This window comes from Mus caroli, chromosome 9 (genome assembly GCF_900094665.2).
Source record: "Mus caroli chromosome 9, CAROLI_EIJ_v1.1, whole genome shotgun sequence".
Lineage (NCBI taxonomy): Eukaryota > Metazoa > Chordata > Mammalia > Rodentia > Muridae > Mus > Mus caroli.
The window spans coordinates 34,959,641-35,023,865 of record NC_034578.1 but is presented as its reverse complement, the minus strand read 5'-3'; the positions used below and the strand labels follow the sequence as shown (position 1 = coordinate 35,023,865).

The 64,225-nt window shown below is 38.0% G+C and overlaps 3 protein-coding genes across 5 annotated transcripts in view; all 3 read right to left on the bottom strand.

The window, feature by feature from the left end:
- Positions 1-7,376, bottom strand: part of LOC110301345 (olfactory receptor 145-like) — an 8,901-nt gene extending 1,525 nt beyond the window's left edge. Inside the window, exons 1-2 of one of the 2 annotated variants that reach the window (XM_021171796.1) lie at positions 1,551-1,873; positions 963-1,049 (exon numbers count right to left, since the gene is read on the bottom strand). Coding sequence is in view for 1 of the 2 variants with exons in the window: in XM_021171794.1 (XP_021027453.1) it covers positions 7,358-7,376 (19 nt within the window). In the remaining variant the exon portion in view is untranslated. Of the gene's footprint in view, positions 1-962; positions 1,050-1,550; positions 1,874-7,357 lie in introns of those variants that run through there. The other variant, XM_021171794.1, reaches the window with a different exon arrangement.
- A 9,885-nt stretch (positions 7,377-17,261) lies between these two features.
- LOC110301737 (olfactory receptor 8B8-like) lies at positions 17,262-18,194 on the bottom strand. Its single transcript, XM_021172361.1, has one exon. It carries the CDS (start codon positions 18,192-18,194, stop codon positions 17,262-17,264), a length of 933 nt encoding a protein of 310 aa, XP_021028020.1.
- Positions 18,195-32,109: 13,915 nt separating this feature from the next.
- On the bottom strand, positions 32,110-56,518 carry LOC110301526 (von Willebrand factor A domain-containing protein 5A). 2 transcript variants are annotated; one of them, XM_021172019.2, is made up of 20 exons: positions 56,436-56,518; positions 55,494-55,567; positions 52,385-52,442; positions 52,067-52,269; positions 51,566-51,788; positions 51,273-51,448; positions 50,809-50,923; positions 47,690-47,859; positions 46,962-47,050; positions 46,667-46,811; positions 46,110-46,189; positions 40,512-40,626; positions 39,629-39,793; positions 38,832-38,929; positions 38,292-38,542; positions 36,711-36,776; positions 36,518-36,616; positions 35,915-36,045; positions 33,345-33,471; positions 32,110-32,869 (listed from the first exon to the last, which is right to left on the bottom strand). In XM_021172019.2, the coding sequence occupies exons 3-20, from the start codon at positions 52,425-52,427 to the stop codon at positions 32,790-32,792; spliced, it is 2,376 nt and encodes a 791-aa protein (XP_021027678.1). In that variant the 5' UTR covers positions 52,428-52,442; positions 55,494-55,567; positions 56,436-56,518; the 3' UTR covers positions 32,110-32,789. The 2 variants fall into 2 exon arrangements, with proteins under 2 accessions (XP_021027678.1, XP_021027679.1); XM_021172020.2 differs by lacking the exon at positions 55,494-55,567 and having other exon boundaries at positions 56,436-56,506.
- Between the last annotated feature and the right edge of the window lie 7,707 nt (positions 56,519-64,225).

Genomic DNA, 64,225 nt, shown 5'->3' with positions numbered 1-64,225 from the left:
AGAGAGAGAGAGAGAGAGAGAGAGAGAGAGAGAGAGAGAGAGAGAGGCAGACAGGGACAGAGGAGGACAATCAAAAGAGAAAACATTCACGCTACATGTTAGTATATAGTATCTTATACCCCATATTAGAGTCTGAAAAATTAAAACCACCAGCTTATCACTAATTTTAACCATCAAAAATGATCCCATATTCTAATGATGCTGTATTCTAATCTAACTGCTAGAAAACTCAGGGGAAAAGGATGAAGTGGGATAGGCAGGATAGAGTTGCCTTTATCTCTTTATTGTAGGATGCTGACTTCAAAGAACGATAGCCATTACCTTCATGTTGAAAGGAGCTATGGTTACCTGCAAAGGATTCTTTGTTTCTGCTTCTTGATTTTCCTTTACAAGTGAAGAGAGAAGTTCAATAGACCATCGTGTGAGATTCTGGCTATTCTATCTGTATCCCACTTGTATATAATTCTGCCTCATTTTACATAGTGTTTTAAGGTATCACTTACGATGAGTATGGAAGGTTAACTAAAGGGGAGCCCCACCTATGCAGCTACAGGGAAATAATCATCCATTCCAATATAAGACATGTCCATGATATAGATGTGCTGTGGTTATCATACCTCATCCATGCTGCTGTAAGTCCAATAAAGTCATTGGTTCTTTGAATTACAGTTTGGTAGAATCATTACTTTGATAGAGTTCTGGTGCTGTATCTTAGCTACATAGCAATCTGTTCATATCTCCCTTGGAAAAGTTCACACAGCACTGACCTACCAAGTCTTTATGACTTCACCTTCTCCCCAGTATAGTTGCCAACATTAGACACCTGGTGATGAGCTCCCAGATTGGAGTCATTAGAGTTGGAAGCTGGAAACAGATCTTAAGAAAGGTTACATTACTGCCTGTGACATAAAGAAACTCGGATGGAAAAGAGTGTAAGAAATGCTCTTGGAGTGGAAACTTACTGATAAAGACCTTGCAAACACTCTGGTCAGAGTCTGAATCTTCTCTGCTCACCAAGGTGCTTATAGGAAAGGCACTGGATTTTAGGGCTGTAAGAAATGGGAAGTAAAGTGTGCATCTTCATGCAGTGTGCAACATTTTAGCATGGGTCTACTATGGAAATATAAAAAGCAAGACAATACCTAATGCTTTTTACTGAATTGCAGTTATGTTCACATCTGGTGTCAGTAAGAAAATCAGTTGATGCAAACCGAAATCTAAATTTTTTCAGGTATGCAACATGATTGGGTTCTAAACTTCAACATGTTGTCTCTGGTTAGCTTACACCTTGAATTTCCTACCAGGACTTACCTTAAACTACCTCCTCACTGAATGTGTGTACATAAAATACATAAAAGAGTCTTATATATAGGGAAGCATATTTGAATTAGCTTCATTGTTGAGTCATTTTTGAGTGAATATTTTAGTCTAACATAAAGTTCTAATTGTCATACACACTCTTTTAAAGTTAGGGGTGTACCAATGACGTTGTTCAATAAAAAGCACAATTGTTAGTATAGATTACTAATTAGAATTAGTTGAAAACTTACCCGTCTTATGACAGAAGTCCTTGTTATTTCCTTACTACTACAGTTCACCCTTATCATCGTAATATTAGGCTATGAGGCTTCAATTCCTTTACTCATAAAGTGATGCAGAATAAAAATATTCTCTCCTATACACAGATATTTCTGAACTACTAGTCATAACATGTAATTCTTAATCTTCTGACATATAATGGGAAGTACAAATGAGCCTTCTTATTATCACAGTTGCCACTTGGTGAGTTCCTCCTCCTCCTCCAATTCACATGGGTTTAAAAGCTTCATGTATTTTTTTCTTTCATATGAGAAAGGTATATGCAGGGTTTTTGCCTCCTAGAGAAGAGATGCTATACATAGACAGAAAATGAAGCAATTGCATTTATATATTGCACAATTGTGTATCTTTAGTTACCTGGAGGCTCAATGTTTTAACCTGCTCTGAACTTTGCTTCAGGGATTATACACTGTCCAATCTTGAGCAATAATGAACTTCAGTCTTCCACTATATTTTATCCATAAATGAAAATTGGTAGTGCTCCACAGAGTCTATCCCCACATTACTTCATCAAAGTTTTCTTTCCACTAATATGCTAATATATTTCAGGTATCATCTCACTGATATTTCTCAAAAATCACTTTAAAGTTAGTTTCTGTTTAGTAGGTGTGTGCTTACAGTGTTCTGGACCAAACTCAACTCCTTGTATATACTTCTACTATGACAGGGTTACAAGCCTAGCCCTCCAGCCCATCAAGATCATAACTTTTAAATTTAAAAGTATTTTTTGGCTGGGTGATGGTGGTGCATGTCTTTAATCCAAGCAATTGGGAGGCAGAGTCAGATAGATTTCTGACTCTCAGAAATACTCAGATTTTCTGGGTGTTTTTTTTTTTTGTTTTTAGTTTTAAAACTTTTAATTAAAATATAATTACATCAATTTCCCCATTCACTCTTCTCCCTTCAGCTTCTCCCTTCAAAAATCTCATCCCTCCAACTCCTTCTGTTGTTGACCACTTTGTTTTGGACAACCAAGTATTTGGAGTTATAGAGAGCCCTAGCATTGTAAGAGGCCAAAAGAAGCAATTAGAGAAGGTTCAGCTTCAGTAGCAGTTAAAACCCCAGGATAGAAGGGATCAACAGAGAAGCTGAGGCTTTGCACTATGAACAGAACACAGGAGAAAGTATTGTTGAAAGTGTGCTAAATATTTGCAGGTGGCTTAAAGGAAAGTCAGAAACCAGAAAGAGGCCTCTGACCTTGGACAAGACAATGTTTATTGGCCAACACACAGAAACACCCACTGGCATTGTTTCATCTATGTGGGTAGATTGATGAGTAAATGCCTCTCACCAAGGAGGTAGATGAGAGAATGCCCACAGGAAGAAGATGGCTGCCTTCTTTATAGGGGTGAACGTGATAACCTTGAATACAATACCTTCCATCTCATATTTCCTCCCTTCCAAAGTTGCCTTGTCCTGCCACAAGGGAAGCTGGGCAGTGTAGTCTTTCAGCAAGAATCAGTCATTGCGAATTCTAAGAGGATATAGGGAATCAGGGCTGTTTTTTCTGTTGAGAAGGGTCTTTCAGGAATAGTCTGAGTTTCTGGAAGACCTCAGGAAAAGGTGCTCTGGTCCCTTAGCAGAAGTTTTAACTCTTTCTACTAGTCTGGATTATCTGATTGTCATTCTGTATTGCTGAAGAGAATTAAAAACAACTGTGAAAGCTGTAAGCAAACAACTTGGTTATAGAAAAAGACTGTTTGCCTGGGATGTTTGAGGGAAGGGAAGGAATGCAGGTATGAAAAACAGAGTGGGTCTGTAAGAGGAAGCTGTCCTAGAGTCCATTCAGGGTAACTGTAACTGGTGTTAGCAGGATTGCTACATGAAAATGAGCTAGCAGAAATAGCAGTAAGGTTAAGAGTATCAAAGGAAAGTATCAGGAGAAAATATAGGACTAATGTAAAAACTGTATCTGTCTGAAGGTTAAAGAATAAAGTATCCTTTTAGCCAGTTTTTCCACAGCATCTCAAAGGTCTTTTTGCAAATGGTACTAAGAGCAAATGGAGTTGATGTGGGGCAAGAACAGTTGGGACAGTTTATGTGGTACATTGTGTATGGGTAAAGGATACAGTTCTGTAAGTAAAGCACTTACAAGACAGAGTAAAAACATACATGAGGGTACTAAGGAAGAAATATGTGACCCAGGAAGGAGTCAGAGTAGCAGAAGCTCATACATAGAAGTCTAGTGGTTGAATTTTTCTCTAGTTCCAGGTTTTAAGCACCACCTCAAATCTGTTAGGATTTGTTCACATAAAAGCAGTATACTGGCAAAGGAGAATAGACCTCCAGTTCTTAACAGTGGTCAAATCCATTCCTTTTTAATTTTTGGAATACTACCGCAGGCATGCAGAAGAGATAATCTTGAAAGATTGTAAAATGATCTGAGCTGAAGAAACAAAGAAGTTAGTTGATGCAAAGAAGGCTTCAGCCCAACTGTTTTAGTTCTGGAGTCCCAAACAAAGTCAAGAGTGGCAAGAATAGGGATGAGTCGGAAGAGTGGCAAGAATAGGGATGAGTCGGGGGGGGGTCCATGGTTCATTCTTCTCTTTTATGAATTCACCTGAACTGCTTTTAGAGTCCTTGGGGCATTGATCTTTCTTGTACTTTGAGTCTGCAGTTAGAGGGCATCAGAAGTGGGTTGATCCAAGGAGCCATGACAAAACTTAACAGGTAGTTAAGATCCAGAAGATAAGCCTGAAAGTAATAACTATACAACATTGCAGTTAACATTAAGAGACAAAGTTACATAAGGAAATCTTTTACAACAAGATTAACATGAGTTTAACATAAAACTAAGCATAAAGTTAACATAATGTTAAAAGTAATTTGTAATTGGCTAGATCATGTACCATAGTTCTGTAGAAAAATAAAGTAACTGAAATTTGCTATTTGTTTACTGGGGCTCCTTCATAAAGAATAAAAACCTGAAAGCTTTGCAAAAAAAAGTTTAAAAACTTACAGTGTATAAGGAATGAATATGAACAGAAAGTATCTAAGTGATAGTTTTTGCTTCCAAGTATCACAGATAAAACCGTATATGTGTGTGTGTATTTTATTTTATTTACTTACATTTTTGTTATTTTTTTTATTTACATTTCAAATGTTATCCACTTTTCTGAATTCCCTTCTGGAGACCCCCTATCCCATCCCATTCCCATGCTGCTATAAGGGTGCTCCCCCACCCTCCCACGGACTCTGGCTTTCCCACCCTGGCATTCCCCTATACTGAGGCATGGAGCCTTTACAGAACCAAGGACCTCTCCTCCCACTCCACTGCTACATATGCAGCTGGAGCCATGGTCACTCCATGAGTAGAATATCACTATTTGCAGATGATATGATAGCATACTTAAGTGACCCCAAAAATTCCACAAGAGAACTCTTAAACATGATAAACAACTTCAGCAAAGTGGCTAGATATAAAATTAACTCAATCAAACCAGTAGCCTTCTTCTACTCAAAGGATAAACAGACTGAGAAAGAAATTAGGGAAATGACACCCTTCACAAATAATATCAAATACCTTGGTATATATCTAATCAATCAAGTGAAAGATCTGTATGACAAGAACTTCAAGTCTCTGAAGAAGGAAATTGAAGAAGACTTCAGAAGGTGGAAAGATTTCCCATGCTCATGGATTGGCAGGATTAATATAGTAAAAATGGCCATCTTGCTGAATCTACAGATTCAATGCAATCCCCATCAAATTTCCAACTCAATTCTTCACAGAGTTAGAAAGGGAAATTTGCAAATTCATCAAGAATAACAAAAAACCTAGTATAGCAAAAAAATATTCTGAACAATAAAAGAACTTCTGGTGGAATCACCATCACTTACCTCAAGCTCTACTACAGAGAAATAGTTATAAAAACTGCATGGTAATTGTAAAGGCCAACAAACAGACTGGGAAAAGATCTTTACCAATTCTATATCTAATAGATGGCTAATATCCAATATATACAAAGAACTCAAGAAGTTGGACTCCAGAGAACCAAATAACCCTATTAAAAATGGGGAATAGAGTTAAACAAAGAATTCTCAGTTGAGGAATATTAAATGGCTGAGAAGCAACTAAAGAAATGTTCAACATCCTTAGTCATTGGGGAAATGTATATTTGTGTTAACTATTAAAATAAAATTTAACTTAAATTTTTTAAGAACTGGTACTATTACCCTCAATGACAGTATCTAGATAAATGATAAAAGTAGTCAAGGATGTCAAATTTGTAACGAACAACTGAATTAACAAAGAAAGCCAAAGCCAACTCTTTACTCCTTCTGGTGATGGATACTGGATAAACACATACTGACAGGTGTAAGCATATTTATTGACATCATTCTAATTAAAAGATTACACATTTAGAGTCATGATTTGTATGACAGGAAAGATAACCAAATAAAATGTACTTTTATAATTATTATTGTGGTGATCTGAATAATAATGGCTTCTATGGGCTCATATATTTGAATTCTTAGTCACCAGAGAATGGAATACTTTGAAAGTAGTAAAAGGATTAGGAGGTGTGGTCTGTTAGTAGTGTGCCACTAGGGAGATGGGCTTTGGAGTTTTAAAACCCTACATTGAGGCCAGTCTCTGTGTTTCTCTGTGTCTCTCTCTGTCTCTCTCTCTCTCTCTCTTTCTCTCTTTCCCTCTCTCTGTCTATCTCTGTCTCTGTCTCTGTCTCTGTCTCTGTCTGTCTCTCTCTCTCTCTCTCTCTCTCTCTCTCTCTCTCTCTCTCTCTCTCTCTTTCTCTCTCTGGGTGTGTTTTCTTGCCTGCTTGATTGCTTGCCAGCTTACCTGCCTCTCTGTCTGCCTGCCAATCAATATGTAAATTTCTCAGATACTGTGTGTCACTATGCTCTCTACCATGACAATAATGGACTAATCTCTGAAACTATAAGCAAGCTATCAATGAAACACTTTCTTTTATAGAAGTTGCTTTGATCATAAAGTCTCCTCACAGCAATAGAATAATGATGTAGACAATTAGCTTTGGAATTTCTTAAGAAACAAGCTTCATTGCCAAAGCCTGTATATTCTTTGTAAACTTTAAGGTAGGAATATACACACTGGCTCTGGAGTTCTCTATGTAGACGCTAGATTATATTTTTAAAGCACCACAGGTGATCTGAGATTAGAGAGAATCTCCTTAAGGAGATTCTGATAAAATATTTAGAGACAATATTTGTTCACCTCCTGCTCATCTCCTCCTGATGATTCTAAAAGCTTAGTATATTATTTAATAGAATTATTTGTTGACTCTAACAACGCAAGAAACCTAATGCTCAGTTACTGCTTGGGTATTCTAAATAACTACCCAAAGCTGTTAGTCTGATGACAGGGTATATGGCAGCCTACTTTAATCAAGAAACATGGAACATTAGAGTGTGGACCCTGAAAGTAGCTTTGGGTAAGAGGTAAATGCCAAGATAAATGAATGCCAAGACAAAGGACATGAGTAATTGACCTAGTGTGGAGGTCTCATACCAGGTGGGTGGTTCACTTAGGCACAAGGCTCCCTGTTGATAACATCCTACAAAGTTCAGTCAGTTCAAAAAAACTGAGGGAAGGTTGATTGCTATTTGCCTTTCTGTTGTTTGAAGCATTTAGGATGTGAGTAAAGTCCCTGAGATCCTACACTGTCATGTGATATATGAGGAGTTATCCATCTTTAAATGAAGAGGGGGGGTTGTTGTTTTGTTTTATGTTGTTTTGTTTTGGTTTTTGTCCTGTCCCCTGCCCACCCCACCCACCCACCCCCCGTTTTTTCCAACATGGATAGAGATGTTCAGGCCTATACAGCGGGAGTTGGAGACAGAAGAATTCTGGTAGGTCTTATTTTCCATGGACCCTTGTCCTTTAGTGAGGCTAACTGGATGGTGCATGCTCCAAAGGAACTACTTGGGCCTGAAACTGGCCATGCACGTGTATCATAAATTTCACCATTTTACTCAAGAATGCATTTTTTTATAACCAATATATAGGTATATGTCTATGTGTATATGTACACATTATACACATATTTCATAACACACATACACACACACATATATATATTCCTAGTTAGGGTTATTTTACAGTCACCAAAGCAACTCAGGAAAGAACTACTTCAATGTTTCTTATTAAAAAAGTCAGGACAGATGGTCTTTGCTTGTTTCTCCAAGAAGGATGCTGTTTCTAGGTCAACTAATCTGGGATAGTGAGTAATAAAATACAGCAGCTACAATCAGACATCCAGAATCTCAGGGAAAGTGAGGTCTCAATTTCTGGATTTTTGAAAACCCTATATGGAGGTGGCTACTTCCTTTTGTAACTCCTTTTCTAGTCACTATCATGGTGTTATTATTTGCTCTCTGCCTCAATAATTGTGTTTCTACCTTCCTTCAATGACAAATACAAAAAAATTCTAACCAAATTATTAATCAGTTCCTATTACAGGATTACCAGCCACTGCCCACAGAAGAGCCGCAGAAGTTTTGAAAAACTAATTCGTAAAGTTGTTTTGTGTTAAATTAATAGAGTAGTCCATGAAGAACACACATTCTCCACAGATCTTTGAGGCTTCCACTTCTGGGATATCTGAGTAAAAGCTCACCATTTCAGGAGATCATCGGTGAGTTACATGGAAACTCAGATGTTCTAGTCCCTAAGAATCCATTACCAATTCAATAGAGAACTCAGAAAGCTGAAATATAGAACCCCGAGTTTTCTCCTTTTGAGATTTTTGCATAGAATTAAATATGAGCTGTCAGCTTCAAAACTGAAAGGAGCAGAATAGAGTGGGACAGGAAAGGAGAATGGGGAAAAGTTTTGGTTGGGGATTAACAGACAGTAAAGCAGCAGGGTCAGTGTGTGCAAATTCTTGGCATCTTAACATTTTAATAGGACATTAGCTTAGCTTCTTCCAACATGAGTTCAAAGATATAGTCAAGACCATTAACAGAGGTAAATCTCATTAAATCTTATTCCTTGGAAACTAATCACTTGGGTCACTGATTAAGTCTTCCTTTGGATTCTGGGGTCAATATAATCCGCCTATGCCCAATGCTTAAAATACCAAATTCCAAGAGCAAGACACTCAGGATAGTTGCTCTAGAACACTAGGTGGAAATGTTAAAACACGAACAGGATCCGCATTTTTAGATATGTACCTTATGCAAAAGTAGGCTTGTTTTTAATGTTGAGTAGATTTGTCCCTATCCCGGGACACAAGTGGTTTTCATAACACTAGCACCCTTTTGAGAAGTGAGAAAGGTGACTGTAAGAATGATGGAATGGATACCCATACTGATTAAAAGAAGGTCATGCAGTTAGGAAGTCAGCCCTCCACATATAGTGTCTACCAGTCCTTTCTAACTACTTCAAATTATTTAATTCTCATGAATCAGAGCTTGCTTGTTTATAAATGAGCATCTCTACTTCTTCATCTCAGTTTCCTTTTGTGAAGTATCAAGGTAGTAATTCTTATTACAAGGTTATTGTAATGTCAAGAAATAATAAAATTCTTAAGAAAATCAAGTTAGGGCTTACCTCATACTGTTAACTATAATTTTATATATTATCATTTTTAACTTTGTGCAATTATTATTTTTTAATTTATTTTTTTAATTAGGTATTTTCTTCATTTACATTTCAAATGCTATCCCAAAAATCCCCCAGACCCTCTCCCCCCACTTTTCTCCCCCCTCCCACTTCTTGGCCCTGGCGTTCCTCCATACTGAGGCATATAAAGTTTTCAAGATCAAGGCATTATTTATTCTAAATTTAATATTTCACTTTGTTAGTGTTATGCTTCCTGTTGGTATAACATTAAACAGTTTTAGTGAGCTAAGCTAACTCTTAGCTCACTAAACTTAGCTCACTAAACTCTTAGCTAACCTTCCCTTTTGCTTCTGAAAAGATAGGAGAAGAGGCAGAATATGTGCACTAGGAAGCAAGAGATAGGAATCAAAGATGGAAGAAATTATCAAGACTGAGATATGACCTAGTATATCCTCCAATGGACTGCCAAAGCTGGTCACAGAAAAGACATGTGAAAATATTAATGGGATCAAGGAGGTGTCACAAAAAGAAACTGAGACCTCGATGATTACATATTGAGATCCAGAAACAAGAAATTCCATAGGGTGAATTATAACGATCCTAACTGAAGACCAGCTTTTGGAAATTTCCTCAGTTTTTAATGTCACAGCAGAAAAACGCCAAGCCCAGATGTCACACTGTGAAAGTCATTGACCCCCAAGGAGCATCCATGAATACAGTTTGAAAATGAACACATTTTAGTACCCTTCTCTTGGTGTGTGTGATCCCTGCAGCCCAATGTAGAATGGGCCAGAGAAGCAAAAGAGAGCAAAGCATCAATGTAGGTTTTTCTGGCTTTCATAAAAGGTAAGTGCACCTGTAAGGATATGTTTAAAATGACAACCACTATATTTAGATAAGAATCAGACCTCAATGAGAAACTAAGTTTAGTGTAAGAAAAAAAAATCAAGTAATCTACAAAGGAAGACTTTGAGTGATGGTTTCAAAGTTTAATATCTTCATGACACAGGAAACCTAAAAGAATTCTATATTAAATTTGGCAATTCTTACTAGTCCTAAGGGGAAAAAAAATCCCCTGATTTGAAAATGTCCATTATTAAATAGTGACATTGTAGCTCATCCTATAAGTGGGAACACAAATTGTGACTATATTGCATTTTAATCATTCAATATTACTGGATTATATTGTAATACAAGTCACCATCACCTTCATACTAAATAAATATTTTAATTTACTTCAAAGGAAATAAATTGCCAAAATGAGAATTTACTTTACTAATTCTAGCCCTAGTACTTTCAAAGCAGTTGAAACAAATTAATTTGCTTCTGCACTGACAGTGTAAAACCCACCACACAATGTAAAGCATGGGGCTTGATCAGACTTGGACATTACTGATGCTGGGAAAGGAGAATTAGTAATAGGATTACTTTTTTATTTGTCCTATTTGTAAATAAGAGTCATTGTCACATGTTGATAATGGGGTGAATAACTTTTTGGGAATTATTTGGTCATATTTTTTCCTCTAGTTATCCAATAATCTATATGACTTAGCCTAAAGGACATAATTAAGTTCACTCGTTTTACCATGTAGAAGTAAAAAGTCAACATTTCAATGGCCATATACTGATCCTGGATAGAGGATAGAAAATCATGGATACTTAGAAGTTACATCTTAGAAAGGGACCATAGTCCGGGAGATAAAAATATGTAGCTTCATGTCCAGCATCCCCATCTCCACAGTCCCACAGTGCTTGGTTGCTACGAGGTGACATGGTCTTGTACATTCCGTGCTGTGGGGCTGCACTCACTTGCACTGGTCTCCAAGAAGCAAGAAGCAGCCTTGTAGCACTGTCAGGGGCTCACAGGGCTACACTGAAGATGCCTCCCATCTCCCGCAGTGGCCCTAGGGATACCTCCTAAGTCTCCCTAGTTTTGTTCTCTACCACTTTCAACAGTCACAAAAAGCTTTCAAAAATGGTCTGTGTTCTACATCTGTTATTTGAGCAATGGTCAGCAACACAGAGGTAACAGCTAAGCAAGGAGGAGGACAGGGTACACAGGAGAGAGACTTTTCCTGAGGGCCAGCAGAGAAGACTGGAATACAAGAGAAGAATTTCTACTGACAGTAGCAAGAAGTGTAGAACAGAGGCAGCACAGCTGAAGGAGAGTGTCTGACAGCAGAGATTTCAGACAACTGCAACTGCAACTGGCAACTGCAAGAGACTGAGAGAGGAGAGAGGTACCAATTACAGTGAAATATTGTTTCCCTCACTGCATGTTTCACCATCTAATCCAGACCTCCCTTCTGCAGTCAATCAATTGTAGCAAGTGTTAAAATTCCTTGAGGTAAAGACTGGCTGTAGATATGACCAAAGTTACAGTCTTAAACTAGATGCAGCAGTCAAGATTGTGAGCAACTCAATTGCAGGCAGAGAGCTTGGTGAGTCAGCTGGCCATACCCCTGCTGTTAACTGCTGCAGGGAAAGGGGGAATCTACTGATGTGTGGAATGAAGAGCCTTGAATAATCCTTACACTTTCCATCCAAGATCTCCAGCTCTTAGCTATTCACAAAAGACACAACTTTAATTTCCCCAGTGTCTATAGAGAAGGATTTCTGGCCTGCAATGGATTAAGATGGGTGAATAGTCAAAGCTGCATTGACAGGAAAATCTAACCTGAAACTGAGAAAAAAAAAACCAAAAAACATTCAGATAAAATGCTTGCAAATTGGAGGAAGAGTGAGAAGAGGGAGGTCATAGAGAAATGTGGTGGGTTTGAGGGGGTAAGAAGAGGAAGGACAAGGGAGGAAGGGAGTGAAGGGAAAAAGGGGGAAAAGGGAGGGAGGAAAGGAGTCAGGCAGGGATGGAGAATATGAACCTGAAATTGAGATCATTTATATACTATCAATTTAGAGAAATCTCCTAGAAACACACACCAGGATTAGATTTTTTCCCATCCCACCCCAGGATTTCTGGTAAAAGGCAGTTATAATAAATAATTTGTGTTGTTAACTAGAATAAAAGGCAAGTCTTACCCATTAGAATGATCAGTTAGGATTTCTCTCAGAGAGAGCTGAGAAGAGCATACACCTGTCTCCTGAAGTCTACACAGCTGTAAACCAAAGTGAAAGCAACTTCCAGGAAGACCTGCCTCCTTCTAAGGACCAGCTATAATTTTACAATTGTATGATGGAGGGATGGACTGAAAATTCTTAATCAAATAGTAAATTTCTGCTTCTGTTTTGGTAGAAGGATGAAAGTGTTTTGTTTAAAATTTGGAGCAATTTCTCTATTTTTCCTCTCTGCATAGCCTACTCAGAGACTCAAAAAAACTATTAAAGATAGTCAAAGGTAGAGGATTTGTTTTTCAGGGTTGAATGCTGAAAACATATTATCTAAAAAATGATATAAAATGAGGTAACTATTGGATTTCCGAACCTGGAACAAACACTTGAAATGAATATTTAACATACCAAAGCAGACCTGGTCTCCAGGGTCTCCCAACATCTCTCAGTTGCTACCTGGCATACCCTACCCTTACCCATGAACCTTCAGGACCAGGGACTGGGCTTCCCCTTCCCAAGAGGCTCTTGGCTATAAAATCCAGACATTTTGGTCTCTCCCTCTCTTTTCTCTGCTTCTCTTTCTCTCTCCTCTCTCTCTTTCCTTTTCCTTCCGTGTGCATGCCTTCTCTCATTCTTTTACCCCTGTCCTTTGTCTCCCTCTCCATGGTGGCTTCTCTAGCCTACTTCCTTGGGGCCAGTGAACATGACTACTCAAGAGCCTTCCCAATAAATGTGTGTTTATATATATTTTAAACTGGCTTGAATTGGCTCCTTTCTTTGAGAAAGAGCTTATACACCTCAATAACAAGATCGCACACTAAGAGCATCCTCTCTGGTAGATTTAACTTGTTGGGAAATTATTGAGCATGATTACATTGGCTTTGATCTGTATGTCTATATGGTATACCTGAAGATGGCACATGTCTTCTAACAAATACTTTCCTCCTAAATTGAATATTATTGTGTCTATAGAATTGTAATAAATGTATAAGTACCTTTGGACTGTTTTAAGTTATAATAAATCAAATGTGCCTGAAGCTCCCAAATACATACACAAATGTTTATTAAAGCACAATATGAGCATAGGTTTTGTTTTGTGAGTAATGGATATTTTTTATATGACTAGCTGACTGTAAAAGAGAATGAGTCTGTGTAGGAATAATATCCTGTATTTCCCCCCTCTCCACTGTAACAGATCTCCATTGACTGCAGTATATGGACAGCAAAGTCAGAAGGGCAGAGCTCTTTCTCTGATCTGGTGGATTCAAACCCTAGGACTTGAATTTGGCTGCAGAATAGATGCAACTGTTTGCTTAGAACGTAGTATATGAAGGAAGACATAGAAGATGCTGGTGATCTCAGGAATAATTACATAAAATAAAAGTAGGCATGAAATTCTACAGGCTTTTACAGTTTTTAAGCATGAATGAATTTTATTTACATGTTCATTTGTGTTATGTTTAAATTGTCAGGAAAGTTGACTCATTTCTTATAAAATATTAAGTAAATTTAACAACCAAGGATTTTAGGGAGAAACGTGCTATTTTTTTTTTTTGTTTTGGCAATTTTTCTGGTCATGAATCTATTTGAATGGAACAGAACAGTGCACTGATTTTCTTAATCATAGACATTTTCCAAGAAATGCATCAGCAATTTCTTCCCAAGGAGCTTGCTGTGTATTACATCCTTTATCTTACCACAGCTCTTGGTTCAACCTGGAGACACAGAAACGCAAAGCAAAGGAAGCTACTGTTGGAGTACCATTGCTCATTGTTTGACCGCTTCATTATATATATATATATATATATATATATATATATATATATATATATATATATATATATATATAAGAGTCGCATAGTCATATCCACTGGGAAAGGTCATGAAGTCAGCAGAGCTGCTTAACACAGTCCCGGCAAAATGGAGCACATTGACTAAATCACTGTTATTCTATTTCCAACTTTTTGGATTTTGTCTCTGTATGCTGCATTTTGGGGAACTTTCGGCACTATGATTCAATGTATAGTGTTTTTTTTTTTTTTCAGAGAAAATTATATCTGAGTCTTTGTAGGAAAATCCTACATTTAACTTTATCTGGCCATCCTTTGGAAGTCTTCCATTTGCCCTGAAGTACATTAAGCACAGATAGCTAGATGAAGCCATTAGTCCTGGAATTGTCTTAGGGTATCTGCTCCTGAGAAAACTCAAACAGTATAATTGGTGCAAGGCAAATAGAGACAACTGCCTAAATCTGACTGACCAGGAGAGTAAGTCACAGATTCAAGGTCTACTTTCATTATAGGCGTAGAGTTCTCTGAATATGTAGTTTAAAGATAAAGGGTATTAGAGGGTACGCCCCTGAAGGACTAGAATTCAGTTTGACTATATATGTTTTTAGGTTCGGCTAAAATAAATATTTCCTATTTTATAGCACAGATGATGAAACATATAGTAAAATAAGTTAGGTATCAGTATTTGCTCTTCATAAAAAGACCAGTTCAGATATTTTCTCTGTCTGAAGTTCTTTTAATAGCAAACACATTCACCATAAAATCAGGTTGCCAAGTAATTAATTTGTTTTGGAGGAGACATTATTTAGATTTTTTTTTAAGATTAGAGATGTACATGGCTTATAATAAGAACAAACTCTGTTCTGTTTGTAAATTCTAATTGGGACTGACATTATAACAAGGATGTGCCATAAAAAAATCAAACATAATCTGTACCACTTGGATAATAATTAATCTGTTTTTGTTTTGTACAACTTATATAAGTGAAGAATAACTTGGTGGCTAGTAAGTCAGAGTCACAGAACTGGCCTGATTGATTAGTCAGAGCTGCAAAATTACCCTGACCATCCCCTGACTCACACACTCATCAGGGGAAGTCCTCTCCTTTCCCAAGGAAGACCTTCCCCATGGTAAAAACAGAAGGAGTAAAAACATGATATGGTATATGTCTTAGTCAGGGTTTCTATTCCTGCACAAACATCATGACCAAGAAGCAAGTTGGGGAGGAAAGGGTTTATTTGGCTTACACTTCCATACTGCTGTTCATCACCAAGGAAGTCAGGACTGGAACTCAAGCAGGACAGGAGGCAGTAGCTGATGCGGAGGCCATGGAGGGATGTTCCTTACTGGCTTGCTCAGCCTGCTCTCTTATAGAACCAAGACTACCAGCCCTGAGATGGTCCCACCCACAAGGGGCCTTTCCCCCTTGATCACTAATTGAGAAAATGCCTTACAGTCGTATCTCATGGAGGCATTTCCTCAACTGAAGCTCCTTTTTCTGTGATAACTCCAGCTGTGTCAAGTTGACACAAAAAGCCAGTACAGTATAGTATATAGTAAACCTAGACCAGTACCTCAGTTACTCATTGGCAATATCAACAATCATGTACTTATGCATTTGAACATGCTAAACTGGTACACAGCTCCCAGTATAGAGGGCTCCTTACCCCAGAATTGTGGTGAAGACATAGAACATGGGACTATGACAGTGGCTAGGGTATCTCAAGACAGTAGTGTTTTTAGTTCCATGGTAGTTTTATGTAACCACATTATCAGTGTTTTCTGCTTGTTGTTTGTAAAAAACCTCTTCATGAGATTTACAGCCTTATATCATAAAGAACTTATTCATTATTTCCACAGAGGAATTTCTGTATAATATGGCATTCTTAATTATTGTCTAATATTCCTGTCTGATGTTCATCTAGTCCTATTATTCTCTCTTCTCTATAAGTCCCTTTCTCAAATTTTGGTATTTTTTTTAATTGAAAATTTATACAATATAACATGATTGCAGTTCCCTCTTCCATCTCATCCCAGATCTTTCCCATCTATCACGCAGTATGACTTTTCTTTGTACAGTTAGAAATAGACAAACAAAAGCAGGGTTGAAAATAACTAAAAAGAAGACATACAGAAAACACACACACCAAAACAAAAAAAAAACCAAAAACATTAAAATCATACAATTTTAAACTACAGTATATAAATAAAAGACCAATAATGTTTAAAAGATGCTTTAAAAGAATAACACAAGGCTGGGCAGTGGTGGCATATGCCTTTAATCCCAGCACTTAGGAGATAGAGACAGGCAGATTTCTGAGTTCGAGGCCTGCCTGGTCTACAGAGTGAGTTCCAGGACAGCCAGGGCTACACAGAGAAGCCCTGTCTTGAAAACAAAACAAACAAAAAAAAAACAACCAAACAAACAAAACAAAAGAATAATATAAGACAAAAAAAAAAATCTACAAAATTCCCTCTGAGTTCATGCTGTCTTGCTCATCTACTGTGCAAAACATACCTACCCATAAGTGAAGTATATATTTCCATGAAAAAAAAATGACCTTTCTTTTGCCACCAGTTGTCAACTGAAGATGGTTTCTTGGTTCAGTATGGGAGATTTTATCATGTACTTTTCTTTCCGAAGCTTGGATCCTGTCTAGCTTTAACTGTGCAGCCTGGTGCATGCTGCTACCAATGTCTCCATTAATTCATACATGCTTCAGTTCTATTGTGACTGGGAGACCTTTGCTTGCTGTTCTCCATTCCCTCTGGCTCTTAGTTCTTTCTGCAGCTGTCTTGTCATGCCTAGAAAAAAAAAATATGTGCCCCATTCTTCCCTGGTGTCTGTGTGTTAGAACTGTTTTTACACCTCTTTTATGATGATACCTGAGTTTTGAGGGAGGGTTTGTGATACAGATGTTCTATACGAGCATTGTACAGACACAGATTCTCTATATATTAAACTGTTATGAGTTTCTGTGTTAATCATATCCTGCTACACAAGGAAACTTCTCTGATGGGGCCTGAGAACTGCAGTAATCTATGGGTAGAGAGTTCAGAATTTATATGGCACTGTGATATTTTGTCTATTCAGCAAAAGCATATGAGGGGGTTTACTGCTAGTTGCTATGAGGGTTGCAAATGTTTTTTTTTTAATTTATTTTTATTTTTATTTTTTTGCCAGACTTGTAGGACCAGGAATGTGTTTTCATTAAAATGACAAAGAAAAACAATTTCCAATTAAAATAAATTACAATTTCTGATTACAAGATTTTCTTTCTCAAAGTTTTTCTCAAGGCAACTTTAACATCTTTGTTTCTCAAGCTATAAATTAATGGATTCATCATAGGAATTAAGATGGTATAAATTATTGAAGGTATCTTTTCATTGTTCATTGTTCCAGTTGAGTTGGGTTTGAGATACATAAATGCACCAGACCCAAAGAACAGAGAGACAGCAATTATGTGGGAACTACAGGTGCTGAAGGCCTTTGACATGCCCTTAGTGGACTTCATTTGAAATATGCTGGAAAGGATGAAGCCATATGAGATAAAGATGATCACAGTGGGCACAATGATATCCTTCCCTGCTACAATTAACACCTCTATTTCATTGACATAGGTGCTGGTGCAGGAGAGCTGCAGCAAAGGGAGGAGATCACAGAAATAGTGGTTGATGATGTTGCCATCACAGAACGACAGTCTCAGGACACATCCAGTGTGGATCATCGCACCAGAAAACCCCATCAAATATGAACCAAGCATGAGATAGGAACACATCTTCGGAGACATGACAATGTTATACAAGAGTGGATTGCAGATAGCCACATAACGATCATAGGCCATTGATGTGAGAATATAACACTCCAAAATGACACAGAAACCAAATAAAAAGAACTGAGTCATACAACCTACATAGGAGATAAAATTTTTCTTTAGAATAAAGTTCATCAGCATTTTTGGTATAATTACAGAAGAGTAACAAAAGTCCACAAAAGACAAGTTAAAAAGAAAAAAATACATAGGGGTATGAAGGTGAGAATTCAGCACAATGAGAATAATTAAAGCCAAATTCCCCAATGCAGTTATCATGTACATTAATAGAAAGACCAGGAACAGGGGTACTTGAAGATCAGGCTGGTCTGTTAATCCCAAGAGAATGAATTCAGTTACCACAGAGCCATTTACCAAAGCCATCCTTCAATAAGATATCTTGTGAAATATAAATAAATGGTGGATTAAAGGATCATGAAGATCTCTAATCCTGAGAGTGGGGCTGTCAAATACTAGATGGCTACAATCAAAGTCAAGGGAAAAGCAAGAAGTATGATGCACACAGCAGCATCTCCCTTATCTTATCTTCCTATTTCTTTTTGTTTTATCATCTCTGTGACACAAGTAGAAACTCTACACACTAAATTTTACAATCCATCCAGACTGAACTCTGGATGTGTTAGAACCATGAACACTGTTTCTAATTTAAACAAAATAACCAGATTCTAGGAATGGTGAGCATTCTGCTATGTTCACATTAAGTTCTATGGTGTAAGAACTGTACATGCAGAGTGAACTTACTAACTTAAGCACCACAACAGAAGTATTTACTGACTCTGGAAAACACTTTGCTTTGTCTTGGCCATGCATCTGGAAATTTCTTTGGAATCCTAGGACTTTACAAAATGTGAAGAAAATGGCACGGCTCTGGTTCTTGGACTGTATAAACGTGAAGTCTCTGAAACAAAGCACATTTGGAGGTATATTACATGAAATGAACTCCATATGCAATCACATTTATATTAATAAAAAGATAGAGTATAGTGATGTCTGATGAAACCCAGGAAGGAAAATTTATATCATTCTTATCAAAATGAAATAACATTCAAATATCTAACATGACTAATTTCCAGACTATTCGTTGTGTTACTGGAAATTAACTATGTCACATTGCATATCCACATTTTCTAACATAATACAATAAAATAAGGTTATAATTGCATACACACACAAACATCAAACCACACACACACACACACACACACACACACACACACACACACACACACACACACACACACAACCTTTTAAGCCATTTCAGGTAAGTTTTTATAAAGGTCAAGATGCTCATGTAACTGCTTTCAAAGCTTGCTTTGTCATTTACTACTCTCTTCCTTGATAAACAGTTTTTAGCACTGTAGTATTGGTGCATTTTCTTTTAGAGAATACAGCACAACAAATACTCTAATCCTACAAACATTCTCATATTTTAAAAAGCAAACCTTAATCCACTAAAACACTAGTTGAAAATGAGGATCCTGTCTATTATCACACTAGCCACTGAGAAACCTGACACTTCAAATGAGTTTCATGATATACTACACATGATTATATGCAAAGTAGAAGCTTACACAGTATCATTCCAGGAACAGAAAGTAGTTATGAAAAGAGAATTAGGTGGTAGCATTTTCATACTATGCAATGATAGGTAATTCATATCTTGGGGATTTAAGTTATGCACACAGTTCTCTATGGAGATTGTACATATTCTGTGCTTGAGCCAATTCTGAACTCTTATCTTCCAATTACATCTATCTCCTTGGAGACAGCAAGTGTTTTGATTCTTTCCTTCATTGCTAAATAAATCTCCACTGATAATTGTACATATAAGCCCTTAATTATTTAATGAAAAATGTATCAATAAATATAGTATCACAATTCAGGTGACATCTTTCCTAACATATCTCTCAAATCATTTTTTTTAAGTTTGAGCTTCTGGGAGTGGATCTAAGCACTTCATATATGCTAAGCAAGTATTCTACTACCAAACTAATTTTCTCAGCCCTCAAAATCTGTGTTACATTTTATATAATTTCTAAGATTTTGCACTTTCTATAATTTCCTGCTTGACTATCCTTCTTACTCTCCTTAGACATAGCACATTAGTGATGGGATCAGCAATTTCTAAACCTATTGTAGAACAGAATCAGGATGACAGACTTAGATGGTCTGTATTTGATACCTCTCTCATATACTTCCTTACTATGAGAATATGGAAAGTTTACTGGCTATCTCCATGTCTCAGGTTTTACTTTGTAAAACAGGAATTGCAAATGTATATCCATTTTCCACTGGAACATCCTATTGATTCAGAAACATAAGGGTAAAGTGATCAAATAATGTCCCTGAGTATGGGAAATAATAGTGAAATACATTATCTCTGAATATATGTGATGTTCTTTTGGGCTTATGAAATCTCTATGCATATTAGTTAATAATTTGACAATGTATTAAATTGAAGGACTTTAAAAATGTAATATAAAAAGAGTTACCAACATCCCACAGATTACTGACTTGAGGAAGAAGTTTTGAAATGTGTTCATATTGGCTTTATATTGTAACTACTTATATCTATTAAACATCAGAGAAAATTTTGCACTGGATTTAGTTATTCAAGTGATACTCATTTTGAAATATGCTCATAACATCTAATAAATTGTAGAAGGAATCTATCTGGAAAATATCACCTAATCTGTTACATTTATTCATTATTCACAAGTCTGTTATGGATGTAAGAACCTAATACTATAATATTAATACTGCATATAGTTTGCACAAGGACATTCACACTCCATCAATGTTCAGTTTATTGAGTAAAACTTGTTAAAAGTTCTGTCAAGCCAGTAACAGTTCACATAATTCTAACATTCAGGAGTTAAGGGCTGAGGATTGTGAGTTCCAGGTCAGTTTTTTATGCTCATCCACTATTCTTTCAAATATATCATTTAACTAGCGTTCAACTTAATTAACAATAAAATTTCCAAATATTGGCAGAAGAACACAACTATGTTACTGATCTGATCCAGCAGGTTGTTCTTCAGTGACAAGATCCTGAGGGGGAAGACCATCTAACAAGTGTGTAGAGAAAATGGAAAATCATCAACATTGGAGCACCATAATTTTCCTTCTTGCTCTCTCTCTCAAATTCATGGTCTTCTGTTTCACTGGTTGTTGCTATATAAATAAATGTGTATGTATATACATATATATTTCTCGATATGTTGTCATTCTTTTCACTGCTTTTTTTGACGCCCCTTTTTTCAGAACCCCTCTCCATGCTGAGGCTGGTCCTTGGCACCACAAGAAATCCAACAGATTCAACTAACCTGAGCCCTATGAGCTCTCAGAGACTGAACCACTAACTAGAGTGATTATAGGCTGGACCTAGGCCCCTGCATATATGTAGTAGATGGGCATCTTGGTTTTCATGTGGGTCCCACAACAACTGGAGCAGGGATTGTCCCTGAATCTGTATCTGTTGCCTGCCTATGGATCCCTTTTACCTAACTGGACTGATTTACATGACCTTAGTGGAAGAACATGTGCCTTATCCTGCAGTTACTTAAGGTGCCAAAGAGAGATGATACTCAGAGAGGGCTTCCCTCAGAGGAAAACAAAAAGGTGAAATGGCAGGAGAAGCTGTGTGGAGGGGAAGGGGTGGTAAATGTGGAGGAGAGAAACAGGGATCTTGGGCTGTAAAGGGAATAAATAAATAATGCAAAATAGAAAGAAAGGAGACCATTTATGCAATGTACTCTGATTGCACTTTCCCCTCCCCGTGCCAGTTCCTTCCAAGTGCCTCTCTAATCTTTATCCTTGCCATTTTTGTTTTCTTTAAAAAGAAACAGGTATGTAAGGAAAAATAATAAAATAAAATGAGACGATACTACGGTAAGATAAAAAACAAATCAAAACAAGTAAAAACAACCACACAAGTAAAATAGTCAAACACAAGGTATAAGAAAGGCATACATGCAAAGAGACACACATGTTCATACTCTAGGAAACCCATAAAAGTCTCAATCTAGAAGCCATAATATAGGCACAAAGGACCTATAAAATTAGAGGTGTGTTTGTGTGTGTGTGTGTGTGTGTGTGTGAGAGAGAGAGAGAGACAGAGAGAGAGAGAGAGCTAACAAGAGAAAAATATGCTGTATTTATTGAATCAAAAGGTTAAAAAAATAGAGGTGTGTGTTTGTGTGTGTGTGTGTGTGTGTGTACGTGCNAGAGAGAGAGAGAGAGAGAGAGAGAGAGAGAGAGAGAGAGAGAGGAGACATTTTTTGAGACTTAACATTAAGAAATATCCTCCAAGGATGCCACTGGGCTCATTTGCATTGGTCATCTATTAATGGGCATGTGTATTGGCTTTAAGCAACAGTTTATTTCCCAATGAAACTTCTTTGGAGAAAGCTATTTTTTCATTTGCAAGTAACTATTAATTGGAAAGACCTTCTGGGTTAGGTACTGGGGTATGTGTTTACCCTTCTGACTCTAGGACCTCATCTGGTACAGACCTTGTGCTTGCTGCAGCATCTCTGGAAGTTTATATGTATACCACTCCCTTTTTTTCTAGAAAGTCTTGATTCCTTGATATAATCCACCATTTCTGACTCTGATACTTTTTCTGCCTCCTGTTCTGAAGGGTACTGTGAGCCCTGAGGAAAGAGATTTGGTGGATACGTCCCCTTTACAGGTAAGAGTTTCAAGGTCTTTCACTCTCCACACTATGTCTGCCTGTGGTTTCTGTATTTGATCAAATCTGCTGCAGGAGAGGGGTTCAGTAATGGTGGCTGAAAAGGGCACTAAACAATGAGTATAACACAATGGCATTAGAAGTCATTATATTGCTACTTTTTTTTTTTTCACAAAAAGGCAAAAGACCAGTGTTTGGTTTTACCCTTAGGTTCCTGACCTATCTAGTCTCAGGCTCAGGGTCACCCATGCAGCATTGCTTATGGGTTCCATCTCATAGAGAGGACCTTAAGTCAAATCAGATATTGGTTGGCTCCTCCCACAAGCTATGTCACATGCAGGACACTCTTATTGATCAAAATGTAGTTGATTTGTGTTTCACTTTCTCTTTTGGTAGCCTGAAGGGTTGGCTAACCAGTGTTCAGAACCATGAACACTAGTCTTTACAGGTTGTAGCTCCCCTTTCTTGGGTATTTCAGCTAAAGTCATCACCAGTGGATCCTGGTGGCCTCTCACTTTCCTGGAACCTGGGACTTTCTAGTGTCAACCCCTAGTTCCCCATCCCCCACTGCTACATGTTTCTAGTCAATTTCCTGACCTTCTCTACTTCTCTCCTGTCCCTTCCAATAACTGTTCCTGCCCCTGCTTTTCCCCTCTCCCTCCTCCCTCCCTCCCTCCCCCCCCCTCCCAGATACCTTCTTTCCTCTAGCCTCCGTGATTATTTTGTTCCTCCTTCTTTGTAGGATTGAAGCACCTACACTTTGGCCTTTGTACTTAAGCTCCATATGATTTGTGGGTTGAATCATGGGTATTCTGAGCTTTGGGGGCTAATATCCAATTATCAGTGAGTACATATCATGTGTGTTCTTTTCTATCTGGCTTACCTTGCTCAGGATGATATTTTCTAGTTACATCCATTTGCCTAAGAATTTTATGAAATCATTGTTTTTAATAGGTGAGTAGTATTCCATTGTGTAAATGTACCACATTTTCTTTATCCATTCGTCTATTGAGGGACATCTGGGTTGTTTCCAGCTTCTAGCTATCATAAATAAGGCTGCTATAAACATAGTGGAGCATATGTCCTTGTTATATGTTGGAGCATCCTTTGGGTATATGCCGAGGAGTGGTATAGCTGGGTCTTCAGATAGAAATATTTCCAGTTTTTTAAGAAACTGCCAGGTTGATTTCCAAAGTCATTTTACCAGCTTGCCAGCATCTGCTATTGACTAGTTTTTGTTGTTGTTGTTGCTGTTTGTTTGTTTTGTTTTTGTTTTTATCTTAGTCATTCTGATTGGTGTGAGGTAGAATCTCAGAATTATTTTGATTGCATTTCCCTGATGATTAAAGATGTTGAACATTTTTAAGTGCTTCTCAGCCATTCGAGATTCCTCCGTTAACTATTCTTTGTTTATTTCTCTACCCCATTTTGGTTCTCTGGAGTCTAACTTCTTGAGTTTTTTAAAATATATTTTAGCTATTAGCCCTATATCAATATAGTGTTGGTAAAAATCTTTCCCAATCTGTAGGTTGCCATTTGGCCTATTAACAGTGTTTCCTGCCTTACAGAAGCTTTTCAATTTTCTGAGGTCCCATTTGTCTATTGTTGTCTGCCTCAGCAGAAGATGATGTGCCTAATCCTGTGGAGACTTGTTACCCCAGCATTTGGGGATAATGGGGCAAAAGGTAGGGAGGATGGTTGGAAGAATTTTGCAAGGGGAGACAGGGATGGAAGGTAACATCTGGGATGGAAATAAATAAAATAATAATTTAAAAACATGAACATAAATAATATGAAAAGAAAAAGTAATGAGCAATTAAGCAGAAATAACTTGGATAAGAAGATTCTCTGGTTCCTTCTAATCACTTGGGCAGATATCCAAGATCATGGATAAAATTAGTCATCTCTTGATGACATCTCTTCCAGATAATCTGGATCCCCAGAGTTCTAGTAGTTTCCTCCTCTGTAAGTGCTAGACTCTGTAAGTGGTGGACTACATAGGCTACAATATCTGATAGAGGTTGAAGAATGTTGGTAGTTGAAATTTATATTTGTGGTTAAAATTATCTTTTGTAGCAATTGAAATCATTTATGATAATATTGATCAAGTTTATCTTATTCATTGTAGTAAAGAAGATAGCCTGACTACTCAATAGCCTTTCCAATAGAGATTTCTTGAGTAAATGATTTACTCATGGATACCATTGAAACATTCAAATTATAAGTGTATATTATCATTGAAATAAATAATTAGGCTACAGAACATCATAATCTATTTTGAGTGTGTGTATATATGTGTATGCCTGTGTTTCTATGCTTAAGTAAGATTGAGAAATATAAAAAAGAAAATCAGAATAGTGACCATGGTTGCTTTGACTGTTTGATACTGAGAAAAAAAAATCATGTCTAAACATGTGATATAGTTCCTATATTGTTAATTTGTTTTCATGATATAGATTGAAAATGTCTGAGAAATATTTTCCAGAAATAAGCAATATGTTTTGTCAGCATTTTGATTGGGGTGGAGTGGGAGGGTAGTCATTGCTGGAACTAATATCACTTAATTCTTTCCCCTTGAGGATGCATTTTCTTCATAAGGATTTGTCTCTAATAACCATGTGTTGGTTTCAAGTTTGTCCACATTCAGCTTTGCTTTCTCTGGACTGTAAAACAAAGCACATGGATCAAAGTCCAAACAAGATAATAGTTTCCTAACATGTTTATGGAGGGTTGTGAAAGTATGACTGGAGAGTGCTGAGTCATACTTCTGAAATTGCTTCACTTTACAGAGAAGAGGCTTTTTTTTAGTGATTTTTTTTATTCATACATTGCAAAAACAAAGCATTATTCACAATAAGAACTACATACTATATTTACTTCAGCATTATGTTGCTTTCTTGATCCCTAAACAATATAATGTATCTTACAAGTGTAATGTAAGACTTACACCTCACATAACAAACACATTCCGTACATACAGCTACCAACAAAAACAAGTTCTAGAAAGCAAATACCTACCTCTAAGGCTAACCAAACTGTCTTTAGCAAACAATGTAATTTTTTCTAAAAATTCTTTATTTGATAAGTTTTTTTTTTTTAATTTATTTATTATATGTAAGTACACTGTAGCTGTCTTCAGACACCCCAGAAGAGGGCGCCAGATCTCATTACGGATGGTTGTTAGCCACCATGTGGTTGCTGGGATTTGAACTCTGGACCTTTGGAAGAGCAGTCGGGTGCTCTTACCCACTGAGCCATCTCACCAGCCCCATTGATAAGTATTTTTTTGTTTTCTTTTTAGTAATATTCCCTTTGTCAAACATCTGCAAATAAACAGTAAACACATTTCTAAAATGAAACCACTGAAATTACCTGATGGAAAACTTTCAAAACAGAAGTCTATTCTTCCCTTGAATGTCAAGTTGTAGCTACACACTACATTAGTAAAATCTGAAATAAAATTATTCTGTTAATCTCTACACAGTTTCTTTTAAAAAAGTATTAGAGCCGGGCGTGGTGGCGCACGCCTTTAATCCCAGCACTCGGGAGGCAGAGGCAGGCGGATTTCTGAGTTCGAGGCCAGCCTGGTCTACAAAGTGAGTGCCAGGACAGCCAGGGCTACACAAAGAAACCCTGTCTCGAAAAACCAAAAAAAAAAAAAAAAAAGTATTAGTGGAGATAAATTACCAACTTTAACAGAAGAATTTTTAAAGACTCTTCAGTGTTTGTGTAGTCAGGAGTTTGGTGTCCTTTGGACATGGCTGGGGGCCAGTGTCTTAGGAAACATTGTTCCTGCATCCCATTTCAATCAACAATGACCTCTGAATCTCGGTTTTAACATTCAATTCTATGCTGTTATCTTGTCAATGGATGTAAGGTTTATTTTGGTATGAGAACCTGGACAAAGCACTGGCCTTAATGTGCCTTGCTATACTGGAAAACATTTTTGAAAAGATTATAATACTTCCTTTTCTCCCACACAATCATAGAATCTATAAATGTTCATCTCACTATCAAACTGAACTTGGGTCACCACATCCACCAACTCATCCTGGCCATCTGCTTTGATAAAAAGAGAGCTAGAGTCTATCTGAAAAAAAAAAAAATTAAACAGTTTAGTTTCCCTCAAGTCAGCTGATATGAACTGAGAGGTTAATTTGCTAAAATAGATAGGGGTCACTTTGTGCAACCCATTCTTCTAGTCCAAGAACAACAAACTGGGATGAATAGGAACTTTGCAAAGAGAAGGTACAATTAATTTTATTTTCTTGCAAAGATATTACTTTCCAAATGACATACACTTAAGTGATATCAGCATGAAACATTGCCCTGCTACATGTGTCCAAGATGCAGAAATATGTGATCTCTCCAGAACATAGTCCTCAGCCATTTTCACTTACAATAAGCCAACAAATAAATACAGAATATTTATTTGTCTACCCTTCCTATGTGAGATCTACTCTTGGACTTAGAAAAAAAATCTATTATATATCGTTTGCTTTCTTTTCTCTCTTTTTATTATTGGCTATTTTATTTATTTTATTTCTAATGTTATTCCCTTTCCTCATTTCTCCTCTGCAACCCCCTGTACTATCCCCCTACCCCTGCTTATGAAGGTATTTCCCCATCCACCCATCTATTCCCATCTCACTTCCCTGGCATTCCACTACATTGGGGCATGGAGCCTTCATAGGACCAAGGGCTTCTCCTCCCATTGATGCTAGATAAGACCATCCTCTGCTACATATGCAGCTGGTGGCTACTGTTTGCTTTCTTTCATCCTTTAACTACTGCATGAATGCCAACCTACTCTAGTTATTTTCTTAACTTCTTGGTTTTCCCAATAGGCTTCCACTGTTACCACTTAGAGTTCTTCATGGTTTCATTCCCATGTTAATCACAGAGTCACTCATTAAATGCTATCTGTCTGAACTCTTTATAAAAGGAGCAGACACCATATTTTATAATTTTTTGTGATTGCCTGAGCAGCTGCTGGCTAGGCCCTAGAGCAATGGAAATGTGGGCCCGAGTATATTGACAATGGTTGGACATAAACTAAACATTAAATAATAAGACTTCAAGAACTGTCTTTATGATCTTGTGCCAATTGTTAGGAATAGATGCAACTGAAATTTTAGTACCTCTTAAAAATGCTAAGATTACATCATTATGAATGATCAATGAAGTTTGGCAAAGTGCTTGGAGTAATTATTTGGGGAAAGTTAATAGCAAATATCCAAAAACCAAGTGCATAGATTTTTATAAAAAGAACTAATTAAATTCTTCCACTTATCATAAATAGAACACCAATTCCAGAGGCACCAACATTCTCTAAAAATGCAAACAAATGGGAATGGCGGCTTATAAATCAGAGAAAATAAGCAAGATGCTCAAAGGTCCATATCCATCATTTAAAAGGTCAGAATTAATTCCAATCATTGTGGTATTATTAGATGTTGGTAAATTTCTTAAAATAATCCCTGATTATTTATATGCAGAAATAGTTGTTTTGCATATAGATACTGCTGAATTTGTACCTGGTAACTCAAAATTAACCTTATTACTTACACATTTGCAACAGGCCATTAGAAGTAGAAACCATATGCTATGTATTACTCAAAAGTAAAGATATTAGAAGCTCCAAAACTTCATGAGAGACCTCATATTAATGAGAAAGTTTTTTTTTTGTTTTTTTTTTTTTTTTTTTTTTTTTTTTTTTTTTTTTTTGTTTTTTTTTTTTTTGGTTTTTCGAGACAGGGTTTCTCTGTGTAGCCTTGGCTGTCCTGGAACTCACTTTGTAGACCAGGCTGGCCTCGAACTCAGAAATCCGCCTGCCTCTGCCTCCCGAGTGCTGGGATTAAAGGCGTGCGCCACCACGCCCGGCGAGAAAGTTTTTAAAGAATAAAATTTTCCATCACTTGGCATCTGGCCAAAGAAATAATTTTAAAAATGTCCTCAATAATTTCTATACTACCAAATCCTGTTACCTGCTGGTAATAACCCTAGAGGTACCAAAAGAAGTTATATGTGGCAAATGAATGTTTTCCATTTTACAGAATTTGGAAATCAAATGTGTGTATACTATATCATTGACACATACTGAGTGTTTCAGTAGGCAGCTGCTTTAAGTTCTAAAAAGGCTGATTGTGTTATTACTATGTATGTAACTCATGGCATTTAAAGGAGATATTTGCAAAAGTTAAAATTGATAATGCTCCCACATATATATCCAACAAATGAAGTAATTCTATGTATATTATAATATAAAGCATGTTGCTTGTATACCACACAATCCCATAGGACCAACAGTTATAGATAGAAGGATCTAACTGTACCTTAAAAGACATGCTTATCAAACAAAACGGAAGAGTAAAAACCCCCAGGACAGACTAAATAACACCTTGTTAACTCTAAATTTCCTTAATGTTGGTAAAAAAGGAATAAAAGCAGTTGAGAGACATTGGGTTATTGAAAAAACTGAGGAAGTAGGCCATCTAATATACTATAAGGATTTGTTGACATTAGAATAGAAACTTGTAGTAGTTTTAAGATGGAGACATAGTTATGCTATGTACCTATGGAGGATGAAAAATAAGGTTACCAACAAAGCTTCTAAAGATTAGATCTGACCAGGGAAAACCTCTTATCAGCTATGAAATGAATGTCTTCACAAGGCAAGTATCCCCAGTGATTCACTCTCACAGACTATCTCAGCTACTGAATTCTCCAAATTATGTATGTACATCAACTTCAAAAGTGATAGCTCAAATGATTGAGCATACAGAGACAAGACAGACAACACAGAGACTGAATAACAAATGCTAAAGATAGCTTTTGTCAGGATAACCACTTTGTTCCTTGAGCCCCAGACAGGAATTATTTATCTCATTTGTCGTAGGCCTTTGGGTGGGTCCTTACCAGTTGCCCAGTGTGCAGGGAAACTCATGGGATGCCTTCAGGCTGTGGTATCTTTAGAGGAGCAGACTAGCTAGCAATCTGTCCTGACCAGATAAACTTTTCAACCAAGGTCGCTGTTCTTTATCCCATGGTATAAAGAAGTCTGCCCAGGGAATGAGATACTGGATGTTATTTCTCAAAAATATTCTGCTGGGACATCTTGATCCAGATTTGAGCATTATTTTCCATAACTTTCACTGAGGCTTTCCAGTCATTTCTGCCAGATATTGTAAAAACCCAAGTTGATGATCTTTGATCTCTAGTCTTTTACTTAGCAGCCATACCCAATCAAGTGCTGTGTTGTGCCTAGGAGGCTAGATCAGGAATGCTAGTTGGTTCTTTCAACAAGGGTAGCCTAGTAATTACTGAAGGCTGTTGTAATTTCCAGATTTGATGGCATTTTCCTGTCTACCTGCTATCTGTTAATGTTCTTTTACTTCACCTGTTGCAGGCTTAATAAACTCAGTCATTTGAAATCTAAAGTGCAGCTATATGGCATAGATACTTGCTCTGGAAAAAAACCAGAAGTCTTCCTGGATCACTCTCCACCTTACTTGGGAGGTAAACCATAGTCTAGTTGGGCTGATCAGTGAGCTCTTGGGATCTCCTGTCTCTCTCTACAAGCACTGGGATTAAAGACAGCTCTACCACATCAGTCTTATATAGAACTAGAGAACTTGAACTCGGGTTGTCAGACTAGTACACATGTATTTTGTACACTGGGTCACCTCCTGATCAAAATCTTTTCTCCATTAGGTTAATTTTCTCAAGTATTTTGTCACAGTGTCAGAAAAGAAGAAGAAAGAACACTGATTGACACAAGCATCCTTAATCCTAGCTGTTTTTCTCTATCTCTTAAGTTGAGCCTGGGAAGCAACCTTGCTTCATCTGAGAACTCCCAGTCATCTTACAAGGAGGGAAGAGATTAAGGAGAAACACTTATCTCCTTGTATTAGTTAAACCAGTATTAGTTACAAAATGGAAACAAAGACATGAGATATAGTCAAAAATAAAAAACTAAATCTATTCAAGATATCCATAGTAGTTTTGAAATAGGAAATGCATGGGCAATGCTTCTGTCTTTCTGTTACCTTCATGTTGATTTTCAACTTTCATCCAATTCTTAGGAACATAAAGCTTACTACTATGGTCCTGATAATCATTCTAGAGCAAAAGTGAGTTGCCATTTAGTAGCTTTGACAGCCACAGGGTGAACAGCAGCAGACAGCCCGTGGAGAGGTTGCTGAGAGCAGCTGACAGGGCATGATCAAGATATCAATGGAGGTTGTTTCCCATGTCAGCGATTACAGGAAATAATCAGCAGATTTTTCTTTGAGGGAACAAAGCATAATGTACTGGGGCTGGTACTCCCCATCAACAGAGAAAAACTTTGAACTCTTTTGACTCCTAGAAGTTGTGAGAAACAAAAGGAAAGAGAAAAACTTCACACACACACACACACACTGAGTAAATGAGGCAAAAGCCAGACTCTAAAGACTTCATACATACAAATATATACATACATTCTGACAGAGAGAGAGACAGACAGATGGAATGGATGGACCAAAGCTCCAGACATACACACATACACAGATACACACATACATACATACACACACACACACATATATATATGTGTATATATATATATATATGTATATATATATATATACATACATATGCATATGTATGTATGTACCTGGTAGGCGACTAAAACAAAGTTGGAACAAGCAGGCTCCAAAGCATTTTGCACATATCCACACATATATACACAGTTGCTTGGAGCAAGCTCCAACACACACCCACACAAGCTTTACATATAACATACATATAAATTTGATCGATGGAACAAAGTTCTAATTCACTCTCCCACAAACTTTACACATATACATACATACACGTACATGTATAAATATATACATACATACTTGGAGGTGGAAGAAGCAAAGTTTCAACATTATTTTTTCCCATCTCTTATATATCCCAGAAAAACCTTTTAGACAGTATAAAATTATAGTTTTAGTACTTTCTATTTTCCTTCTAGTGAATGACTATGAAAAAATTCCCAGGATGTTATACAATATCTTTACAAGAAATAACATTTTATAGTACAGGTAAATAAAAGAAATTATTCCCAAGAACCCATGTTCATTCATAACTAAGCAACTTGTTATAGATTTAAAAAGTGTGAATAAGCAAAGGTGTTTTCTCAGCCAGCTCCTCTTACTCTCAGGCAGCAATTTGCACTTACAAAGGAAGGATTAATTATTGTATTTATCTTTAAGAGTAGTCATACAAAAATCTCCAATGAGTCAAAAATCTGAACTTTTATATAAAAGTCAGTCTTAACTACTTTAAATACTAAGAATGTTTACCTAGTCATCAGCAATTCTTATTAAATCATATCAGAAAGCAGAGGGCAAAACTAGACATAACAAATCAATCAGTAGCAGTCCAGCCTCAGAGTCCAGCCTCTAGCCAATGTTGTCATTTTTCTTGTTCTCTGACCATGAAATGTCCGTAGTTTAATGAATAAGTGTGTGCCCTACAGAAGTTCAAAATGTTCACTAAGATTTTTTAAAACAGTATCAATAACAAAGAAACAAAAAAACCCAACACATCTTAACATAGGTTTACTAAAAACTTTATTTTTCCAAATAAAGGTTTTAAGGGTGGTGAACATTGCTGAAAATCCACATCTTTTTAAGTTCTTTCCTATGGTAGTACTTGGATCACTAATCTGCTTCAGCAACAATGCCTGAAAGATATTAGGCATTATTATTGCTTAATGTCAATGATACTCCCCAGTGAGGGGCTGGAAGCCTGATTAGACTTTTCATACAATCCTTAGATTAAGAGGGATGTGAAGGCAATGGGCAGGGCAAAAATTCATAACAGCATGAGGTCCTCAGGACACATAGTTCTAGTAGTACTGCCTCGACTGAGGAGCATCCATCATGTCTGTGCTAACTGGTAGGGCTATTCTATGAGTTTAAAGCCATTTGTTGACCGTACTACATGGCTCTGCGTAGAGAATGGATAACAATAATGCAGGGTATTGATTTAAGCACTGATCATGGTTAATGCTGCATGATTACTATAGATCTCATGCCAATCATTATATTGTAATTATGTTGTAAATGGTCTTGAAACTTTGTGTGCCATTCTGCATATGAATAAAATAAAAGCCTCAATTAAGAAAACATGGTGGGAGACTATGTTAACTTCTGACAAAAGAAATGATAGGGATTAGAAAATAAGGGACTCAGTGGTTGCCAGAAAAGGCTCTCCTTTCATGGGTGACATCTTTAGACGCCAAACACAGCAGGATTCACAGATAATTTCAGGAGACTATTGGCAGCTTGCACAAGCATGGGGATGGAGGAACCTGTGAGGAAGGAAACAAGAGTTCAGAACTGTGGGAGAGGAGAGGGAGGCTCTTTCCTCAGCCTCCCTCAGTCATTCCTACTTCCCATTTCAGTCTAGATTTAGCTTACTGTAGTAACCCCAGCTCTTCCCCCCTTTCTTCTTCGGATTCTGCTTTTGTCATTTCTGTCCACAGGAACGCAGCAACAAGGATAAAATAAACATCCAGAACACTTCCTACACGTCTGGGGATAGTCTTATTCAGCTAGGCATCCACACCTGTACGCCTTCCTTTTGCTCAACTTGTCCCAACTACCAAGTACATGCTTTGCCCTAATCCTGAAAAGGAAGAATCAGCTGGAGGAACGGACCATGTTCTGAGATAGCATGGGGTTGGGCAACCATGGGGACTCTTGAGTGCTCTGCAACACAGAGAGGCGTGGCTCCTTGAGAAGCAGATGGAAAGAAGGAAAGGGAGGGAGGGTCTGTTTTCCTACCTGCATGGTCATGAAGCCAGGCCACAGCCTTCCTTTCCAGAAGCTCCCATTCACACTTTAAGTCTGTGCCGTTGGCATGCAACCAGACCACAGCCAGCACTGTGGCCCAGGCTGAGGGGTCCTCATGCTGCAAAACAGGAGGAAACTTCTGTGATGCCACAGGCAGGGCAGGAATTCCCTCGAGAGGAAACAAATAGATATACTATCACCTTCTTCAATGTTCCCTAATCTGCTGCGTCATAGAATTTCTTGTCCCGTCCTTATCAAAAAAAGAAAAAAAAAAAAAAACAAAACAAAACTGGCCACAGCCTCAAGACAGCTTTCCATTACCACTTAGAAAAGGACTTAAGTTATAAGTTCAGTGTAACCATCACCAAATTCCTCAAGACATTTCCAAGCACTTAGTGCATAGATAACTGGATGGTGGAAAGAGAAGAAAATGTAAATTTGACTTCTTTTAAGGTATTATGTTCATCAGTTTTTATCCTCAATTGCTGGAAAAAAATCCCTAAGAATAATCAATAGAACATTTCCAAGCATAAACATAAGTAGTACAAAAGTGAAAATATTTGTATAAAGTTAGTCTATGGATTATTATAGTCTAGTAATGATAGATATTACATTTTTGTCAGCTATTGATGTGGTCACAGTATAGGGTAAATGGTGTATGGAAATCCATAATCAGGCAGTGGTGGCACATGTCTTTAGTCCCAGCACTTGGGAGGCAGAGGCTGGCAGATTTCTGGTTCAAGGCCAGCCAGAGCTACAGAGTGAGTTCCAGAACAGTCAGGGCTATGCAGAGAAACCCTATCTAAAAACAAAAACAAAAACAAAAACAAACAAAAGAATAGCCCAAGAATGAAGCTCATCCTGAGAGTCTTGATTTAGATCTACTACTCACATTGCCTGTGGCTATAGGACACTTCTGGATTCCATGAGCATCTATTCTCTGTCTCTATTGCAGTGGAGGATTAAGAACCAGAAGCAATTCTTGACTCTTATTCCTGCTGCATGTTTTTTGTCAGTGCTGCTAGTACTGACTACAAACCATGATCAGAAATGCTCAGGGGAGCTCGAGTCTCCTACTTATCATTTTTCTTTCAGTTTTATTATCTACTTATAGAAATCATTACTCTATACTTTAATTAAGGTCATCATTGAAAATATAGATCTGTAAAACTTCAGACCTTATTGGATGCATTAGATAGATGTCTCCATTTTGACATTGATTCGTTATTCATTAGCATTATTTTCCGCTAACATTTTCTGGTTTCTAACTGACATTCTGATATCAACATAACACATAGACACATGCACACACACACAAACCATTCTATTTTGCTATATGTTTTTACTGAATAGAATACATGACCTCCTGTATGCTGGTATTGAGTTCTCTTGATTATCTACTTCTGTAACTGGCAGCAGATCTCATTTTTTTTAATGTTAAAAAGAAATCATCACTTTGTCAAGTATCCAACATGAAATAATCTTAATGAAATATTCCCATGACTTTACTCCAAATAATTAAGTCAGTTTATATATTGCAGTATAGATACCTTTTCTGATTAAAAGTTGTACACCTCATTTGCATCCACCACATTTCATAGGCTCAGTAGCCAGGCCTGACTAAGAGATAGGATACAAACACTATCCTACCATACAACATTTAAAGTTTATGTAATAGTGTTTCACATTTTAATTGGTTAATATTGTATTGCTTCTTCAGTATTTGGCATGTCTGTTATTGTAAAGACATTTTTCAAGTAGATTTATACCATTCAGAAGGAAATCTCAAAATTCTAAATAAAATTTACTGTAGTCATCCTATTTTGGGACATAAAAAACATCAATAGTGGGGGAGTTATTGGAGGCTCTAAAGACAGAGCATCCTAGAATTGAATTTATCTCTGCACTGACTGGCTCACACTGTGTTTATCTTTAAAAAGAAAAAAAGATTTACTGATTTTTATTCATATGAGTACACTGTAGTTGTCTCCAGACTCACACCAGAATATTGTATTACATTCCATTACAGATGGTTGTGAGCCACCATGTGGATTCTGGGAATTGAACTCAGGACCTTTATAAGAGCAGTAAGTGCTCTTAACCATTAAGTCATCTCTCTAGCCCCAGTGTTTTCTTAATGGACAATTTCTTCATCTATATGTAGCTGCATAAACAGAACCTGCATTAATTTACTGAAATGAGAATCAAATAAATGTAAGGGTATTAAGTGATTTTAAAAATTGCCTAGCACAGTGTGAAGACAAAAAAAATTCCTTTTGCAGTATAGTCTCAGGGATTAAGATTAACACAGAAGAGTATTTGGCTTTCCCTTTGACATTCATCATTCTGATCATGCCTTCCAGCAGCTAGTTCTTATTTCTGTGTTATATATGTTTCCGCTAAAGTGGAAGTGATTTAATCATCTACATATTAAAAGTTAATTCACCTTTGCATTACCTATGTTTTTATTTTTCTTCTGGACCCTGGCTCACTTCAACTCTCATTATGTTCCTGACTTCAGGAAGCACACATTCTTCCCCTTGTTTCTCTGTGCATCTCACCTTGGCAGGGTTTGCAGCCTTGATGTCTTTTGACTTAGGGCCCAGGATCTTGGTCAAATCTTCATCTAGCTCCCAGGAGCCATTTGCCTTTTGGAGACAAATCAGCTGTACCACAACATCCTCTCCAAATGCTTTATGAAAAAAAAAGAAAAAAAGAAAAAAAGAGGAATTCCATGAGAAATTATAGAGTCACTGGAATCACAGCCCACCTGAGGAATTAGGAGGCTGTAGTGAGGATTCTGCAGAAAATCCAAACTATTTCCAGTATATGATGGGTGTCCAGATGGTCTGTGTTCCAAACACAGCAGCAATAGATTTTGCTGGTACCAGTCATTGAAGACACATATACTGTCTAGGCAGAAATAGCCAGTGGCCTTAAAGAACTAGAGGACACTCAACTACAGTAGTTTAGAAGGTATCAAGTGTTATATTGTAGATTAATAAAGCTAGACTCATTCTGGCAAATACATAGGGATGTCAAATATCACCCCCTGGCTGATGCCTCAATTAGGTCACCCCAAGGTAGAAGCTTGAAAGTGAGAGCACTGAAGGTTAGTTTATGCTTATCACAAATCAGAGACAAAAATCTGAGCACCATTTCACCTTTATGTTCCTTTTTCAAGTTGCTTTTGTTGGTAGAAGAATTTGTCTTTTTCTTCTGAATACCAGAACGCGCAGATTTTTCTAGGGTAGGAATAGGACCTGTGACAAACAAACATTGCTGAGAATCTTTTCTGAGAAAGAAACTCCCTAAGGTTGTAGAAATTCATCTCCATAGACCCCTTGGGATACTAACTTTCTGCTAAACATAAATCATATGCTGGTACACATAAACTTCTTAGTTGTGAGCGTTTAAAGCCACCTGGAAAACACAAGAGAACAGTGAAGGCTGCATTATCCTCCGTGCTCCGAAGCAAGCAAAGATTAAAAAGTGTGGAGATGTGAGACATCAGCCCTACTACCCACATCAGCCTCATCCACTTACCAAGATGGACTGTACTCCTGTGTTGCTGCCTCCATACAGACACACCCCACCCCAAGCCTTCATTCTACTTCCTATTGAGTCTTTAAAATCTTTCTCATATGCTAAACAATCATAGCTGCATCTTACCTTCAACACAAGAGGATTCTCTCAGCTACATTTTAACTTAAGATACTTTTTTTTCTGCCCTATGAAGCTATTTTATCTCTGTCCCCTTCAAAAGCTCCATTGTACCCTGAGCATCCGAGTTCAGAAAGTAAGGTTGAAATTTTTTCTCAGCTCAACACAGTATTCTTGAGCTTTCTGCCTCACCTGGGTTATCTTTCTTGTGTCCTCACATCTATCAACCCTCAACTACTTAATTTAACTCTGATCAGTACCCAAAGTAGAAAAAAGCAACACCTTAGGTTTCCAGTGTCAACTATGCAACATTAGACCTTGCCTTCTTTGGATCCAGAGACTATGACTCTCAGGCACCTCTCTCATGCTCTGAAATCATTGCTATGCAGAATTGTTTGATTTGTCAGAAATATTTTAATCTTAGCTTTAAAACACATCACTTTTTTAACTTAGTGTTTCCTGTTTTAAAAAATGATCTTTGATGTGACCTGTGCTTAACACCCAATGTCTCTAATTGTCTAAATATGTCACCTTCCTTCAAACTTTATTTTTCACTCAAGCTAAACTGCAGTCACACATATTCTCATCAGTATAGTTGATCCATAGCCTTAATTTCTAATTCAGAGCTAAAATCATACATTAGAGATCAGTACAGTCCTCAGCCTACTTGATTCTTCAGTTAAAGCTCCTGACCCCTGCTAGAAATTATTCATACGATACAGGTCTCTTAGTGTTTATGGCTATTTTTTAAAAAATGGTATCAAACTCAACTTGACCTTCTACCATCCCAGAAATAGGTTTTGTTTGTTTGTTTGTTTGCTTGCTTTGTTTTGTTTTGTTTCTTATTCCTAGTTAGTCCCTGTAGTCCTGTCTGATTTCTACTGGTCTCTTAAATTCCTTATTTTACCACTAATATTAACAGGTTCTAGACATCTGCCTTCTGTGTGGCCACTGATTAATTATCAAAGAACAAAGTTGAATTCAAATTACATGGTTTTATTATCCAATGTTTACAGATATTTATGCACTGTAATATGTCTTGTGCTCTTCTGTACTTCTACACAAAATCTCCCTGCAAGTTGGAAATAATACAGTTTTCTAGAAAATTTATGGCAAGCTATATATCTTGGGAGTGGATGAACAAATGAAACCCAGGAAATTTAAGAAATGTATTTCAATTTAAATTTATGAGATTCTGAAACTTACCATTGATTAAATGATGTACAGTATATCTGAGATACAGTAAATATAAGCTTAAATTGGCATAAAACATACCAGAGAAATTAGAGTAGGACCGCATACTAGTTCCAGCCATCATTGGCCTAGGAATCACTCTGTGGGCCAGAGGCCCCTGAACTGGTTTGTTCAGCTCCTTGTTTATGGCAATGAAGGCTGTGAAGGAGCTAAGGACTCCAGACTGAAGGCTGATGTTCATCACATCTTCTTTTTCTTCTTTTGAGGCCTCCTGGGATCCAAAATCCTTAGTCTGAATCAAGGACTTTGCAGCCAACCGATGAATGGTGAAACTGAAAGAAGATACTGCAGCAAATTAAAGAAAAATAACTGCAAATCAAAGACTCTAAAAAGCTAGTGATTGCAGTCAAAATGGAATGCAGAGACAAGGAGGTTAAATGAATGAATCCAAAAGAGAAGAGTCAGAGATAGGTCCAGGAAAGACTGAACTTTCATGAAATCCACAATAAAAGAAGATGAGAAGAGGGAGGTGAGGGGAAGACAGGGGAGTAGAATGGAGAGGAGGGCAGGGAGAGCAGAGAAAGTGTGGAGAAGGGGAAGCAAGGCTGAATAAAGTCTTACTTGGCATTAGCCTTTGGTTGCAGGGAAAATGTCACCGTGTTTTCCAGACTCCTACCCTGGAGGATGTGCTTGAGGCACACTGCTCCTGTCTCCACTTGCTACAAACAAGAGGAAAGCAGGTGTTACCATTTTGTCTAAGCGCCACCCCAGAGTTACCTGGCAACAGACAGGTATGCCTGACTCACTATAAAAAGGGCTGCTTGCCCCCTCTGCTCTATCTTGCTCTTGCCTTCTTGCTCACACTCTGCCCTCTTGCCCCTTCCCCTTCTCTCCCCACTCCCCTTGGCCTCTATTTCTGTTTCTCTTCTTCCCCCCCCCCCACCAAACCCCACCACCCCACCTTTCTCTGTCTCTACTATTCTCTCATACTATCCTCTCAACTCTCCTCCCCATGCCCTGAATAAACTACTCTATGCTATATTATACTGTCCTTTGTCTGGTCCCTCAAGGGGAAGGGATGCCTTGGCATGGGACCTTGGAGGGACTCCCTTCCCCCATACCTGACAACACATCCACCAAACACATTCCTTCTCTACTTTATCTTTTTTATAAACATAACAGCAGGGATGACAAAACTGACACATAACCTGGAAAATTGTGAGAACTAGGGAAGTTCCTCAGATCAACAGTATGTCAGTCTAAGAACTGAGCATTTAGCCATGGCATCCAAGAGAGGATGGGTGGCTGGCTGCTAGGCAAATGCAGAAATCCCAAGTGACCACCAAGTGTTAATAAAAGCACCAATATAATATCTACTGAGAAGAAAAGAAAAGAAAAGAATAAGAATAGGGACTCACAGGCATAAGCCCAGTCAGTTGTGCATAGATGATTAACCTCTGACCCCTAAAGATGGTAAGTTGCTCTGGAGAAAGCATTTTAATAGACAAACCAGGAGGCAAATCCCAACTTAGAGAGATATTATCCACTGCACACTGTAGAGCAAACTTGAGAGACCCAAGAGCCTGTTGGAGGAGAGAAGAGGCAGAATTATACATGAGAATGATAATAATTTCCAGCATTCATTGAATATTTAACAGGTTATAGGGCATAACTGATATCAGGTCTAATCACCAGTACAAAGTGAGAAATGCTGTTTTTCTTCTACTTATGTGTATGGTGAAGTAACACTCGAGAGATATAAAAGTGTAGATGTATATGAAAGCAATATTTAAGAAAGGAAACCCTGCAAAAGAGATAGGAAAGGAATACTAACCTCATGGAAAGAAAGGCTGAGAAATATGCTTAGTGATACCTTCCATTTTTTTTGTATTTTAATAAAGGAATGAGACTTATATTTTTGAGTCTATGAGACATACACACTTGCTTGTCTTCTGTGTCTTTTGCATGGAGAATGGATTTCTACTGGATTTACTCAGTGTACAGTCTGTGGTTCTAGATAGAGCATCTAAAGCTTTCATTTTCTTTCTCTCTGGTCTCAAAACAAAAGTTACAACTGCCTTAATTATCTCCTCTCTGGATTTCCAGTAGCCACAGTCAGATGTCAGTCTTCTGATAAGAGAACAGAACACACATAACAAGTAGACCCTTTAAGAGTATAGACTGTGACTCATGAAGATGTGTCCTTCAGGAGAATGGATCATCTGTCTTTGCAGCAGTGACCTTGTCCTGTCTCATGCTTACTCTGGACTAAATAGCTGTGGAAACTCAGTCAGTTCTCACCTTGCTCTGCATCCTGTCCTTGCCTGTGATAAACACTGCAGTACCCCCTGATACCCGGGCGATATTTTTGATTAAACTGGTCGAGGCTCCTTGTCCAATTCCAAATGAGAAACATCTGTAATGGAAAAAGATGAGCATTAGAGATAGATTCTCCTTAGCAAAATTATCAACTGACATGGGTCAGTCACAAACACATGAAGAAATAAGGTACTTACCTAAACATCTGTGCAATGCTCCCATGTAGAAACTATACTAAAATTTCTATGGGCTTTAATACATACCTTAAATAACTGATAAAATTTAATTTTACATGTCTTCTATGAAGAAAGGCTCAGTTTCATTTTGCTGATCAAGAACTAGGGTCCATAGCATTTGAAATATCTCTCTCAGGTTCTAATCTCACTACAGGGCAGACAGAGCACCCTCTAATTAGCAAGGATCTAGCTCCAAAATTCCTCTAGTAAATTATGAAAACATCAAAGTGAAAAGTAAATGCACTGACTTTTGACTGATACATGTGGGCTCTTCTTAATGTGAGTCATCCTCCCTGTTTTCAACATGTAAGCTTTAGGATAAAAGTTTATTCTGTACTTTTGTTCCTTCTCAATAACCTATAAGTCAGCCACTATTGGTTTTATCATTCAATAAGACAGACAGATTAGTGGAGTTCCCAGAAATGTCTTCTGCAGAAGACACAGAAGTGAAATATATGACTGCTTAAGAGATTCTGACATTAGAGGACTCAAACACAAGGCTCATGACAAAATGAACTATGAGTTCTACTCACAGAAAACCTAGACTATGTAACTTAGGAGTGAGAGAGCTAGAGACCTGTAAACAGTAGTTTTAATTCTTTGTGTAATGCAGCCAACTGCCATGAAAATTGGCTCCAATGACTGCTGAGATAATATGAACCTAGGAACCAAGACCTGGAAATGGAGAAAAGAAAAGTAAAACGAGTCTGCGAATGCTGTCCATTTATAATTTGAAGCCCCTATGGAAACAGCAGTTTCAGATGTAGGAAACTAGTAGTTCTGAGTTTTAGCAGTGGCAAGTATCCCTGAAAACCCTGAGAATCTTCACAGAACAATGTAAAACTACTGATACCCAGTAAGTAGATGTCAGTAAAAAATGACCCAGCTATAAAGTTCATTTCACTTTAGTTGGATTAAAGATATCACCTCCCAGTCTAAACAATAATTGAAAGCAAAGAGTAACATCTATCAGTGGAATGATACCATGTAAAGGTATCCCCAAAGCCCCTACCAAGTCCACTAGGTCTGAATGGAACACTTGTCACTTCTAATAAACGTTAAAGAAAGGATATTTTTCATAAAATAAGAAAAGGGCAGTGTCTTAGGCTTATTGTGTGATGCAGGTATGCATGAATGCATAAACTTCATGTACAATTTAGATTTCACAGGATTATTTCCCATTAATGAATATTCCAAAATCCAAAGCCATATGGACCAACTGAATCCAGAATATGTGACAGAGATTGTTCATCAGGATTTAGATGAGTTTATTCAAAAGTGCCAGGTTGACTAAACTGTATTATTGATAGTCACGATTCCCACATCAAGCAATAAAGGGAAAAATCACCACCAACCTCATCAATGCATTAAATTCATCTGATGAAATTCAACTATCATACATACTCAAATGCACATACTCCAGGGGCATGAACAGCATGTAAATGTATACACACACACACACACCACAAACTCACTCTCTCTCTCTCTTTCTCTCTCTCTCTCTCTCTCTCTCTCTCTCTCTCTCTCTCTCCTGCCAACAAATAAAATAGAGAGCTTTGTTATACTAAATAAAGAATAAATTTTCAGTAAAGAGACTTGTAAAAAGGAAGGGAGTTCATTGAGGTGGTAATGAAGATATGAATTGGTGGATATGAGAGCAATAAGATATGGTCAAATTATAAACTTAATTATTAAAAAAGCATATAACGCAGTAATGGCAAAACAGACAAAAATCCTTATATCAATCATACTCAATAACATAATTTATAATGTGAGGTATAAAATAAATAATGATGACTAATATGCTCAAAAAATGTAGTTTAATACTTTCTTTGTGTTTGTCTCCCAGGCAATTGAGGAAAAAAGAGATAGGACAGTATAACAACTTCAAAGATGGATGAAAGGAAAATGAGATAAATTATTATAAAAAAATTAAAAATAAGGGAGCATGATGGCACACACCTATAATCTTGGGATTTGAGGATCTCAGATAAAACATGTGGCCTCCCTTCCCCCAGCCTGGAACCTGCTTGCTCAAGGGTGGAGCTACCNGCTCATTCGTCCTGCCACGCCTACTGCTGGAACCTGCCTTTGCTGCCTGGAGGCACACACGTGTTCGTCCTGCTACTGGACACTGAGTTACTTGGCGGGATATTGGGTTCCCTCCCCCTTCCTTTATAACTGAGTGTCTGAAAATAGTAAAATTGAGCTTTGATCAGGATGTTGTCTTAGCTCCATTCATTCTTCCGCCCCGTCTAAATTCCTCTCTTTTCAGCTTGAACTGCCATTCTCAGTTGAACCGTTCGTGTTGTGGACTGCAGGCAGGCTGCAACAAAAAACACCCAAAAGATTTTGGCCCTAGGCCTCATAGAGAAGTAAAGGATCCCACATCTAACACACAACAGCACCTGGGACTATGAGAGCATGCTTGGAATCATCACTGGGTGGGGGAAGGGGTGCTACATGTAGAAATGTATTTAACTGTTATGCCAATCTTGGTTGCACAGTAAAACTGAGACCAGCCTGGATTCAAAGGAAGGAAGGAAGGAAGGAAAGAAGAAAGGAAGGAAGGAAGGAAGGAAGGGAGGGAGGGAGGGAGGGAGGGAGGAAATAGGAACAAAGGGAGGGAGGTAAAGAAGGATGGAGGTAGAGAGGGTGGGAGAGAGGGTTAGAGAGAGGAAGGAAGGAAAAAAGAGAAGCAGAAGGAGGGAAGGAGGGAATGAAGGAAGGAAATATTGAACATGAGCCAAGGAGATGCTCTAGTACACTGGAAATCAAGAGTTACCAGAGATGATCAATTTGCACTGCATAGCCTAAAAACACATTTGTATCATGGGGCCAGTGGAATAGAACAGAGGGCTCAGAAACAAACTGCACATGTGCATATAATCATTGTGACAATCAAACACTGATTTTCAGTGAGGAAATTAATGATACAACATCTACCAAATATCTGGGTGGAAACTGAACTTGAAGTATATTTCAGACACTCTAAAAGAAATTGTGCATGTTTTCAGATAACCCCCAGATTCTTAAGACCCTAAACCAGTAAAATTGAAAGTCCACACCTTGTTTGGGTTATAGATTGTTCAAGGTGAGCTGAGATGACTCAAATAGCTGCTTAAATAAAACTTGAATAGAGGCCTGGCCTAGACCTCAGTACTGAGGGTCAGAGAAAGTGAAATAAATTTGGTTGTGCTGTAGTTCCTAACTTAATATTGGAAGGGAGATAGTTTAATGTCTGGAAAAGGCTTCTACTTGAAACCATGTGTTACTAAACAAAAGCTCAGTTCCACAAATGGAATAACTGTTTATGAAGTTTTGGTCAGGGTATTTCATGGAAAAAAAAAAGCCATTGGTCTTGTTATATTGCTCATGGTTGCCTACAAAAGAGAGATGATAAGACTATAAGGCTGATGTAGCTACCCACTTTGGTTGTATGATATAGAGAAATCAAGAGATGCTATAAAGGCTGGTGATAGAGAAAAAGGCATCAATGATCTTAACCAGCTGTGAGCCATACAAACTATAATACCATCTGTTCAGTAGGATATACTCACTAAAGTAATAATTGCATGACTATGATGGTAGTAACATCCTAAGATTCATAGTACTAGAATGGGAGATTTAGAGCCTTCAGTTGCATACCCACAAGTAAGTCCAACATTATTCAAAGGATAATCCCTATACAATGTTCATAAAAATGTCACTGATTAAACAAATTGGGTATCACTATAAAGTAAATGAACATAAAATGTGGAATGGAGCTGGTAGGGAAGAGAGGACTGATGGAGACAGGAGGGTGATAGGAAAAGGTGAGAGGCGATAGTAAACAGAATGAATTATGAACATATATGACCTTGTCAAAGAATCAACCTAGAGAGAGAACAAAAGTGCTTCTCATACAGAAAAACTTCAACAGACCAAATACAAAGGAAGAAATCACAAAGAGAATCATGAGAAAATAGAAATTTAAATGTCAAGTGCCTGAGTCAGGAATGTAGCACATGGCTGCAATTCCAGCACTCCAGAAGCAGCAAGCAGATTCACACCAACTGAGAACAACCTGGTCTGGTCATAGATTTCCATGCTAGTCAGGATTACATAAGGAAACCTATCTTAAACCACAAAAAGCAAAGAAAACAATTTTGTGAAATGTAAACTACCAAGTAAGATTGCATTTATATACCAAGTATATACTTATCGATATATTCATATACAAAACCTAAAATGAAATGCAACTCAGTGAAAACAGAAAACCTACTGGAGAAAACAATAACACTGGCAAAGAGATTTGAAGGTACACCAAAAGAGGCTACTCTAATGGCTAGTAAACATTAAAAAGTGTGTGGGGTAGAGATATCAAGAACATAAAAATTTAAAGCATTAAACAGTATTGTGCCACACACAAAACTGGGTAAGTCTCAAGAGCATAAACGATAATTTTGTGAGAAAATGAAGTTTTGGCATGTCATTTGTAAAGTTCATGTGAGTTACATTAATAAATCTTGTGAAACTGTTTGCTATTCTGCCGAAATTAGATGACTCTCTCTTCTTAAAGAATGGTACATGTGTGTAGTTATATTCCTGCAGCTGTGCTTTGCTTTCTATAGAGTTGGGCTCCAGCACATCCTTGCAAATACATAGCAACATTTGCTTTTAGCTTACTCACTCCCCCCCATATAAATTAAATCTCCAGTGGATTGCTTTGGCGTGTAATAAAACTACTACAATGCTCTAAGAGAGTCATCATTATGAACATCAATATAAAATATAGTGACCTACTTCATCGGAAATCCAACACACATACAACACTTGACTATGACTATATGCAGGAAACTTGTGAAATGAAAAGATAAAAATGATATATGTATGCAGAAAGAGACACATACCGAGAAACTCACCATGACAGAAAAACAAAGAGAATTTCTCAAAATCTTGAAGAATTATACTTCAGTAGGTATAAAATAATGAGTAGTGGAATGACAGAACAAAGACTCATTAACTGTCTAGCCATAGACCTGTGGTGAACACTCAGGGTGTCCACCCTGACTGCTCATCTGGCCACACACCAAATAGTCGATTAAGTTTCGATTTTAACTTGTCAATCCCTTTATGATGAAAACATGATTTAATGTATCATTCAGAGATTTAGAAAATTAAGGAACAATAACATTGTGGTATGAAGCTAACTGGAAAAGTATTTTTATATTTTATAGAGAACTTCAGGTAGATAACTGAAAAATCCTCTAGTCACTATGTTCCCCTGATAGCATGTGGAAGAAGTCATAATGTGGTGTTGCTTGGAAATCCAGTCAGCACAGAAGCAATACTCTCCTCATACCTGTGTTTCTTGCTGTTTAACTTAACTTCTCTAATGACACTAAATGTGTCACTCACTTCTCCATCCGTGAAGACAAAGAGCTGGAAAGGAAAGAATATATTCATTAAGCCTCTGTCGAGTTCATTAGAAGTCAGCAGCAATGGTCATCATGGACCACAACTGCTTCCAGTCTGAGGCTTTTTCACACAGGGGCAGTGACACTAGTGCTCCACTGTCACTTACTCTAAGCTGTCACAGAGACTCTCCAGACTGAGAAGTTTCACATCCTCCCCCTGCTGCCTCATCTGAAGCTTTGTGGTACTAACTGCCTACCACATGGAATAATGAAAGAATGTTGTCTCTGGTCTTCTTTTCTATTTGTTGTCTAGTAAATTTTACAGAGCATTACTCAATTCTATAAGGAAGAATTACTCAGAACTGTATGATTGAAGAATTTCTCTCTTTGTTATTCTTAGCTTAGCCTGTTTCTTTCTCCCTCCCCCCATTATAGTTTTTTCTCTTTAAAATACACATGGCTTTTTATTTTTTCTCTCTCTGCCTATGTTTCCAGTGCTCACCTGTAGGGGATGACCAGGAATGGAGGATGCCTTGTAAATGTTGCAGAGGGGTGTCAAGATTTCAGTACCCCCTAAATTGGCTTTTAAAGCCTTCACTCTTTTCACTGCGTCCTCCATTGTATCCTGAGTGTACTTCACACTCTCCCTTAGAGAAACAAACATGTCTAGTCACATGCCAGTAGCACACATTGCACATTGTTACTCCTGACAACCCCAGTGTTCAGGTCAACTCTGCATTCCAGATCCTCCTTTAAAGCACATTCGATCAGAGTCCACTGTCTTCCAAAAAACTTACGGAAAGAATTTTTCATAGGAAGATCCAAATCCATAGATATTAAAATAACAACCCATAGGTAAACTCTTCAGCAACAGCAACAGAGTTTCCTGAAGGTGAGAAAAGAAAATGAGATAGAGGGAATGAGCACTCTACCTGTTAGCATTTCTTCTAAGCTCTGCCCAACAGTTACCTAGCAACAACCAGGTAGGAGCCTGGCTTGCTATAAAAGGACTGTTTCCTCTCTGGAGCCCTTTGACCCCTCTCTCTGCTTCTCTCTGGATTCTCTCCAGGCATTCTTTCTCTCTCTCCTGCCCCATCGCTTCATGTCTTCCAGGCTGGCCTCTTCTCTTTCTCTGCTTTCTCTGTCCCACCCTCTTTCTTTTCTGTCCCCACTATTTCTCTGCTACTACTCCCATCGCAGTCCCCTTCTCATTCCCCAAAATAAACTTCATTTCATAGTAGACCCAACATATGGGTGGTATTTGATACCTTAGCATGAGCCCACTAAGTCACTTCCTCCTCCCACTTCATACTTCATTTCATAAGCATATCACTACTAAAAATACAGACCCTAGTCTATTTCCTAAAGGTAAAAAATGTCACCATATTATGTTACCTTGTATTTCAATGCTGAGAGTATAGTAGCCATACTTGCTGTGGCTCAGATATGGCTACAAATGACCCTACTCCTACCCTTACAAATCCTCCTCACATGGTATTACTGAACAGTGAAGGATCTGGCTTACCTTGGCAGCCTCTATGCGTAGCTGAGAATTGTTCTCTGTGCTCATGGGGGAGCCCATACTTCCTGAACGGTCCATGAGAAACACAAATTCTCCACAGACCTTTGAGGCTTCCACTTCTGGGATATCTGGGTAGAAACTCACCATTGCAGAAGGAGCTCCCATCAAACTGTCTGTACAGAAAGGAGAAGAACCCTATAAGGTATAAGGAAGCTAGGTGTTGTAAAGTTCAATTACCAATTCAGTAGAGAACTCAGAAAGCTCCAACAGAACTCTGCGTTTGTTGTGCTTTTCACACAGGACTAAGTGTGAGTTGTCAGCATAAAAATGAAAGGAGCAGAACAGAGGGGAGAGGAAGAACAAAGAGGGTAGGAATTAAGTCAAATAGCACAGCTGTATCAATGTGTGCAAAATCTGGATATCAAAACACCTGAGTAGGGCACTTTAGCTTACCAGCTTCCAGCATGAGCTCAAAGATACAGTCAAGATTCTGAATAGAGGTCAATCTCATCAAATCTTATGCATGAGAAAGAGATCATATGGGTCATTAGGATTAACTCCTCCTTTGACTATTGGGGCAAAATGATGCTCATATGCATAATGTTTAAAATGATAAATTCCAAAGGCAGGCAACTCAGAAATATTGTTGTAGAAAACTAGGGAAAAACATTATAAATATGAACAGGATCCATATCTATGGATATGTACATATGCAAATGAAACATTGTATTTAATATGTAAAGTAGATTTCTTCCTATTCTGGAAGATACCATGACACTATCACTCTTTTGTGAACCCATGAAAATGATGTAATATTCACACTGGTGAGAAGCTGGTCATATAGTCAGCCTTTCATGTGTGGTGTCTATGAGTTCTTTCAAAATAATTCAGATGATTTTTACTTTCCTTAGTCAGAGCTTCCTTCTTTATAAATGAGCATCTCTGATTCTTAGCCTCAGTTTCCTCTTCTAAAGGATCCTTCTACAGGGTTACTGTAAGGTCAAGTCATACAATATGCTTAAGAAATTAGGTAGGGCTTAACTCATACTGAGCTATTAATTGCAATTTTATACATTATGCTTTTTAACTTTGTGGAATTATGTTTTAAGTTGAATATTTCACTTAGTCTACTAGTTCTATACTTCGTGTTAACATAACATTAGAGGTTTTTGTGAGCTAAAAAAACCTGTTAAACTCCCCTTTGCTTGTAGCAGATATGACAACAGGCAGACATCTGGCAAAATATGTGCACTAGGAAGCAAGATTTAGGAATCACTTATGGAAGAAATAATCAATCCTGAGATATGACCAACTATATCCTCTGGTAGTCTATACAAGCTGTTCACAGAAAAGAGATGGGAAAATCTTCATAGGACTAAGTACATGTCCCAGAACAAAGGTGAGACCTCAGTTATTACATACTGAGATCCAGGATTATGAGGTTCCATTGGAATAATTGAAATGATCCTGGGAGAAGACCAAATATGAGCTTGAATATTTCATGAGATTCCAAAAAGAGATCAAGAAATCAACAAGACACACAAAGACACAGAACTACAGAGGAGATGAAGCAGTTACATGAAATAACACGGAAGCTAGGATTCCCCTGAGTGACCTCAAACACAAGTGGTCAAATACTGAGGGAAGAACAGAAAGCCCCAACTTGTGGTACAGTGTGAAATCACCTTTGCCAAATATTGATAATGTGAGGTCAGTGAGGGCTTGGGTATGGAAACTCAGCTTCATGAAAAGTTCTCATAGTTCTTAATGTTACAGCAGAAAAAGGCAAGCCCAGATGTCACACTTTAAAAATCATTGACACTCAAGGAACTCTCATAAATTCATCTTGAAAATAAATAAGGTTCAGTAACCTTCTTGTGGTATGTATGATCCCTGCTACCCAGTGCAGAATGGGACAGAAAAACCAAAAGAACTACAACAATGTGTGTGTGTTGCCACCCTTTTTACAAGTTAAGTGTACCTATTAGAAAACATTTAAAATGAAAACTAAATGTAGATAAAAATCAAAACTCACTGGGAAGGTCAGCATAGTAAAAAACAAACAAACAAACAAAAATCAGGTAAGCTACAAAGAATTAGTTTGAATGGTGGTTTCAAAGCTTAATTTCTTCAGATTAAAGAAGAACTAAATATAATTCTATGTTAAAATTGACAATTCTTACTAATTATAAAACAGAAAAAGGAAAGAGAAAGCAAGAAAGGAAGAAAGAACAAAAAGAAAGAAAATAAGAAAGAGAGAGAGAGAGAGAAAGCAGGAAGGCATGCAGGTGTGATAAATTAATCAACAAAACATATTTAGCTAAAGTGACATTATTATTCATCATGAAAAATTAGTACTCGCATATTGCCTAGATTATACTATTATCATTTTCCTACTCCAATGGTTATTTTATAATACTAAGAAAAATTATAACTACCTTTCCATTCCCATTATTTGGAGGTGTTCAATCTAAAATCTTCCAATTTGAAATTTAGATTACTTTAATAATGATATTATAACTTATCATGTAATTGATAATACAGATTTTAACTCTTTTACATTTTAGTTATTTAATAATACCGGATAATATTATAATATAAGTCAATAACATCTTCATATCAAATAAATATTTTAATTTATTTCCAAAGAGAATAAATTGACAAACTAGTTGTTTACTTTACTATTTGTAGCCCAAATAATTTCAAAACAGTTGAAGCAAGTTAATTTGCTTCTACACTATCTGCCAATGTAAACCTCAGCACACCATGTAAATCATGAGGCTTTATCAGACTTGGATCTCACTAATGCTAGGAAAGGAGAAGTGGTTACAGGATTTTTTTCCCCTTTTTATAAAGAACAGTCATTGTCACATGTTGATAATGGGCTGAATAATTTCTTGTGAATTATTTGGTCATATTTTCCCCTCTAGTTATCCAATACTCTGTGTGACTTAGCCTAAAGGACATAATTACCTGATTACATAATAAGTGTATACATCTTTCTATGTGGAAGTAAAAAGTCAACATTTCTATGGCCATATAGTGATCCTAGATAGAGGACAGAAAAAAGGATAATTCGAAGTTACACTTAGAAAGGGACCGTAGTGGGAGATAAAAATTACCTGGCTTCATGTCCAGCATCCCCATTTCCACAGCTACACTGGGGCTGTGCACTTCACTGTAGTAAATCAGGAGTTCCACATCCCGGTCAAACTTGTGCCCTTCAGTCAAGGAAACCTGAGTAGGAGACCAGCAGAGGAGCCATGTTAGAATTCCCACTGACAGCTTCCTTATATAATCTCAGAGTTCAGGGTTGCAGACTTTTTACATCAGGAGCATAATCAGAAGCACAGGAAAGACTGGGTGAGAGAAAGGCTATGTGTCATGCAGAATAGGGATGGTAAATTGATTGCCTATCCAAACATGGCCAAAAAACACCAAAAACCAAACCAAACAAACAAACAAACAAAAAAAACAAAAACAAAACAAAAAAACCAAAGGAGATATCTGAAGGTAGAGTGAGGACAAGGTCAATAATAAAATTTGAGGAGACTGACACAGACAATAGTATTGTCTTACTATTCACCTGAGCAGAAGTCTTGTCATCTGTAAGGTACTGAATAGGGCTCAAAGAGCAATTGGACTGGACCCTTTCAATACCATGCTGGGAAGTGATGGTGGCAGTCATGTTGAGTGTGTAAGGCAGGTCCTCCAAAGGGACTGTGGGTTTCTGGATGTTCAAGCAACTGTTTGCTGACTGTTCTACAAAAAAGTACATTAATCTTCCCTTTTAATATCAACAATTTCCAGCACAACCAAAATTTTGTGTATATTCCCAGTCATTTTCTCACCAGTCTGTCAAAGGCAGAAATTACTTACCAGAAAGCTGATATCTTGGATTCAAGATTGCTGGGAGCAGATAGCGCAGGGCCCCATCTGTTTCCAAGGGCAGTTCCTGCACATACCTCAGGGTAACTGCAACCTTAGCTCCAGGCTGCAGGTTCCCCACATTGCAAGAAAAGACATCTCTGGAATAGTCATCCTCTTCCAATAAGTATGCTTGGTGGCCCTGGGAGAGGGCTTCCTCATACTCACTGTGAGCCTAGAGCAAGTGCAGGGTGCATTCAAATAAAATAAAAAATAGTCAGAAATATATGAACTATCTAAACTATTCAATTAGTCACATATCCTGTGAACTTAACAATTCATCTGGTATCTTCTACTTCATTGCCCCTGTCTTACTGATTTTGGGCACATAGTAATTAAAAGGGAATGAATGAAAGAACAGGCAATATCAGCACTTATGAATTGTTTACAAAGATAAAGAAAAATGCAATTTCAAAGAAAGAAGAGAAAAAACAATGTACTCATCCTTCAGACCTTCATCTTATCCTGCAACTCTGCCACAATTTTCTTCCCATCCACCAAGGCTTCAAAGCTGTAGACAGCAGAGTCTTCATCCATAGGAAACACAAAGGTTGCCTCTAATGGGACTTTCTCCTCATTCTCATAATTTAAGGTTGCCGCCACAGCAGCCACAAAGTCATTGATGGACAATGTTACTGAGATGTTCTTCAGTGGTACTGGGGAAGAGATCAGGGTTTAGGAAATCAGCAAGCTTTTCTAGAGTGACACCCATAGATGAGGAGTAGTTCTGGGTACACAGCTCTCATGACTAAGAGTGCAAGCCAGGCTTACCTGTCTCTTTGTTGCTAGTGATCAGACCACAGTGATGCTCCATGGTGACTGCACGCTTCTGTAGAAATGACAAACCATTAAGAGGTCCAGGTTAGGAGTTACACCATCAATACCAGTAGCTTATGAGTTTTTCTCTAGCAGAAACAGCTTCTAATTTTTAGTGTAGCAATAAGCAATTAGAGGGTGAAAACAAGGAGAGATGCAGTGGTGAGGTTGGTGGTTAATGATGCTCAGGTGGGGTGTATGTAAGTGTCCACTAAGCAGGAAATTTTATATTTTGAGGTTGCTTCAAATACTATTCTACTTTTACAAACAGTGTTGAATGAACCATCCAAAACGACCTGGATAGGTGCCATAATTTAACCTCGTTGAACATTGGAATATTCTACACAGAATCAAAGCAATATATTTATGTATGTTATTTCCAAGTCTAAGATCTGGCCCATAGGAAGTATTTATCAATGAGGATGGATTGATATTGTTATTTTTATTTACTTTCATTCTATTTCAAGATCTGTTTGTCAATGTTTAAAATATTTTGTTAATTTTTATGTCAAGCATAAGAGTGTTTGCCTGAAGGTATGTCTGTGTATCACATTCAAGCAAACACTTTTACATATTATATTACACATTTTAGAGGCCAGAAGAGGATGTTGAATCCCCTGGAACTAGAGCTACAGATGGTTATGAGCTGCCATCTAGGACCCGGGACTTGCACTGTGATCATTTTGAAGAAAAGACAGAGCTTGTAATGATCGAGCCACAGCTTCAGTACCTCTTCCCAGATCTTTACCTGCACACCTGTGTGATTCAAATGACATCTTGTATTATACTCCTCTTAGTTAATTACTTTTCTATAAGACTTGGTATTGAAACCCACTGTTTTGTTCTTGATATTTAATTTCATGATATTGTCATGTGATCACTAATGGTCCAATGCCGAAAAGAAATAAGAGACTGATAGTTCTAGTCCCATCCATTTGCCTAAGAATTTCCTGAGGTCATTGGTTTTGATAGATGAGTAGTACTCTATTATGTAAATGTATCACATGGCTGTATCCATTCCTCTGTTGAAGGACATCTAGTTTTTTTCCAGCTTCTGGCTATTATAAATAAGGCTGCTATGAACATTGTGGAACATTTGTCCTTGTTATATGTTGGAGCATCTTTTGGGTATACGCCCAGGAGTATAGCTGGGTCATCAGGTAGTACTAGTCCAATTTTCTGAGGAACCACCAGACTGATTTCCAGAGTGGTTGTACAAGCTTACAATCCCACCAACAATGGAGGAGTGTTCCTCTTTCTCTACATCCTCGCTAGCATCTGCTGTCACCTGAGTTTTTGATCTTAGCCATTCTGACTGGTGTGTGGTGGAATCCCAGGGTTGTTTTTATTTGCATTTCCCTGATGACTAAATATGTTGAATGGGAGGAGAAGTCATTTGTCCTGTGAAGGCTTGATGCTCCAGTGTAGGTGAATGCCAGAGTGAGGAGGCAGGAATGAGTGGGTGGCTGGAGAAGTACCCTCATAGAAGCAGGGGTGGGGCTGATGGGATAGGGGATTTCTGGAGGGGTGATAACCTTTGAAATGTGAATAAAGAGAATATCTAATAAAAACTTTAAAGAAAAGAAATAAGGGACTGTAAAGTGCACAGCTCTAAATAACCATCTATATCATCTTGTCTGTATTCCCACACAAGAATAGCTATCACTCTGCAAACTATACTCTAAAAATACAGGGAAGTTTCATAAAGTTTCTGAGAGGCAGGGGCCAGGAAGGACTATTGAAGTCAGAGTTTTTTGTCCATTGTACTCATGATCGTAGAGTAGGGGTTCTTACCTACATAAGACATACCTGAAGACATGCCCGGTCAAACCAATCAATATTTAGCACAGATAAGTGAGGGGGACATATAATCGAGGCCCTACCTAAAGAGTTTTATAGTAGATAGCTACTTAGAATGAGAGAAACATTTTCTTCAAAGCCTTTTGTCCTTGGTACATCGTACCTACTTCAATTCATCATCCCACAACTATTCATATATAGGTACTGTTAGACTCAATAAGTTAAGAGGAAATATAGAACGAAATGCAGTTGAGAAAGGGAACTGCTAGAGTCAGGAGGAGCTAGAAGGTGAGGAAGGGGCAGGTATGGGTGTATAATCAAAAGACATTTCACACATCTATACAATTTTCAAAGGATAAATTAAAAATATTATATATTTGGAAGGATATTCTCAGGTATAAAGAAATTATAAGTAAAATATGTTTTCTTCTTTTCAAACAGACTTTCCTAATTTTATTTCCTGAATTGATTGGGGTATTATATAAATCTTGAGTATGATATGATGAGAGAGATAGAATGATTTTTTTTCCAGGTTATGGCTTACAGGATATTTTATCCACAGAATGTAGAGATTGGTCTAATCCTAATGATGGCCTGGGATAACCATGAGAGCTGTTTTGGGTCTTTCTAAACCTGATCATATGACCCATTGTAACTCTATGTGACCTCAGTTCCTAATTCCAAAAAGGGTGGTTTCCATTGGAAATGCATCCTAAGGAGCTGAAATGGCACACCTGGGAACACATACCATGCTTTTCCAGAAGCACAGTAAAGAGTCCGAGAATCCTAGACTAGGACTCCACACATGGTCTCCTTGCAGGTGGCTGCATGGACTCACAATAGGGCCTGTTTGATCACCCAGCCATCTTTCAGGTAGCCAGAGCAGCTTGGCCAGTGAGACCACAGCAGGTGCCATCTTCAAGTCTAATGTAGGGTCACACCACACTGAGGTTGTTTGCTCAGTGACAGGGACTGGGCACATCCCTGCTGCAGGGATACTCACTTGCACCAGCTGTGTTCTGTCTGTTATTTGAGCAGTTGGAAAAGTCTGACAGAATTAGAATGGCTCAGATCAGGCCAGCAACAAAGAGATAGCAGGTAAACAAGGAAGAGGAGGAGGATGGTCAGGAGGAGGATCGCAAACATAGGACCACAGGAGTACAGGAGCACAAGAAAGGACTTTTCCTGGGGGCCAGTGAGGAGTCTGGAGTATGAGGGAGAATTTCTACTGACACCAGGTAGACGCTTAGAGCAGGAGACTTACCTAGCTAGGAGCAGCACCGCTGAAGGACAGATTATGTCTGACAGCAGAGATCTTGCTGTGGCTACTGCAGGAAGCTAAGAGAAGAGAGGGGTATCCATTTCAATGAAACATTCATTTCCTCATTCCAACCTCAGAACAGATTTCCCTCATCGAGTCTTCTATCCTCTCCTGTCCTCTTTCACAGTCAGTCAGCTGTGACAAGTGTTAATATGCCTTGAGTTAAAGACTGGCTATAGACGGGTTCAAAGTTATAGCCTTAAACCGGATGCTGCTATATAACAGCCAGTGAGCAGCTTAACTCCAGGCAGAGTTTGGTGAGTCAGCTGGCCACACCCTGTTGTTTACAGCTGCAGGGAGAAGTGAATCTGTGATAGGAGTTAAGAAATGTGCTTTGTGGAGTGAAGAGCCTTGAATAAAAAATAGTTATTTAATCCTTAGCGTCTCCATCTAAGACCTGCAGCATTGGATATTTACAGAAGGCACAACTTCAATTACCCCAGTGTCTATAGAGAAGGGTTTATGGGATGCAACGGAGCAAGGTAGGTGGATAATCAAAGCTGGATTACCATAGGACAAACTAACCTGAAACGGAGAAGAAAGACAAACAAACAAGCTCTCCTTGTAAATTGAAGGAAGAGGGATAAGAGGGAGATCAGAGAGAAATGGGGCAGGGGTGTGGAGAGAGTAAGCAGGGGAAGAAGGGAGGGAGAAAAAAAAATTTTTTTTAATTTTCCAGCTGGAATTAATTGCAGGAGGGAAGCAGAGAGAATATGAAACTGAAATTGAGATCATTTATGAACTGTCAACCTAGGAAAATCTTCTGGAAACACACACCAGGATTAGTTTCTTCCCCACCGCACCCTAAACCCCACGGTTTCCCACTAAAAGACAATTATAATAAATACTTTGCTTGCGCTGTTAAGTAGAATAAAAGGCTCTTACCCTTTAGAGGGATCAGTAGGATTCTTCCCAGAGAGAGCAGAGTAGAGCAATCACGAACCTCCTAAAGTCTCCGCAGCTTTGAAAGTGAAAGCAACTAAAGCAGAACTTCCAGGAAGACACACCCCCTTCTAGGGACCAGCTATAAAGTTACACTTGTAGGAGGACAGGGATGGACTGAAAATTCTTAAAGAAATAGTGAAATTCTGCTTCAGTTTTAATAGAAGGATGAAAGTGTTTTGTTTAAAATTTAGAGCAATTGGTCTATTTTTTCCCCTCTGCATAGTCTTCTCGGAGACTCAGAAAAACTATTAGATAGTCAAAGGTAAATTTGTTTTTCAGGGTTGAATGCTGAAGATGTATTATCAAAAAATGATATAAAATGCTGTATGTTATTAAGTTTCAGAACCTGGAACAAACACTTGAAATGCATATTTAACATATTAAAGCAGAGCTGGCCTCTAGGTTGTCTCAATATCCCTGAGTTCCTACCTGGCATATCCCATCTTTAACCCTGAACTTTCTAGCTCACAGGCTGGGCTTCCCTTTCCACAGAGGCTCAGGCTGGACTTCCCCTCCCACAGAGGCTCTTTGCTATACTATTTGGACATTTTGATCTCTCCCTCTCTTTTCTGTTTCTTCTTCTCTCTTCTCTTCCCCTCTACCTTTTCCTTTTCTCTGCATGATTTCTAGCTTTCTCTCTTTTTCTTCACCCTTCCCTCACTCTCCTTCCCCAAGGTGACTCTCCTGGCCTCCTTCTTTGGAGTCAGGGAATTTGCTTGCCCAAAAACAGTTTCTCAGTAAACCTGTATTTATATATGTTTTAAAATGGCTTGATTTGCATCATTTCTTTGTCTAAGAAATAACTTATCATATACCTCAGTAACAACCTTGCTCACTAAGAGCTTCCTCTCTGCTAAGTCCAACCAATAGGAAAATTATTAAGCATTATATTATATCATTGGAATTGGCCTATATGTTATACCTGGAGACAGAACACATGTCTGCTAACAAATATTTTTCTTCTTAAACAGTTTCACCTAAAATGAACTTGTGTCTATAAAATGATGATTAGATTTATGACTACTTGGACTGTTTTAAGTTATAATGGTTCAAAATGGGTATGAAGGTCCCACAAGCATATACAAATGTATATTAAAGGAAGCATAATGTGAGCACAGATTTCCTTCTATGACTAATGGATATTCTTATATCTTTTTATATGTCTGACTATAAAAGAGAATAGGAATAATATCCTGTGTTGTTTGCCCTCCCCACTCTAACAGATCTCCATTGTTAGATCTCCATTGACTGCAGTATTTAGACAGCAAAGTCAGAAGGGCAGAGCTCTTTCTCTAATCTGGTGGATTCAAACCCTAGGACTTGAAGTTGACTGCAGAACAGATGCAACTGTTTGCTTGGAACTCAGTGTATGAAGGAGCACATGTGGAAGTGCTTGCTGAAGGGAGCCTCATATGGGTGTCCAATGAGAGGCTCTGCCAGAGCTTGACAAATACAGAGGCAGATGCTCACAGCCAATCATTGGACTGAGAGTGGGGTCCCTGATGAAGGAGTTAGAGAAAGGGACTAAAGGAGCTGAGGTGGTTTGCAGCCCCATTGGGGGAGCAACAGTGTCAACCTGCCAGACCCCCCTGGAAATCCTGGGGACTAGAACACCAACCAAAAAATATACATTGTGGGACCAATGACTTGCCACATATGTGGCATAGGATGGCCTTTTTAGACATTAGTGGGAGAAGCGGCCCTTGGGACTGAGGGTGTTTGATTCCCAGTGTAGGGAAATATGATGGTAGGAAGACAGGAGTGGGTTGGACGTAGAGGAGCACCCACATAGAGGCAGGGGAAAAGGGATGGAATAGGGGATTTCCTAAGGGGATACCTGAAAAGGGGAAAACATTTGAAATGTAAATAAAAAAATCCAATTAAAAATGTACATGAAATTCTATGAACTTTTACAATTTTTAGGGATGAATGAATTTTATTTACATTTCCATTTGTTTTATGTTTGAACTGAAAGAAACTTGACTTATTCCTTATAAAATATTCAGTGAAGCTATCAATCAAGGATTTTAAGGAGAAACATGATATCCAGTTTTGGCAATGTATCTGGCCATGAATCTAGTTGAATGGAACAGAACAGTGCACTGTATTTATTAATCAGAGAGCTTTTCCAAAAAATGCATCAGCAATTTCTTCACAATGAACTTGCAAAGCCTCAGATGCTGTGCATTACATCTGTTCCCTTACCACCGCTCTAATGGAACCAAGAGACACAGAAACACAAAGCAAATAAAGCTAGTGTTGGAGTGCTATTGCTCATTGCTTTACAGTTTCATTTTTATAAACAGTGACACAGTCGTATCTAATGGAAAAGGTCATGAAGCCAGCAGAGCTGCTTAACACAGTCCCGGCAAAATGGAGCAGATTGACTCAATCACTGTTCTTCTATCTCCAACTTTTTGGATTTAGTCTCTGTATGCTGCATTTTGGGAAACTTTTGGCATTATGATTCATTTTATGCCTTTTCCTGAGAAAAGTGTGTGAGTCTTTGTAGGAAAATTCTACAATTAACTTTATCTGGCCGCTATTTGGAAGTCTTCCTTTTTCCATGGAGATCATTAAGCAAGGTAAACACATAGCTAGATGAGGCAATTACTCCTGGCATCTTCATGGGGTGTCTGCCCCTGAGTAAGCTCAAACAGTTTAATTGGTGGAGGGTAAACAGAGACAACTGACCACCACTTACTGGCCAGGAGCATTGGCTACAGAGTCAAGGTCTCCTTTCATTATGAGCTTAAGAGCTCTCTGAAAATACACTTTAAAGATTGGGGATCTTACAGGGTGCACACCTGGAAGCCTAGAACTTAGTTTGACTTAATAAACTTTTAGGTTTGACTAAAATAAACTTTTCTTATTTTATAGTATAGATGATGAAAGATACAGTAAAGAAAGTTAGATATTAGTATTTGCTATTTATGGAGGAACAGTTCAGATATTTTCTTTTTCTCTGGAATACTTTAATAGCAAACATTTTCAGTGTGAAACCAGGCTGTCTATAATAAATGTTCTTGCTTTATAGGAGACATTTTTAAAATCTTTAATTGGTATTATAGGGCTTATAATTAGAATAAAATCTGTTTGTTTGTAAATTCTAATTGTGTCTGATATTGTAACTGGACATGTAATGCAAAATCAAGCACATAATCTATACCACTTGGATAATCAATTATCTGTCTTTGTTCTGTAAAACTTGTATAAAAAACATGTGTTTTCTAGTAAGTAAGAGTCAAAGACATGGTATTATTAATAGTCAGAGCTGTAAAATAACCCTGACCACCCCCTGACTTCCTCCCTCCTTGGGGAAAGTCCTCTTCTGCTTGGGGAAAGCCATCATCTCTCTGAGTTCATATGTGTTTCAGTCCTGTTGTGTTTATGAGACCCTTTTTCTTTGCTGTTCTCCATTCCCTCTGGCTCTTAGCTCTTTCTGCAGCTGTCTTGTCATACCTAGAAACACTATGTGCCTCATTGTTCCCTGGTGTCTATCTCTTAGAATTGTTTTTATACCTCTTTCATGATGATCCCTGACCTTTGAGGGAGGGTTTATGATGCAAATGTTCCATTTGAACATGAGCATTGCATGGACACAGATTCTCTACACATTAAGCAGTCATGAGTTTCTGTATTAATCACCTTCTGCTACACAGAGCAACCTCTGATGAGGCCAGAGAACTGATCTAATCTGTGGGTGCCCCGACCTGCAGGACTTAAACAACAGGGTTCTTGAGGGAAGGGAGTTACAACAACAAATTTTGGGATCAGAAAACTCGAAGGAAGGAGGCAAGACAAAAATTCTGTTCAAGCCTCTTTTATTCGGGGGAAATGGGGAACTTTTTAAAGCTGAAAATCACAAGGGGAATTTGCTCAGGTACACAGGCCAAACCAGTGGTGCTAGGTAACATATTAGGTCAAAGGAATGTCCCCATTGTTAAAAAAAAAAAAAAAAGTACTGAAAGAAGTCCCCTCATTGTAAAAGGAAAAGAATGCCCTCATTGTAAAATGTCCCAAGTCAATTACAGTCAATTACTGAATGGGAAGCAAGATAGTGGAAGAAGCAAAAGAGTGTTAGATAATAGCCCAGGGACAAGATTCCAGGGGCTTCCGGGCCCCAACATGTGGGCACAGAGTTTGGAATTTATATGGCAGTGTGACATTTTGTCTATTAGTAAAATAAGAGTGGGCCTTTACTGCTGGTGCCTGTGAGGTTACCAAGGTGTTTTACGCCAGATATGCAGGACCAAGAAAGTGTTTTCTCTAACAGAACAGGCCATAAGCCAAACAGAGAGTAGTTGGTTACCTCCGTAGACTTCTTTCAACGTTGGAGCCTGTAGACAGGTTTCCATGCCAGGCATTACAGTTCACAGGCAGGTAAGATGATTGATTGCATTCTCCCTGTGCTAGCTAGTTTTAGGTCATCTTGATACAAGCTAGAGTCAAAAGGGAAGTGGGAACCTCACTTGAGAGAATGTCCTCACCATATTTGGCTTTAGGCAAACCTGTCATACATTTTCCTGATTGACAGTTATTTTGGAAGGGTGTATTCACTGCGGGTGATGTAACCCATGAGACTGATATCCTGGGAGTTATAAAAATGCAGGCTGAGCAAGTCAAAAGGAGAAAGTCTGCAAGTAACATTCCTTCATAGCCTGTGACCTAGTACCTGTCTCTAAGTCCCTGCCTTGACTTCTCTAGATGGTAGACTTTTAAGCTGTAAGGTAAAAGGAGATTTTGTCATGGTGTTTAGAATAACAATAAAAAACTTAACTATTTTATTATTAGGTATTTTCTTCATTTATATTTCCAATGCTATCCCAAAGGTCCTCCATGTCCTCCCCCCCATTCCGCTACCCACCCACTCCCACTTCTTGGCACTGGCATTCCCCTGTACTGAGGCATATAAAGTTTGCAAGACCAATGGGCCTCTCTTCCCAATGATGGCCTATTAGGCCATCTTCTGATACATATGCAGCTAGAGACAGGAGCTCCAGGGGGTACTGGTTAGTTCATATTGTTGTTCCACCTATAGGGTTGCCAATATCTTTAGCTCCTTAGGTACTTTCTCTAGCTCCTCCATTGGGGACCCTGTGATCCATCCAATAGCTGACTGTGAGCATCAACTTCTGTGTTTGCTAGGCCCAAGAATAGCCTCACAAGAGACAGCTATATCAGTGTCCTTTCAAAAAAATCTTGCTACTGTATGCAATGGTGTCAGAATTTGGAGGCTGATTATGGGATAGATACCCCAGTATGGCAGTCTCTAGATGGTCCATCTTTTCGTCTCAGCTCTAAACTTTGTCTCTGTAAGTCCTTCCATGGGTGTTTTATTCCCAATTTTAAGAAGGGGCAAAGTGTCCACACTCTGTTCTTCATTTTTCTTGAGTTTCTTGTGTTTCACAAATTGTATCTTATATCTTGGGTATTCTAAGTTTCTGGGCTAATATCCACTTATCAGTGAGTACGTATCATGTGAGTTCTTTTGTGACCGGGCGGCCTCACAGAGGATGATGATCTCCAGGTCCATCCATTTCCCTAGGAATTTCATAAATTCATTCTTTTTAATAGCTGAGTAGTACTTCATTGTGTATATGTACAACATTTTCTGTATCCATTCCTCTGTTGAGGATTCTTTCCAGGTTCGGGCTATTATAAATAAGGCTGCTATGAACATTGTGGAACATTTGTCCTTGTTATATGTTGGAGCATCTTTTGGGTATACACCCAGGAGTATAGGTGGGTCATCAGGTAGTACTATGTCCAATTTTCTGAGGAACCACCAGACTGATTTCCAGAGTGGTTGTACAAGCTTGCAATCCCATCAACAATGGAGGAGTGTTCCTCTTTCTCCACATCCTCTCCAGCATCTGCTGTCACCTGAATTTTTGATCTTAGCCATTCTGACTGNTGTGAGGTGGAATCTCAGGGTTGTTTTGATTTGCATTTCTCTGATGATTAAGGATGTTGAAAGCTTTTTCAGGTGCTTCTCAGCCATTCAGTATTCCTCAGGTGAGAAATCTTTGTTTAGCTCTGAGCCCCATTTTTTAATGAGGTTATTTGATTCTCTGGAGTCCACCTTCTTGAGTTCTTTATATATATTGGATATTAGTCCCCTATCTGATTTAGGATAGGTAAAGATCCTTTCCCAATCTGTTGGTGACCTTTTTGTCTTATTGACGGTGTCTTTTACCTTACAGAAGTTTGCAATTTTATCAGGTCCCATTTGTTGATTCTCCATCTTACAGCACAAGCCATTGCTGTTCTATTCAGGAATTTTTCCTCTGTGCCCATATATTCCAGGCTTTTCCCCAGTTTCTCCTCTATAAGTTTCACTGTCTCTGGTTTTAGGTGGAGTTCGTTGATCCACTTAGATTTGACCTTATTACAAGGAGATAGAAATCGACCAATTCGCATTCTTCTACATGATAATCGCCAGTTTTGCCAGCACCATTTGTTGAAAATGCTGTCTTTTTTCCACTAGATGGTTTTAACACCCTTGTCAAAAATTAACTGACCATAGGTGTGTGGGTTCATTTCTGGGTCTTCAATTCTATTCCATTGGTCTTCTTGTCTGTTGCTATACCAGTACCATGCAGGTTTTTTTTTGTTTGTTTTTTGTTTTTGTTTTTTTTATCACAATTGCTCTGTAGTACAGCTTTAGGTCAGGCATGGTGATTCCACTAGACATTCTTTTATCATTGAGAAGAGTTTTTGCTATCCTAGGTTTTTGGTTGTTACAGATGAATTTGTAGATTGCCCTTTATAATTCGTTGAAGAATTGAGTTGGAATTTTGATGGGGATTGCATTGAATATGTAGATTGCTTTTGGCAAGAGAGCCATTTTTACTATATTGATAATGCCAATCCATGAGCATGGGAGGTCTTTCCATCATCTGAGATCTTCTTTAATTTCTTTCTTCAGAGACTTGGAGTTCTTATAATACAGATCTTTCACTTCCTTAGTTAGAGTCACGCCAAGGTATTTTATATTATTTGTGACTATTGTGAGGAGTGTTGTTTCAATTTTTCTTTCTCAGCTTGTTTATCCTTTGTGTAGAGAAAGGCCATTGACTTGTTTGAGTTACTTTTATATCCAGCTAATTCACTGACGCTGTTTATCAGGTTTAGGAGTTCTCTGGTNGAATTTTTAGGGTCACTTATATATACTATCATATCATCTGCAAAAAGTGATGTTTTGACTTCTCCTTTCCTATTTGTATCCCCTTGATCACCTTTTGTTGTCAAATTGCTCTGGCTAGGACTTCAAATAATATGTTGAATAAGTATGGAGAAAGTGGGCAGCCTTATCTAGTCCCTGATTACATGGGATTGCTTCCAGCTTCTCACCATTTACTTTGATGTTGGCTACTGGTTTGCTGTAGATTGCTTTTATCATGTTTAGGTATGAGCCTCGAATTCCTGATATTTCCAAGACTTTTATCATGAATGGGTGTTGGATTATATCAAATGCTTTCTCTGCATCTAACGAGATGATCATGTGGTTTTTGTCTTTGAGTTTGTTTATATAGTGGATTAAGTTGATGGATTTCCATATATTAAAGCATTCCTGCATATCTGGAGTAAAACCTACTTGGTCAGGATGGATGATTGTTTTGATGTGTTCTTGGATTCGGTAAGTAAGAATTTTATTGAATATTTTTGCATCGATATTCACAAGGGAAATTGGTCTGAAGTTCTCTATCTTTGTTGGGTCTTTCTGT

Coding starts and splice junctions, on each gene's coding strand:
- LOC110301737 (XM_021172361.1), bottom strand. CDS start 18,194: ATGGCTTTGGTAAATGGCTCTGTGGTAACTGAATTCATTCTCTTGGGA.
- LOC110301526 (XM_021172019.2), bottom strand. CDS start 52,427: ATGGAGCATCACTGTGGTCTGATCACTAGCAACAAAGAGACAG. Junction 39,794..40,511: donor AGGACAGGATGCAGAGCAAG/GTGAGAACTGAC, acceptor CTCCTCCAACAG/GCTCTTGGGTCTCTCAAGTT. Junction 32,870..33,344: donor CTGGCTTCATGACCATGCAG/GTAGGAAAACAG, acceptor CCTTCCTCACAG/GTTCCTCCATCCCCATGCTT.